The following is a 58,220-nucleotide window of genomic DNA, read 5'->3' as shown; positions in this document are numbered from 1 at the left end:
GGTTAAAAAACATCACAGCTGCACAGATTGGGCTTTATTGCATTTGTTATGTCCATTATAAATGGGAAAAATGTGACATTTAGACAACTCTGTGAAAGATGTACCTAAAAATGTGTATGTATTTGTATAAAAAGATATACACGTTCAGTATGCGTACTTTGCAGTGGCTCATTAGGGGTGTAGGGACATCGTCACCCTAATCAATGTTCCCCGGCCCATAATCTCCAAACAGGGCACCGGACGCATGGATTTCAATTTTTTTTTTTTTTAGAAGCACGTGATTAGAAGCACACCCCCTTGTGTGACATTGATATTCGCTAATGTCTTCCTGCTTCTCCTCCCGGCCAATCAGGAAGTAGGTCCTGAGTCCTGATTGGCCAGGGAGTCTTAGGAGGAGAAGCAACAGCCCGACTCGGCTTTCCCTTCCGCAGCCTCCTCCCTGCACCTCCCAGCACCTCCCCGCATGAAGTAAGGCCATGGATCATCGCCTTCCCAATTGCTCGACCGAGTGCGGGGGGGGGTTAGTGTCCAGCACCAGGAGGTAGTGTGAGTTTGGGGGGAGGGCCAGGTTTGATTGCCTCCCACCCCAAAATTTCGAACACCAGCACCTTGTATTCAACTATTAAAAAAATAAAATAAAATTGTGGGTCAGCCTAGTATAACCCATCATACTCCCAGTATGCCTTGGTTTTGTGAAACTCTGTACTGATAGCATGCTCATAAACACAGTGAGAGATGGGACCTGTGTCCCTCAATAGGCTCCAAAAAATGGATTTTACCATTAGTATAAAAATCCCATTTTCTTTTGCGTCCATTGAAGAACACAGGAATCCAGAGATTGTCAGGGTGTCCAAACGCAATGCAACAGCAACAGAAAACTAACAGACCCATGCAGAAAACAACATAACTGGGGCTTGCCTGTAGCTCAGAGAGTCGCCTAAAGGACTTTATGTCAAAAGCAAGAATCAAATGTGGTCTGAACAGCGACCTAATAAAACTTCCAGAGAATGTGAACAGAAGACAAGGTGGAAGCCTTGCAATGCTGAAAACCATTGTCTAATGCCAAAAAGCCCAAGAAGCACTCACGAACCTAGTAGAGTGTGCCGTGACAGGAAAGGTAGAACCATAAGCTTTAATTAATGGTTTATCTAAGCCACTGAGAAATGGTGGAACATGAAGCTGTTTCCCCTCCAAATAGAAAATCAGCAATGACAAAGAAGCTATTTTTCTAATAGTGGGTAAACCCACACAATACCAAGTACACTCGGGCAATATATGAATATCTCCTTCTGATCAATTGGAGCCAGAGAGTAGAATGGAAGAGCAGTGTGATGGCAACTCAGTGGCAACAGGGAACACAACTTCCTAAGTGAAATAAGAATTTTCCTGACTGGTCCATACAATGATTTCTGGAGCACCAGGATAACCACATTTATATCACCTATAGTCACACCTGAATGCACAAGGTGAGCCACATGGGAGACACCCTGTGCAAAGTTCTTGATCAAAGAATGGAAGCCAGAAACATGGCCCTTGATTGGGGGCAAATTCTGGTCTAGGCCCACTTGAAAAAGGCCAGGAGTCATCCCACAGAGAAGGAAAGGGTCACAAATGTAAGGGACATAAGCAGATACATGTTTTTGATGTCCACAGAGGCCAGAAAGGCTCACTGATAAAGGTACAAAAAGGTAAGCCACTGCCCCCCACCTATAACTAACCTTTGCCGCAAGGAGCATTCGAGGGAAACATATGTTAGAAAAAGGTCAAGGAAAAATCCAAGGAAAATTCCAAGCCCACTTACCGACCATCCCTGATGAAGGTAGGCTATGACAGACCTAGTGTATTCCATGTGAAAGTTCTGGGCCTTAATGAATACATTTAGGGACTTGTGGTCAAGGATGAAGTAGGTGTTCCTTTTGCTTTGGGAACTGTGAAGAGTTTGGAGTAGAACACCTGGAACAGTTCCAGCATAGGGACTGGGGCAATAATCCCTGATCCAGATAATCCACTAGGGCCACATGGAGAACTATTAATCTGTACAGTCATACAGGTTAAAAATAATAAACTAAGGAATGGTCTGGAAGTAAAATTCTAACTTGTTGTCAAAGTATTGGCAAAGGCTAGCAGATGTTTCCCCATATTGGAAAGTGGGGTGCACCCTCATGCTGAAGAAGCTTTATCTCAGGGTTTTGGGAGACCTGGAAGGGAAGTTCATGGTTTGTGGGTGGACTTGGAGCTGGAGTTGGGTTTGGCTTTGGAAGTTGAGGCCCGGGAGTAAGGTAAAAGACTCCAATGAAGAGTGTCTCTTCCCAGATTGAGCCCTAGGTTTTTTCTGCTAGGAAGGTGGGCACTCTTACCCTGCTGCTCGAAACAAATTAATTATGGTACAAAGATTAGTGAAATACCAAAGCTATTTATCGTTAAAAAAAATACAAAACATATACAAGTGAGAAAATATCCACTTGTAACTCAAAATCCAACTGATGATCCAATTTTTCACTGAGAAATCAAATGAATCAGTACATCCTCCACCAGTATAACGAACAGTCACCAAAAATGAATGTATGGAGGCTTACCAGAGTTCCATGACCTCCTCAATTAATAAAAAGGCCATAACTCACATGAATAGGAGCTTCCTGGCACACTGTAGGAAACAAAACGTGATAGTAGATCAGATGCAAAACTGACAAAAATGTTCGATTGTTCTCGCGTTAAGACCTCGTTCACATTGACTGCGGCTTAAAAATCGTGTGAGTTCATCTGAAATCGCACGATTTCAGGTGTGAATTGGAAGACATCTGTGTGGCTTCATGCACAGATGTCTATGCAAGTCAAAACCAAAATTGCCAAAAGTAGTGCAGGAACAAATTTTTCAGTTTGATGCAGTGTCGCAAAGATTTGAACAGTGGGATTGCTGGCAATAGGGTGTGACTTGTCATGTCATTTGACCTGTCGAATGGCATGACAAGTCTCTCCAATGTGAACAAGGGCTTAGGTTAAAAAAGACTCCAGGGCATATTGACAGGAATTCAAACTCCCTTGTCACTCAAAACAAGCATAAAAGGAAACCCATGCTACACATAATGTGAACTAGACACCAACATTTTATTAGAAACTAGAAACTGCACTTAACAAGAAAAACAGGCAGTTACACTGCTGCATAATCACATCAACATGAAGGACACATTCAGATCATGATAATGTTACATGTGCGGCCCTACCTTACGTGTTTCGTCAGATATGACATTCTTAAATGAAAGGAGCTGCCGCAAAGTAATTGCTTTATATAACACGTTTACCATCTGTCTTGGATGAAGTGTAAATCGCCAAAAATTGTACCTGTGTCCCAGAAAGATGACCATCGCTATCCCAAACCTCAAGCGAGGATCATCATCATGTTAGGGCCAAGACTTTTTTTTAGTCAAAGATGGTAGCCGTTTCCAAACCAAGGCTCCTTATAGACCTAAGATGGCCACTGTCTCAAAACCAAGCCTCGCTTTAATTTTAAAATGGCTGCCACATCAATCATACCACCAAAATCAAACAGGCAGCATGATGATTGTAGTATGATTGTTATGGGGGCAATTTTGAAATCAAAGTAAGGCTTGGTTTTGAAAGGGCCTACTGTTGTTTATTTTTGAGATAGGTACAGCATCCACTGGGATGGTCAATGCTTTGTTAAGAAGGAATGCTACCAGATGCACAGAGGGGGCAGACCACTTTTTAACAAAGTTCTCCTCAAACAGCTGCAAGGCTCTTGGAAGCTCAAAGAGTTTGTTAGGTTTTTCATAAAGGAAGACTGCAAATAGTGAAGAAAATATATTAGTGGTCTTGAAAGCCCTACAGACTTATCCTTGTGTTTTAAAACAGTGTGTACTATGCTAATAATTCATGAAACTATCTGCTTTAATTTTGGAATGGTGGGAAAAGATAGCAACTCCTCTGATTTAGTCCTCATAAGGACTTCAGCAAAGATTCAGCATCACAGAGGGCTCAGAGGCAGTTAAAACTGTTTTCCAAGTTTCCTTTCAATTTAAATAATTACTAAAATGTTTTATTTCACTAACTGCTGCTGTGTCTCTCAGCCTTGCATGTATTGTATGTAGCTTCAGCTACATAAAGTACACAGTGGTGGGTTTCTGGCTGTAATTTCTGTAAATTCATACATTCAGGAGGATCCGAAATACGAAATGCTATGCTTCTGAATTTTGTACAAAATACAAAATTTTATTTACGAATTTCGAATCTAAATTCCGTTACAACAGAAACGTGACTGGTGTTTTGTTGACCAGAGGTTTTCTTCTGCTGAAGGTTGGGAAAATTACCCTTTTTTTTAAATATGGGATGTACTGGTAGTCGATGGGAGATTCAGAATTGGACCAAAAAGGAATGTTCGTTAATTCCGATTATTCGTTATTATGAAGTTAAAAACCCAGGAATCAGCACAGCACAGGGATGGTGCGAGCCCCTCATAGCGAGCACAGCACAGGGATAGTGGGAGCCCCTTATAATGATAAATTCCTCATAACGAAGTTTGTAATTGTTACGAAAAGTTGACAAACCTAACGAAAAATTCGTATGTCATATGAATCCAAATTGAATTTTGGACACGAATTATGAAATATGAATTAATGAATATCACGAAACGGAACGAAACGAAACAAATTTATTGACGGGGCACATGTCTAATAGGAAGTCTCTGTCTCACACCCGGAACTCCGTACTGTGTACTATATGTAGCTGAAGCTATATGCAGCAAAATACAGTGCTTAGAGACACTGCAGCAGTTAGTAAATGAAATAGTTCATCTGGACCACCACTATTTAAAGTGACAGGAAACATGGAAATAAGCTTTAAGGCCATAAGCAGAAAGATAATGATTCTGCAGGGTAAGACATGGAAGACATGACTATGAACTTTGCAGTCAGAGTCAGCAATTAAATGTGGTAACGTGAAATCCTGCTTGACTATAGTGAATTCCCAGTGGAGCTAAGGAAGGCTCCAAGGATAACAAAGGGAAAATTTCCAGAATGCTGGTGTCAGGCACTGAGGGTACACTGCAGGCAGCTCTGAACTATTATGTGGAATGTGTGCTGGAGAAACCTGGTACACCAGGACTGTTCTTTATTTGTATAGAACCAGACATGTTGCACTGTAAGGCAGAGTGCAACATAGCTTAGGGTACAAGGCTAGGCCTCCGATACTTATGTAGCTGGCTTCTGGGTAGCAGAAGTAGGGTCAGATAGCTGAAGGTAACCAAGGCACTGTAGGCAGGCAGCAGAGACACACTGAGGAGAGTTCCACATGTCACTTGTGATCAGGAACAGCAAGGTGCTTTCTTGTAGTTGAATTGTGATAAAGAGAACATTGGATGCATATGCGACACTGCATCCAGTAGATGAAGTTGTCACTTAATCCCTTAACATCTGTGAAGCCCACAGAAAGCAAGAATTTTAAACAGCACCCAGCAATTCTAATAGACAATAGTGAGTCTTTAGCAAAAGAGTCATGCCTGGGGCTGTGTCAAAGATCTGGACATGGAGATTGCTCTGGAAATTGCCACAATACAATATCCACTGCCCAAAGCCATATTCCATGTTAGCCTTGCAACGTTCAGTCCTGTAGGGTCTGGGTATGGCAAACCAAGGTCACGCTAAAGAAATGCCAATCCAGATAGCTGCATATAAAGATCAGATCAATAGAGATGCAGCGAGAGTCTTGAATATAGGAAAATGGTAGCTGGCAAAAAAGTTGACTTTTCAAAGCAGATCCAAGAGAAGACATCCATCCTCCAAGGACCCTTGCAAAAAAACCAAGACACCCTGAGAGTAGAAGGGGATATACAGGGCTGGTCCACAATTTGTTGTTTGCAAGTGTCCAATCCTCCTGTAGGCAGCAGTATAACCCAACAGTCTCTAAATTTATTGGCCCCTCAATGGGCAAAAAAGAAAGTATGTTTGCCTAAATTAAGAATGTTACTTGATTTTTTAAATGTGTGTTTTTTAACACTTTCATATCTATATGCAGGCTGATCTGTATAAAACATATTAGCGAAAGGTTTTAGCCACCTACAGTCAGGTCCATAAATATTGGGACAATGACACAATTGTAATCTTTTTGGCTTTATACACCACCACAATGGATTTGCAATGAAACTAACAAGATGTGCTTTAACTGCATACTTTCAGCTTTAATTTGAGGGAACTTACATCCAAATCAGGTGAACGGTGTAGGAATTACAACATTTTGCATATGTGCCTCCTACTTTTTAAGGGACCAAAAGTAATGGGACAATTGCCTACTCAGCTGTTCCATAGCCAAGTGTGTGCTATTCCCTCATTATCCCATTTACAAGGAGCAGATAAAAGGTCCAGAGTTAATTTCAAGTGTGCTATTTGCATTTGGAATCTGTTTCTGTCAATTCTCAATATGAGATCCAAAGAGCTGTCACTATCAGTGAAGCAAGCCATCATTAGGCTTAAAAAACAAAACAACCCCATCAGAGATATAGCAAAAACATTAGGTGTGGCCAAATCAACTGTTTGGAACATCCTTAACCTCCCTGGCGGTATGATTCAGTCTGGAATAAGGTGCTGAAAGCGGTACAATTATTTTGCATGGAAATCTGGCTTTTATTTTGTAGTCCTGTAATTCTTAGGAATAACGCTCTGAAATCTCTTCAAACCAGAGTCTAGCGGACATCCCGGGTATGATAAAGTTTATAATATAATAAAGAATAATAAAAATTATTCAATAATGTAATCAAATCCCCAAAAAAATGAAAAAGGGACATGTTTTGGTTGCTATGGACAATCTCCAAATTCCAAGCAGTAAAAAACAGTATTTATAATATAAAAGTGCATGCAGGGCATTGCACAAACCACTAGGGACAAAGGGGGTGTGTATTTTTTACTACAGCACTGTAATCTGTGTGTGTGTTTTGTGTGTTTTTACTTTTTTGAATTTGCCGCCGTTCTCCGCTCCCGTGCGTCGTAACGTCGCAGGGAACGGAGCTCGGCGGCATTCGGCACTGTGAATCGAGCGGAGGACAGCTCGATCACACAGCGCGGCGGACATCGCTGGATCCAGGGGACAAGGTAAGTAACGATCCCTGTGTCCTCCCCTGCATCGAGCGGTGCAAACCCGAGTCTGACTCGGGGTTACCGCTATTGTAATGAAAATCCCAACCCGAGCCAGACTCGGGATTACCGCTAGGGAGGTTAAAAAGAAAGAATGCATCGGTGAGCTCAGCAACATCAAAAGACCCGGAAGACCACGGAAAACAACTGTGGTGGATGACCGAAGAATTCTTTCCCTGGTGAAGAAAACACCCTTCACAACAGTTGGCCAGATCAAGAACACTCTCCAGGAGGTAGGTGTATGTGTGTCAAAGTCAACAATAAAGAGAAGACTTCACCAGAGTGAATACAGAGGGGTCACCACAAGATGTAAACATTGGTGAGCCTCAAAAATAGGAAAACCAGATTAGAGTTTGCCAAACAACATCTAAAAAAGCCTTCACAGTTCTGGAACAACATCCTATGGACAGATGAGACCAAGATCAACTTGTACCAGAGTAATGGGAAGAGAAGAGTATGGAGAAGGAAAGGAACTGCTCATGATCCAAAGCATACCATCTCATCAGTGAAGCATGGTGGTGGTAGTGTCATGGCGTGGGCATGTACATATGGCTGCCAATGGAACAGGTTCTCTTGTATTTATTGATGATGTGACTGCTGACAAAAGCAGCAGGATGAATTCTGAGTGTTTTGGGCAATATTATCTGCTCATATTCAGCAAAATGCTTCAGAACTCATTGGATGGCGCTTCACAGTGCATATGGACAATGACACGAAGCATACTGCGAAAGCAACCAAAGAGTTTTTTTAAGGGAAGGAAGTGGAATTTTATGTAATGGCAAAGTCAATCACCTGACCTGAATCTGATTGAGCATGCATTTCACTTGTTGAAGACAAAACTGAAGGGAAAATGCCCCAAGAACAAGCAGGAACTGAAGACAGTTGCAGTAGAGGCCTGGTAGAGCATCACCAGAGAGGAAACCCAGTGTCTGGTGATGTCTATGCATTCCAGACTTCAGGCTGTAATTGACTGCAAAGGATTTGTAACCAAGTATTAAAAAGTGAAAGTTTGATGGATGATTGTTAATCTGTCCCATTACATTTGGTCCCTTAAAAAGTGGGAGGCACATATACAAACTGTTGTAATTCCCACACCGTTCACCTGATTTGGATGTAAATACCCTCAAATTAAAGCTGAAAGTCTGCAGTTAAATCACATCGTGTTCCTTTCATTTCAAATCCATTGTGGTGGTGTATAGAGCCAAAAAGATTAGAATTCTGTCGATGTCCCAATATTTATGGACCTCACTGTAATTACCGGTATTGGGGTCAGGTAAGTACCCAGACATTCCTAATCCTTTTTGCCAGCACCATCTCCTGGTATTAGTTATCATAAACAGCTGTGGTGAAGAGGGTGTTTCACTTTTGGGGACCTCTGCAAAGTAGTCCTAATGCATGTCAGGCATGTGAGCTAGACTCAGTTTGAAAGAGGATTGCTGCCCTCTGGGAAAATAAATACCCACTAATGAATTCTCAGGGATGGGAAGCCACGCATTTAGTATTATTTTCTATTAAAGAAAAATTAATTTTAACTTTCCAGGTGCTAAAACTGTATAAAAATATGTTTCAGCACTACGGAGAGCTCCATCTGATTTTCAAGCTGCTTAAAGAGGAAGTAAACCCTGATGAGTTTACTTCCTCTTTGATTCCCTGCAAAGGTAAAACATAATGGACTACTATGCATCGCATAGTAGTCCATTATGTGTCACTTACCTGACACAGGAGCCAGCGAAGTCACCGTTGTTCCCTTGTGTATGGAGCCTCCATCTTCTCGATGGGTCTCGCTGCTCCGACGCTGTCATTCGACGAACCCGCGATGACGTCACTCCCGCGCATGCGCATGGGAGCTGCCACTCGCGGCATATCGGTGTTGACAGCGGCACGCTCAGTGCGCCTGTGCGCGGCTGTCTACGGCGCATGCGCCGTAGACAGCAGTGCCTGTGTTTTGGCAAAAATCTCCTAAACAGTGTAGGTTTAGGAGATATTTCTTGGACCTACAAGTAAGCCTTAATCTAGGCTTACCTGTAGGTCATAGTGGTTTGTAAGGGTTTACAACCACTTTAAGCAGCTAACTTCATAAATTGTATTGATTGGCTGTGACTTTGACTAAATGCTAATTTGCTGTACTATAAGCATGACAAAAGTGAGTTGTAAAGATTATAAATTGTGCAGGTTCTTCAGCACAGCTGTTATATTTTGGATGATTTAGGGCACAACCAAGCAGCATCACAGTGACTTTTCAGTGAAAAAACACAGCACAGCATTCCTGACTAAGAAGCTGCATAACGCGTCACTTTGGTTTGCAGTGAAACCAGCCAGTGCACTCATCTGTCAGTCTTGTGATAGAATACATGCCAAAAAGGTGCATCTCATATCATTTTTAGCACCTTGGGCCTGTTTTAAAGTTGCGTCTGATAACTGATGAGTATGAGGGTATGTTTGAAAGTTAAACACTAGAAACAGTACTTAGTTGGCTGGTATAAAGCTGCAATATTAAAGTCTTTTAATTAGCGTGCTATGAGCATAGAGCTGTGTTCATGCTCCCTGAGGCAGTGGAACAGTTAATGAATGTCACAGCTGCAGTTTGAGGTATGATAGACTGTCCCAGCTGGTATATGGGTGTTAGACACTTGGGATCTAGATGCAGACATTAAGGTGTCATAAATCCAAGTCCCTTCTGGCTGTAATGCCATGCATTGATATAAATCTACATAACATGACACTCCCATTATTACTTGTATATGAGGTTTCCACCAGCCTTCTAGTTGCCTGCTGAGTATGGCATCAACAGTGGATTAAGTGTTTGTTGTCATAAAGGAGTAGTCTGATCGGAATCTTCATTACCCCTTTAGTATGAGAAAATTACTTTCTACCTGCTTTTACCGGCAGTGGCAACTATGTTCTATTCACCAGCTGTAATATAATAAATCATAGGTCTCAGATAGCCAAGAGCTTTAGCAATGCTAAAAACAAAAAAATGGTGAAAAATTATTTTCCCATAAAAGAAGATAATTATGTTCTTTTTTTATATATAATATATTTTTACTTGATAAAGTGTTCTGACCTTTTATTTTTATGTCTACTTAAAGTTAAAATAATTTTCATTTCTGCTGTTCTTTATTTCATAAGCAGACTTGTGAATTCTCCCTCTAGTGACAGTCTGCATGTCAAGCAGTAGAATAAGCATCTATGCTTAAAGCCCAATCCGAGCCTCCTCATTTTTTAAATGGGCCTCCTCCTGTTTTTATATTTCCAAGCTGTACTCACTCTCTGCATACTCCAGCACTGCCCTATGTATCCTACTCTATGATTTCACACCAGTCTTCGCCCTTGTACACACGTTCGGAGAATCCGTCGGAATGTGTCATATCGGACCGTGTCATCGGATAATCCGACTGTGTGTGGTATGCATCGGACTGATTCCGTCGGAATATCCGTCGGACCCAATTTTCCAACATGTTGGAAATATTTCCCGACCAACTGGGCCGGTCGGACATATTCCGATCATGTGTAGAGAATTTTGATCGGACCAAGTGCCACGCATGCTCAGATCAAATTCCTACATCAAAGCTATTGGCTACTAGCCTGAATGTAGTCCCATCGTAACGAAATTACGTCATCACGTTCTGAAAGATCGGATTTTTCGCCAACTTTGTCCGACCGTGTGTATGCAACAGTTTCGGACAAGATCTGACGGACAAAATCCGACGGGCAAAATCCGACGGATTTGGTTGTGGAAATCTCTGACCGTGTGTACAGGGGCTTCCTCTTAATTGATTGATGCCTAGCATCATTCATTTGCTTCCTTTGAGCCTTGAGCAATAAATCAGTAGTAAAGTCCCCTTTGTGATTTTTACCTACAGGTAAGCCTATAATATGGCTTACCTGTAGGTAAAATGAATATCTCCAAAAGTACACCATTTAGAAGACATTTACCCTGGATGCAGTCAGTGACATCATAGGCGCATGCACTCTAAAGGTCCGGCATACTACATACATACAGAGCCGTAACTGAGGGCTCCCACGCGCATGTGCGGGAGAGACGTCATCGTGGCTCTGGCCACTCACACAGCCGGAGTCTGCGAACTCGGAAGAAAGGCCGGGGAAAGGTGGAAGCCCTCTCAGTGGTGACAGCGCACCGCTGGAGGGCTTCTCTTTAAGGTAAGTATTTCATATTGTGCTAATATGAGATGCATACTAGCACATTTTGCTATTATTTTGCAGGGGAAAAATTTTTTGTGTTTGTTTCTATTGCAGCGGTTTACTATTACGCATCTCCAAGCCAGACTCACAGGAGAATGCTCTAGAGAGTGGTGCCACATAGTTATGTGGCTTTGTTTTTCACAGCATTTAGGACCAACTAGAGCAATAAGAGGAGGTAGAGGACCCACAATAGGGGAAGAGTTAAAACTAGAAGTGGGTATTAACCTTTTGCAAACCGCATAATGCATATTTGCAGTGGTCGGTAAAGTGGGCTTTAATGCCCAGCCCCTGCATGTTATGATCTATAGCAGCCAAAGGTTGTGTGCTGCCAGCATGCTCACTGCGATACCCAATATTAGTGGCACAAGGTAGAGAAGCATGAATGGGTTAATAAAAACTAGTGAGAGTGAGTGTGTGGTTTTTAATCAAAAGTTAGAGTGTCAATAGATATGCATCTCCTTAAGAACAACAGGCACTGAGATATTTATCCATCCTCCAAGACACACTTCGACACTGGCCTATAACAGCAATGCATGCAGGTTACTAAGATCCAGTTTCATCTTCAGTAGCCTACTGAAAGAAAAAAAACATCCTAGACAATAAACTTTCCACACTGAGGATCTATTCACACATTTCAATATAACAATACATGCTTTTATGAGTATTTCAACACATTAGAGTGTGACATTTATTACGTAATTGCTCATTGATGCACTTTTTGCTATGTTTTTCCTGCATGACTTCACTGTATAAATGGTAACCATTTGGAGTCCCACAGGCATCCTAATCCTTGCCCTGTCGAAAGAACAGGACCATCACTGGTAATGCCTTGTGGATCTATTTCTTTGTCATGTTCTGCCAGCTAAAAGTGAATTTTGGACTTCTGAAGTCTATGATTTTTGTTTTGTCTTTATAACTCATGTACACACAGATTTTCACAATGATCCAGTCTCCACCAGGTTTATGCATATATCCAAATGTTCATATTTCTCTATTACCTAGTTTAACATTTATAGTCTGTGTCTGACACCCCAACTAAAGTCTAAAGCCTCGTACACATGATCAGGTTGTTGGCCAACAAAGCGTCACATTTTTTTTTGAAGGGCATGTGCTAGGAACTTGTCTTGCATACAAACGGTACACAATCGGGCAAAAAACATGAACACAGTGAGGTACTAGGAAGAATTTCAGTTTTGAACTTTGGGCACCCTTTGGGCACCTTCTGCTAATGTTGTGTTTGGTGAGCATTGATTCTGAGCATGCGTGTTTGTACTTTCAACTTTTGTGTGAAGGACGTGTGTACACATGATAGGAAAATCTGACAACAGACCATTGTCTGATGAAAATGTACTAGCCTGCCACCCAACATCTGTTGGTGGAAAGTTGGACAACAGTTGTCTGATGGAGCGTACTAACAGTCAGATTTTAGGCCAACAGTCTGTCATCACACAATTCCCTGCCGAAAATCCGATTGTGTGTACAAGGCTTAAGAGTGACTGGCCAGCCAACTGCCTGTTCATTTAGTAAAGTTAATTTTCACTTTGAAAAGTGTTAGTTTACTTTGCAAAGTAAATGATAATACATTATGTAAACCACTTTGAATATCTAACCATGTGCAAGGAATATTAATATAAAGCTATATACAGTATAGTTATATATACTGTATATATAAAATGTATATCTATCAACGTTAGCGCTTTCAGAAAGGGGGAAAGACTGTTGGAGATAGGAAATGTGGCACATGCAAAATGTGGGCATGGCTTCATTGCACAAAATATTGGGCATGGCTTATAGGGGTGTGGTTAGAGTCTTAACCTATTCACAGTATGTAATACATATGTTTTATAAAGTTTTTGCACCCGCAAAAACTTCCTAAAGTTTTGCTAAAAAAAACTGTTACACTTTACCTGACGCTTTACCTGAGGGAAGGCTCCTGTCCAATGCTGCTTCATCTCATTGTCTGATATTGTCAGTGCTAGCACTATGTAGACTGTCAGGAAAGGTTCCATCTGCTAGTAAGATCTATCATTTAGCATGCAGTACTGACATCCACCAGCAGGTGTCTCTTGGTAGTTTGGAACTGTCAGGAAAGCTTTCCCCTGCTGGTGTTATGCCATCTTGGTCACAGTATTGGTGTCCACCAGCGGATGGATCTTGGCAGTGTGGAGCAAATATTACCTTCTGCAGTCAGGTATCACCTGAGCTTGATAGCAGGTAACCCTTAGTAGACCCAGTTAACCCTTTCACTCCCTGTCGCCAGTGTCACTGAGCAATCTTTTTTCTGATTACCGATTACTGATTAGTTATTTATGTTCACCATCAGCTTTTTATAGCTGGTACCCCCATATACTACCTAATAAAGGTTTTAACCCCCTGATTGCCCCATAGTTAACCCTTTCACCCCTGTCACCAGTGATCACCGTATAAGTGTCATGGGTTACGTTAGGTAGCCAGTTAGTTATTTAGGTTCACCGTCAGCTTTTTATAGCGTTAGGTAACCCCATATACTACCTAATAAAGGTTTTAACCCCTTGATTGCCCCTACTTAACCCTTTCACCCCCTGTCGCCAGTGATCACCGTATAAGTGTTACGGGTGATGCTGGTTAGTTAGTTTGTTTTTTATAACATCAGGGCACCCGCCATTTATTACCCAATAAAGGTTTAACCCCCTGATCGCCCGGCGGGTGATATCAGTTAGGTTTTAGGGTCAGTCAGGGTCTGCGTTGCCCCACGCAGTGTCAGATTAGTGCCAGTAGCGCTAACATCCACGCACGCAGCATACACCTCCCTTAGTGGTATCGTATCTGAACGGATCAACAGTTTAACAGATCAACAGTTTAGGGTTCCCAAAAATGAAGTGTTAGCGGCATCAGCCCAGATACCTGCTAGCACCTGCATTTTGCCCCTCCGCCCAGCCCAGCCCAGCCCAGCCCACCCAAGTGCAGTATCGATCGATTACTGTCAGCGTTCGCAGAGTCAGGCCTGATCCCTGCGATCGCTAACAGTTTTTTTGGTAGCATTTGATACAGTTGCTTACAGCCTAGGAGCTTTTTTCCTGTGAGTCTTATTAGTGTACCAGTAAATTTAGGGCCCAAAATGGCAAATCAAAGGTACACTAGTGAAGAGGCCTACACATTTATGAACATGACAAATAGTGAAGAGGAAGTCACTCATCTGTCAGATTCAGGCTCAGAATACAATCCTAGATGACAGCGGCTCCTTGACAGATAGCTCTGACAACGGAGTTGTGGTCCCTGCAAAGGTCAGGTGTACCAGACCCTGATCTTCTTCTGCTGTTGTTGAGGTGCAAGAACCGCAGGGCTCTCATATGGAGCAGGGAAGTACTAGTGCCACTCATCCTTCTGGTGAACTGGCAAGCACCAGTGGCCTAGTACACCCTGGTCATACATTCAGCACTGCAGTATCACGTGGTGACGTGGCAAGTCCCATAAGTGCAGTTCAAGCACAAGTAGTGTCCCGCTGCCAATAAGAAGACAAAGACAGGCCTGTCGTGCCCATAGTGTCCTTCCTGCAAAATTTGCCAATCCTAATTGGGAACCCACCATTTCTGCAGCACCCGTACTTCCCCCATTATGGCCAACCTGGAATTCAGGTGGAAACAGTTGATTTTACGTCACTTGATTTTTATTCGCTGTTTTTCACCGAAGATCTCTATAGATCTATTGTCGACCAAATCAATTTATATGCTGGTCAATTCATCGTTGCTAATCCCCAGTTGTCCCTTGCCAGAGATTTGAAACCAATTATGGTTTCCGAATTTAAGACCTTTCTGGGCCTATCCCTTGACATGGGCATAGTTAAAATGAGTATGTTGCGGTCATATTGGTCTACTGACCCAATTTACCATATGCCCCTGTTCTCTGCCTCCATGGCCAGGGTACGATATGAGCAGATCTTGCAGTTCATGCACTTCAACGACAATGAATTCTGTCATCCTCGTGGAGACCTTGGATACAATCGGCTGTACAAAATTCGACCCCTCGTAAACCACTTCACCAAATGTTTTTCAGCCTTGTTTACTCCCGATCAAGTTGTCTGCGTTGATGAGTCCCTGATTAAATTTTCTGGCCGCTTGTCTTTAAAACAGTATCTTCCCAGCAAGCGTGCCAGATATGGGGTCAAGATGTATAAGCTCTGTGACAGGGCCACGGGTTATACATATAGTTTTAAGGTTTACAAGGGAAGAGATAGTCACGTAGAGCCGGAGAACTGCCCAGATTACATAGGGAACGCAGGCAAGATTGTGTGGGACTTGGTGTCACCCTTATTCGGAAAGGGGTACCATTTGTATGTGGACAATTATTACACCAGCGTGCCACTTTTTAGTCACTTGTTTGATTATCAGATTGGCGTATGTGGCATTGTGAGACCTAATTGCCAGGGCGATGTAGATTCCCATCTTAGGCTGGGGGAGAAAGCCTGCTTCAAGTGTAATAATTTGGTTGCTGTGAAGTAGAGGGATAATAAGAATGTTTTCATTCTGTCCTCCCTTTATGCAGACATGAGGGTCCAATATGGGAGGGGGGGACCTCAACGACCAGTTGGCGCCGTACCTAATTGCCCGTAAGGCCAAACGCTGGTACAAAAAAGTGTCTTTATACTTATTTCAAATGGTTTTCCTGAACGCTCAGGTGCTATATAGAGCTTCAGGACGGACTGGATCCTTTCTTAAATTCCAGGAAGAGATCGTCTGAGCCCTTCTGCTTTCAGCCGGTGCCCCACCTCACCTTCCCAATCTAAATGCAGTAAGCCGGCTGCATGAGAGGCATTTTCCCTATGTCCTCCCTAGTACCCCTACCCAACGAGCCCCACAAAGAAAATGTTGTGTCTGTAGAAAGTGCTGATATAGGCGTGACCTATATCATGCATTGGTGAATGTTTTGAAAGCTACCAGAGACCCGAACCATTACAATTACAGTTACAAATAAAAGTGTAAAGAATAAAAAATAAAAAAACAAAAAAAAATAAAAATAGTTGTCATTTTATTGTTCTCTTGCTCTCTATTCTCTCTCTATTGTTCTGCTCTATTTTACTGTATGCTATTCTGCAATATTTTATTGTGTTTTATTGTTAATCTTTTTTTGTTTTCAGGTACGCCATTCAGCTGCAGAGCAGATTTATTTATCTTGACAGCAACAGCGTTTGCTCCCACGATACATAAAGCCGTGACTCCATCGCTGTAGGAGGTGATTTCACCACCACAGTTAAAAACAAAATGGTGCAAGTATGCCCATCATTAGAAGTGGGCGGATGAAGGGAGGTATTCTAAAGGGGGGCATACCCACCGATCAATCTATTTTTTCCTTCAGCCACAGGCTGCATGAAAAAAAAGATTACAATATATGCCCAACAATGACCAGCAACATACTGGTATGTTGCTGGATTTGAGTGGTTATACCAGAACGATGCCTGTGGGTTTAGGTATCATCTTGGTATCATTATTTTCAGCCAGCAGTCAGCTTTCATGTAAAGGGAAGTGGGTAATTAGTCTCTAGAGTGCTTTTACAAGCAGTGGGAGGGAATGTCCCCCCCCCCCACCATCTTCCATGTTTTTTTCTGGCTCTCCTGTTCCAACAGGGAACCTGAGAATGCAGCCTGTGGTTCCGCCAGCTGACCATAGAGCTAATCAGAGACCAGAATGGCCCCAATCATCTCTATGGCCTAAGAATCTGGAAGCTATGAGCATTTCATGACTTGAATTTTGCCGGATATAAACAGCGCCATTGGGAAAGCATTTTATTACACTGATCTTGGTGTGGTCAGATGCTTTGAGGGCAGAGGAGAGTTCTAGGGTCTAATGGACCCCAATTTTTTCAAAAAAGAGTACCTGTCACTACCTATTGCTATCATAGGGGATATTTACATTCCCTGAGATAAAAATGATAAAAAATAAATAAATGAAAGAAACAGTTTAAAAATAAAATAAAAAATAGAAATGGAATTGTCCATAGCGTACCTGGTGACGCTACCCTACGTCATATCCGGTCTCTCTGGTTGTTGCTATCGATGGGGGGAATGCACGCCAACCACGGAGGTGGTACATGGCATCCATGCACAGCCCTAACACAGACGAGTTAGCAGGTAGGCACTAGCAATTGTAAGCGGCCATTTGGCTATGGAAATATGTTGGTCCACACTATCCCAGAGACACATTACTGTTAAAGGTACCTCATCCCCTAATAATTCTATAAATTGTATCCAAGAATAGGAAAAAAGGGGGGGCAGGGGATTTTTTTACGGTACACTATATAAAGAGACAGAGATTTCTTAAAAAAGAATTCATAGCTTTAATGTTGGAAATATGTTAAAATTATTTTGGAAAAACCAAATTAGCAAAAAATATAATAGCAAATACACTTTTTATACAAAAAATTACATGACACAAAGTATAGGGGATCCTGAAAATGTTAGTTGCTGAGAATGATCATGTATCCTCCCGACATGTTTCGCGTTTTTGCTTCTTCAGGGGAGTATGCAACTAACATGAACATAAACACAAAAAAAAGGTTTAAGAATACAGAAAATACATTTATGCCATACAATTAGATACACATAAATTTCAGAACATTAAGTATGAAATTGGTCTCAATTTGCTCAGTCCAAGGAGGTACAATGCTTACCCAGGTATAATCATTCCCGGCATCGCAGCCCACAAGCCAATAGATGGTGAAATAGAGGGCAAGAATTAGGTGACAGGATCAAATGCTAAAAACAACCCAGCCCCATGCAGGGCATAGATGGAGGTAGACAAGCGCTACAAAGATCAAAAACAAAATCCAGAGATAAGTACCAAGTTTACAAATCCAGCACAGGTATTAAAAAATGTTAGTTTGTAACAGAAAGGGTAAATGATATCAATCCCTAAATTATAAGAGGGAATTGGGGCTGAAAAACATGCCTCCATAGTAGAACATGAGATGCTAATTATCAAAGAAATGAAACAAATGATTTTAATTACGCCTAATTAGTATAAGGGTTGTAAGAAGTAGCTACTGGGGGTATACTACCAATATACTGTTAAAGAGAGTAAAAGGAATAAAAATTATTTTTACCTGCAGTTAGAGTCAAAGATGAAAGAATTAATTCCATATGATAATATTGGTGCAATACAAATGCAACAGATTACAAAGAAAGAATAAATTGATTCATTGTGGTGTTTTATAAATTACAGAGTGCAGCGGTATGCTGCCACTGCCAGGCTTGCTGAATAGTGATGGCCGAACGGTTCGCCCGGCGGTCGTTTCGCGGCGAATTTCCGACTTTCGCCGTCCGCGGGTTCGAACGCCTTTTTCCGTCGTTCGCCCCGGCGGACTTACGTGTTTAATGTATACAAGAACTTTAACCTTTCGTGACACGTTTATCATGTGTTACAGGACAACCAATTGAGACATGACAGCTCATGGACACTTGGACATTCCCCCTAACCTATAAATACACCCGATCCGGTGGCCATTTTACATTCTTTCTTCTGTCACTGTAGGGAAAGGATCCTGTGTGGAGTAGGGACAGAGAAAACGCTAGCTATTTGGTACACAAAAGTTCTTTTCAGGACTGGTATAGGTGTTAGGTCAGCAGCCTGAGTTTCTTTTGTCAGTTTAGATAAAGGGACAGAGCGCTGTATGCTGCTATTTTAGGGACAGCTCAGCCAGATTAGTCTTTCTTCATCATCATCATCATCATCATCATTAGCTGTTACTATCAGGTCCACAAAAGAGCTGTTCCAGCTAATCGTTCCAGCCTACTCTTTTTTGCCAATTTGTATAGGGACAGGCAGGAAGCAGTGTGTCAGGCAGTGAGGATAATTTTAAAGACTTGCTGTTACTATTAGTTCCACAAAGGTTCTTTTCAGGACTGGTATCAGTGGTACGGTAATAGGCTTGTACACGTATAATATTCTTTCTTCCAAATATAGAAAGAATATTATACTTGACTGCTGCCCTTCTGCTGCAGTCTGCTAATCATTCACAACTCACTTGTTCCACAAAGCTCTTTATCAGGACTGGTAACTTGGTCTGTCTAGGGTGCTACGGTACATAGGCTTGGGTGCGGTACAGTCTGCTGTTCTGTAAGGACCGCTATCGGTCCACAATACATAGGGTTGCCGTGCACTACTGCTGACCGCTGCCCTATACTGCAGCAGTCCTTCATTGGTATAGGGACTGACGTACAGTCTGCTAATCACTAACACACAACCTGCTTGGTCCACAAAAGTTCTTATAAGGACTGGTAACTTGGTATAGGGTGCTACGGTACATAGGCTTGAGTGCGGTACAGTCTGCTGTTCTGTAAGGACCGCTATCGGTCCACAATACATAGGGTTGCCGTGCACTACTGCTGACCGCTGCCCTATACTGCAGCAGTCCTTCATTGGTATAGGGACTGACGTACAGTCTGCTAATCACTAACACACAACCTGCTTGTTCCACAAAAGTTCTTATAAGGACTGGTAACTTGGTATAGGGTGCTACGGTACATAGGCTTGAGTGCGGTACAGTCTGCTGTTCTGTAAGGACCGCTATCGGTCCACAATAGATAGGGTTGACGTGCACCACTGCTGACCGCTGCCCTATACTGCAGCAGTCCTTCAGCGGTATAGGGACTGACGTACAGTCTGCTAAACACTAATACACAACCTGCTTGGTCCACAAAAGTTCTTATAAGGACTGGTAACTTGGTATAGGGTGCTACGGTACATAGGCTTGAGTGCGGTACAGTCTGCTGTTCTGTAAGGACCGCTATCGGTCCACAATAGATAGGGTTGACGTGCACCACTGCTGACCGCTGCCCTATACTGCAGCAGTCCTTCAGCGGTATAGGGACTGACGTACAGTCTGCTAAACACTAATACACAACCTGCTTGGTCCACAAAAGTTCTTATAAGGACTGGTAACTTGGTATAGGGTGCTACGGTACATAGGCTTGAGTGCGGTACAGTCTGCTGTTCTGTAAGGACCGCTATCGGTCCACAATAGATAGGGTTGACGTGCACCACTGCTGACCGCTGCCCTATACTGCAGCAGTCCTTCAGCGGTATAGGGACTGACGCACAGTCTGCTAAACACTAACACACAACCTGCTTGGTCCACAAAAGTTTTTATAAGGACTGGTAACTTGGTATAGGGTGCTACGGTACATAGGCCTGAGTGCGTTACAGTCTGCTGTTCTGTAAGGACCGCTATCGGTCCACAATACATAGGGTTGCCGTGCACTACTGCTGACCGCTGCCCTATACTGCAGCAGTCCTTCATTGGTATAGGGACTGACGTACAGTCTGCTAATCACTAACACACAACCTGCTTGGTCCACAAAAGTTCTTATAAGGACTGGTAACTTGGTATAGGGTGCTACGGTACATAGGCCTGAGTGCGTTACAGTCTGCTGTTCTGTAAGGACCGCTATCGGTCCACAATACATAGGGTTGACGTGCACCACTGCTGACCGCTGCCCTATACTGCAGCAGTCCTTCAGCGGTATAGGGACTGACGTACAGTCTGCTAAACACTAATACACAACCTGCTTGGTCCACAAAAGTTCTTATAAGGACTGGTAACTTGGTATAGGGTGCTACGGTACATAGGCTTGAGTGCGGTACAGTCTGCTGTTCTGTAAGGACCGCTATCGGTCCACAATACATAGGGTTGCCGTGCACTACTGCTGACCGCTGCCCTATACTGCAGCAGTCCTTCATTGGTATAGGGACTGACGTACAGTCTGCTAATCACTAACACACAACCTGCTTGTTCCACAAAAGTTCTTATAAGGACTGGTAACTTGGTATAGGGTGCTACGGTACATAGGCTTGAGTGCGGTACAGTCTGCTGTTCTGTAAGGACCGCTATCGGTCCACAATAGATAGGGTTGACGTGCACCACTGCTGACCGCTGCCCTATACTGCAGCAGTCCTTCAGCGGTATAGGGACTGACGTACAGTCTGCTAAACACTAATACACAACCTGCTTGGTCCACAAAAGTTCTTATAAGGACTGGTAACTTGGTATAGGGTGCTACGGTACATAGGCTTGAGTGCGGTACAGTCTGCTGTTCTGTAAGGACCGCTATCGGTCCACAATAGATAGGGTTGACGTGCACCACTGCTGACCGCTGCCCTATACTGCAGCAGTCCTTCAGCGGTATAGGGACTGACGTACAGTCTGCTAAACACTAATACACAACCTGCTTGGTCCACAAAAGTTCTTATAAGGACTGGTAACTTGGTATAGGGTGCTACGGTACATAGGCTTGAGTGCGGTACAGTCTGCTGTTCTGTAAGGACCGCTATAGGTCCACAATAGATAGGGTTGACGTGCACCACTGCTGACCGCTCACCTATACTGCAGCAGTCCTTCAGCGGTATAGGGACTAAGAGTTTTGTCACAGGGTCATTTAAAAAATGACATGCAGAGGAAGAGGCAGGCCCTTCCGCAGGGGTGGTAGGGGTAGGGCAGGAGCAACAGGCTTGAGCCAAAGTGGGAAGTTGCAGAAGGTGCGTTCAATTACTTTAAAGGATGCACCAGACTTGGTTGAGTGGCTCGCTCAGCCTTACTCTTCTGCACCCTCCTCATCCTCTCGATCTGCACCCTCTTCTTCACTCTCTGCTATGTGCACCCCCAAAGACACTACCACCAACAACACGACCACCACCACCACCACCACATACCTTCCGCTTGAGTCACTGGAATTATTTTCCGATCCATATCAAGAGGACATTTCTGATGCGCAGCCACTCTTGGTATTGGATCAGGAAGAGGAGGTAGCAACAAGCGCTACTCAGCAGTCTGACGCCAGTACCCAGATCAGCCCAAGGAGGAGGTTGGTCCCCGGTGTTGCTGCCTACTCTACTTATAGCGGTGGGGAAGGTGACGTTGATGATGACGTGTCTAGTGATGTCACGTGGGTGCCCACAAGAGAGGAAGAGGAGGGGAGTTCAGAGGGAGATATGGACCAGCAGATAGGGAGGAGAAGCAGCAATGACTTACATTGCACAGCAGGGACAAAGCAGACTGCAAATGTATCAGGAGCGAGTCATCGACCATGTACGGTCACATCTGGCGCTCCCAGGACACCGGCACATGGCTCCGCAGTGTGGGCTTTTTTTAACGTGTCCGCTGCTGACAATAGCGTTGCCATCTGCAATCTTTGCAGTCAACGCGTTAGTCGCGGTAAGCCCAATACTCACCTAGGGACGACCGCCTTAAGAAGGCACATGAGCAGCCATCACCGAGCCCAGTGGGAGCAACGGAACACACAAAGCCACACTGCAGGCTCTCACCGTCCAGCCTCGTCTTCTACTTCTCCTTCTCCTCTCTCCTCACAATTGTCCTCCACTCCACCTTCCATCACGCCAAGCTCACATTTTTCTGCAAAAAGGCAGGCTTCCGTGGGCCTAATGTTTGAGCGTAAAAAAATGATGACGCCGGATAACCCTCTTGCCCAACGGTTGGCGGCTGGCTTGTCAGAACTCATAGCCCGCCAACTACTGCCATATAAACTGGTGGACTCGGAGGCCTTTCGCAAATTTGTGGCCATTGGAACACCACAATGGAAGGTCCCAGGAAGGAAGTATTTCTCAGAGAAGGGCATCCCAGAGCTATATGGCCATGTTCAGCGGCAAGTGAATGTATCTCTGGCACACAGTGTCGGTGCCAAGATACATCTGACCACAGACACGTGGTCTAGCAAACACGGGCAGGGAAGGTATATCAGTTTTACTGCCCACTGGGTGAACCTTCTGACGGCCGTCAAGCATGTAACCCGTGGCACCCGTGTAGATTTGGTTTTACCGCCACGGATTGCATGCAGGCCTGACTCTTCTTCTCCTCCTCCTACTCCATCCTCCTCCCTCTCCTCCTCAGCTGCCTCCTCCTTTTCCGCTGCTAGCGTCTCTTCCACTGCACCGCCCAAGCTCCCCAGAACCTATTCCACATGCCAGGTGAGACGTTGCCATGCCGTGCTGCGTCTGTTGTGCCTGGAAGCAAAGAGCCACACTGGCCCGGCACTCCTTTCAGCTTTGCGTTCACAGGCAGATGAGTGGCTAACACCGCTCAATTTGACAGTTGGTAAAGTGGTGTGTGACAACGGTGCCAATCTGCTTAGCGCATTGAAACAGGGCAAAATCACGCACGTGCCGTGCATGGCACACGTCTTAAACTTGGTCGTGCAGCGATTCCTTGTCAAATACCCTGGGGTCCAGGACATCTTGCGGCAGGCAAGGAAAATCTCGGCCCATTTCAGAAGATCTTACACGGCCATGGCTCGCCTTGCTGACATTCAGCGGCGACACCATCTGCCGGTCAGACGTCTTATTTGCGATTGCCCGACGCGATGGAACTCAACCTTCTATATGCTTGATAGGCTGCTCCAGCAGAAACGTGCAGTTAACGTCTACCTGTATGAACTCTGCGAAAGAAACGGTTCTGGGGAGCTGGGTTTTTTTTCACCGCGCCAGTGGCTGCTCATGCGCGACACATGCAGACTTCTGCGGCCATTTGAGGAGATCACCAAACTGGTCAGTCGCAGCCATGGCGCCATCAGTGACATGGTACCTTATGCCTTCTTTCTGGAGCGTGCATTGCGTCGTGTCATTGATCAGGCTGTGGAGGAGCAGGAGCGGGAAGATGAGGAAGTCGCAATGCTGGATGAATTCCCAGGGGGGGCTACTCTATCTGAGACAAGTCAACAACAGGAGTCTGATGAGGAGTCAGAGGAGGATGGTGCCGGGGCGGATGAGCAGGAGCAAGAAGAGCATGCTTTAAACCTTTCTGGGATCCCTGTTGTGCGAGGATGGGGAGAGGAGAATGAAGAGGACGACATTATCCTGGATGATGAGCAGGAGCCAGGCCACCACACCGCTTCCACTTTAGTGCAAATGGGGGCCTTCATGCTCCAGTGTTTTAATAGGGACCCCCGTATAAAAAGCATGAGGGTCAAGGACCAGTACTGGGTGGCAACGTACTTAGACCCCCGGTACAAACACAAAATGGCGGAAATGTTACCGCCGTCGCAGAGGGCTGTCAGAATGCAGCACTTCCAGGCCTTGCTTCGAGAAATGCTGCATTCTGCTTTTGCGTGCGCTGGCAGAGGAGCAATTCCCACTCCCAGAGAAGGATTTGCGGGTACCAATCCAACAGCGCCTGCAAGAAGAGGCCGGTTTGAAGATGTGTTGGTGACTTCGGATATGAGGTCATTCTTTCAGCCGACCCATCGACAGGTGTCATCCGGATCCAGCATCAGGGAACGCCTAGACCGTCAGGTGTCCGACTACATTGGGTTAACGGCCGATGTGGACGCTCTGAGGAGTGATGAACCCCTAGACTACTGGGTGGGCAGGCTTGACCTCTGGCCAGAGCTTGCCCAATTTGCAATCGAACTGTTGGCTTGCCCCTCATCCAGTGTCCTGTCCGAAAGGACGTTCAGCGCAGCAGGGGGGATTGTGACCGATAAGCGTACTCGCCTAGCTCACCACAGTGTTAACTACCTCACATTTCTAAAAATGAATGAGGCATGGATCTCGGAGGAATTCAACACATGTGATCAGTAGACCATGTATATGTCTATAAACAATTTTTGGAATCAAGCACACAGACCTTCTTAATTCATTTGGCTCACTTCCCTGACCCAAAAAAGCACACCGTACTATATGCCCCTACCCTCCTCTTTGAAGAGGTTGAGCGGTGTCATATTTCTACTGGGGCTGCTTATTATGAGGGGTTCCCACCATCCCTGTGCTGTGCTGACTTCCTCCTGGGTGTTCTTATTATGAGGGGCTCCCACCATCCCTGTGCTGTGCTGACTTCCTCCTGGGGGTTCTTATTATGAGGGGATCACACCATCCCTGTGCTGTGCTGACTTCCTCCTGGGGCTGCTTACGGTGCTGCTGTCAGCGCTGTATGTCACGGAGCTGCTGTCAGCGCTGTATGTCACGGAGCTGCTGTCAGCGCTGTATGTCACGGAGCTGCTGTCAGCGCTGTATGTCACGGAGCTGCTGTCAGCGCTGTATGTCACGGAGCTGCTGTCAGCGCTGTATGTCACGGAGCTGCTGTCAGCGCTGTATGTCACGGAGCTGCTGTCAGCGCTGTATGTCACGGAGCTGCTGTCAGCGCTGTATGTCACGGAGCTGCTGTCAGCGCTGTATGTCACGGAGCTGCTGTCAGCGCTGTATGTCACGGAGCTGCTGTCAGCGCTGTATGTCACGGAGCTGCTGTCAGCGCTGTATGTCACGGAGCTGCTGTCAGCGCTGTATGTCACGGAGCTGCTGTCAGCGCTGTATGTCACGGTGCTGCTGTCAGCGCTGTATGTCACGGAGCTGCTGTCAGCGCTGTATGTCACGGTGCTGCTGTCAGCGCTGTATGTCACGGAGCTGCTGTCAGCGCTGTATGTCACGGAGCTGCTGTCAGCGCTGTATGTCACGGAGCTGCTGTCAGCGCTGTATGTCACGGAGCTGCTGTCAGCGCTGTATGTCACGGAGCTGCTGTCAGCGCTGTATGTCACGGAGCTGCTGTCAGCGCTGTATGTCACGGAGCTGCTGTCAGCGCTGTATGTCACGGTGCTGCTGTCAGCGCTGTATGTCACGGAGCTGCTGTCAGCGCTGTATGTCACGGAGCTGCTGTCAGTGCTGTATGTCACGGAGCTGCTGTCAGCGCTGTATGTCACGGAGCTGCTGTCAGCGCTGTATGTCACGGTGCTGCTGTCAGCGCTGTATGTCACGGAGCTGCTGTCAGCGCTGTATGTCACGGAGCTGCTGTCAGTGCTGTATGTCACGGAGCTGCTGTCAGCGCTGTATGTCACGGAGCTGCTGTCAGCGCTGTATGTCACGGAGCTGCTGTCAGCGCTGTATGTCACGGTGCTGCTGTCAGCGCTGTATGTCACGGAGCTGCTGTCAGCGCTGTATGTCACGGAGCTGCTGTCAGCGCTGTATGTCACGGAGATGCTGTCAGCGCTGTATGTCACGGAGCTGCTGTCAGCGCTGTATGTCACGGAGCTGCTGTCAGCGCTGTATGTCACGGTGCTGATGTCAGTGCTCTGTATTACGGTGCTGCTGTCAGTGCTCTGTATCTCCTGCACCCTCTTGTTTGCCTACCCTGGTCCCTGACCTTCCCTCTCCTCCATTGCCTTCATTAGCTCCATAGTCCTGAATTGTCAGAACAATTTCCCAAATAAAAAAAAAATGCTTGTAGTTATCGATCCCAAATTCACCTCATACATGTATTATGCTATTGTCCAGGTGGTGGGACTACGTGCTACCCCCTAATAATTACCCCGTGGCCGCAAATTCGACCTAAAGGTTTGCGAAATTCGCCTCCCATTGAAGTCAATGGAGCCCGCGGCGAACGGTCGTTTTCGCGAACGTTTGTGTCCGTTCGCGTTTCGCGTTCGCGAAACGTCCCGTCGGAAGTTCGTCCATCACTATTGCTGAACCTACAAGCAGATAAAAAGAAGGATGAATAGATATAGGTATGGAAAGATGAGAAACGGTGTTGTAACAGTATGAAGTTCAACTAAAAAAGTATATTTACCAAAAGGAAGAGTCATCGTGACGGTAGTATCTGTGCTGAACCTGCACTACAGATGAAGTGACAGCGCTGCCTATTTGTATCCCCCATCCATCGAGCCGGCGTCTGACGTCACCGGCTCGATGCGGACAGCCATAGGTGGAAGCAGTGAGCATGTGCAAAGCCTTCCAAGTCGGCATTTGAACTACCAACCCCATAATGCCTCAGTGCTGACACGAGGTTCATTTGGATAAATGCTGATGGAGATAGGGCTATGCTAGCTCTCCGCCCTTAAAGGGGCGGGAAGACACAAGCCTGCATAGAGGGCAGATGAAACGACGATTGTCATGGCTTTTAACCCTAGAGGGGATTACATGCTCCCTTTCACCTCAAATCGGGAGCCGCCTGGGGATATGACCCAGCGGCGCCCTTGGGTGTCCATATGCCCTTGCATACTTGGAGCAAGGGAAGATAGAAAACAGAGGATCCAGTCCCAAATCACAAAATAGTATGGCTTAGGAATGCGGTGTAGGGAAGGAGGGAAAAAGCAAAGCTCCTCAATGTGGGTGGGACTCATAGAGAGCAACAGAGATCCCCTAATGTGCAAACCATGAAACCCACCATGGGCCAAGCAAAGCGAGACATTAAACGGTATATATTACCTGTACAGCGTTAATAGTAATTAGAAATAACATTTTTTGATGTACAGAGATATTTTTAAATATAACATAAAGATATAAATAAAGAAAATAAAAATAAAAATAAAATAAAAAAATAGAAAACAAAAAGAAAACCAAATAAGTTGGGGAGGGGGTAGAAGGAAAAGAGGGAAGGGGAAAAGATAAACAAAAAGGGGAAAAAGGGATATCACTTCTCTCTCTTCATGCCAGGCTCCACGGGGGCTCACAGCTGAGGTAGGAGGGTTCATGAAACAAACAAACAGAGATTAGCTATAGAAAGGATCTGTAGCTTATATTTTCATTGAAACCAGGGTATTTTGTGGCTTTTAGAATAAAGATCCACTTGGCTTCAGTTTGTAAGAGAAGCTTGTCCACTGAGCCACCTCTTGAGTTTAGAGGTATATGGGCCAGGGCTGAAAATCGTATCCAGTTGGGGTCAAAGGCATGATGGGTGCCTATGTGCCTACTTATGGCTGTAATAATTTTTTTATTGAGAATGGGTTTGATGTGGTCTTTTATGCGGATAGAAAATAGTCTTTTAGTTTTACCTACGTAAAATCCTCCACAACGGCATTGGGCCAAATATACAACGCCTGGAGTGGAGCATGTAACGTGAAATTTCGAAACAAACAGGTTGCCATTTGGCAGTCTGATCTTTCGAGAATTATATATATAGGGACACATGTCACATTGCCCGCATGAATAAGTGCCTGGATATTTAGATTTAGTTTCACCTGAGGAGTCCTGAAAGTGACTTCTAACTAAGCTGTCCTTGAGTGATTGAGGTCTCATATAGGTGATTGATGGTACATCGTTTATGTACTGATTAACAATGGGGTCAGCTTTTAGAAGAGGCCAGAACTTATTGATTATAGCACGGAAAGAATGATGTTGGTTAGAGTATTTAGTAATGATACGTACTTTATTATCAAAATTGTTTTGTTTATTGGAGAAGAGAAGGGAAGTCCTATCTTTATTTTTTACTCTATTATATGATTTTTTCAAAGATACATGACTGTATCCACGTGCTCTGAGTCTATTATATAAGTCATTGGCTGCAATCTTAAAGTCAGAGTCAGTACTGCAGTTACGTTTGGCCCTTAGATACTGGCTATAAGGGATGCTCTTAAGGAGAGGTTTTGGATGAAAGCTTGTCGCATGCAAGACCGTATTGCCAGCAGTGGGCTTTCTGTATAAGGCAGAATAAACATGTCCAGTGGCATCAATTTTAATAGTTAAGTCCAAAAATTCAATAGAATTTTGACTGTAATTCAACGTAAACTTTAAATTATATGGATTCACAGAAAGTAAATTAAAAAAGAGCAACAAATCTGATTCTGATCCTGACCAAAAAAATAAAATATCATCAATGTACCTGTACCAGGCTGTGATGTTACTTAGAAAAGGGATGAGGTCTTCACGCGCGAAGGTATCTTTTTCCCACCCCCCCAGGTACAGGTTGGCATACGATGGGGCACATTTAGTCCCCATCGCAACCCCCTGCACCTGGAGGTAGTGGGATTGGTTAAATTGAAATACGTTGTGCTTTAAAATAAAATCCAATAGCTTCATAACAAATTCATTGTAAGCAAAGAAATTTGAGCCTCTTTCTTGCAAATAGGAGCGTATTATTTGTAAACCTTTGGTATGTGGTATAGCATTATACAAACATTCCACGTCGATGGAAACCAACCAGGATTGTGCTGGTAGGCTGATACCCTCGAGTATCTTTAGAAGATCGATGGTATCCTTTACATAAGAAAAAAGGGAAATGACGTGCGGTGTAAGGTGTTTATCTACAAGGCTACTTGCATTTTCTGTCAAACTATCACAGCTGGAAATGATGGGACGTCCCGGAGGATCAGTTAGAGATTTGTGCACCTTCGGAAGGGCATAGAAAGTAGCAACTTTCGGATCTTTAGAATTTAGAAAGTTCCATGTGCCTTTGTCTATAGTACCTGATTTGTATGCATTAAAGATAATCGAACGATATTGTGTGTCAAAATGAGAGATTAAAGACACAGAGATTGGTCGATACCAATCAGAGTTTTGAAGAATCTTATTGCACATGGTGAGATATTGTGAGGTATTCATAATTACGATGTTTCCACCTTTATCCGCAGGTTTTATGACTATATTGGGATTAGTTTTGAGTTGTTTTAATGCCATCAATTGATTATGCGTTAGATTATGTTTCTTGGTCAATGGAAAATGCGTCTGTTCGATTGCCTGGCAAACTTGTTGGGTAAAAGCCCAAATATTTGGATTTGTATTTAGGAGTGGAAAATTTGTTGACTTAGGTTTGAACATTTCTAAAGGAGGAAAAGAAACTGATTGTACCGATAAACCAGTGGAAGAGATGGTCATCTCATCATCAGGGGGTACTTGGCCCTCTTCCCATAGATCCATCAAATTGGAGAGGGCTTGTTGATCAGCACTATTTACCTCATTGGTAAGTTTCGATGTATTTATTTGTACAGTAGGTTGATTGGGCTTATGGAAAAAGGTTCTAAATATCAGTTTTCGTGCAAATAAATGTATATCCTTTATCAGAGAGAATTTGTCCGAGCTTGAATCAGGGCAGAAGGTCAGTCCTAGTTTCAGAACATCGAGTTCATGACTCGTGAGCACATAAGACGATAAGTTGACTATAGATAATTCATTCCCTGAATTGGATTCTGGGTTAGTAGAAGGAGATTGGGGTAGGTATTGGGTGGTTGAGGGGATTCTTTCCCTAAAAAAATAGGGGCGATTCGGAGGTCCGCCGGTAGGGGAGCACCACTAGGTGAAATGATGATGTCATTAGTGTTGGTGATGGGTAGGGATGATGTCAAAGGGGCTGATTTTGTGAAGGAAGACGTGAGAGTGGTAGACATAGAAGTGTTACTGGAGGTGGAAATGGACAAGGATGTGTTAATGGGGGTGGGAGTGATGAGAGGTGGGGGTGGTGGTGGGTGATGGAACATCATTAAGGGACGAACAGGGACTTGGTTGGAAATAGGATGAGTTCGAGGTGGTAACGGGGTACTGAGGTGTTGGTTGGGTGCTGCCATAGCGGCGCCCTCCAAATCGCTTTTTCTCCTCTTTGGGAGTCTGTCTCCAGATAAATCACGATAAATTGTGGAATGATTGGATGGAAAAGAGGTTGATGAAACACTCGATCTAGTTTCATCATCATTATAATCCCTCCTGTTGGAGGGGCGTGATGCTCTAAAGAACTTATTTTTATTTTTACCATCTGTTGGCCATTTGTATGCCGAACCATTCGAGTAGGAATTGCTATCACGTGTGAGTTTATTTTGTTTTAAGCGTATTATCTCTAAGGTATAAATCTCAATGTGTTTGGATAATTCAGATTCCTTGCGTTTAAATTTGGGAGTGGAGGTTATTTTAGCATATTCATCGTACCATTTTTTAATGGAATTATCTATCAGGTCAATATCATGCGAGTATTGGATGGCTAATAAAGTCATCATTGCTATCGAACACGTTTGTAGGTTTTCTTCCCATTTTTGCTTGATGAGATTGTCAATTTTGTTTAGATTGGGGAATATTTGTATTCTAAGGCCAAAAGGCACAATTTGTTGATCAATGTATTTGTGAAAGAACTTTCTGTGCCAAAAAATTCTAACCTTACGTTCCAAGAGGCGTTGCAAATATTGCAAAGCAAGATCAAGATCCTTATCCGATAGTTCACTGTTCTTTTGGAGATCAGAAGCTTTGTTCATTAGGCCCTCCCAGGCCTCGCCGCTGAAAGCCGCCATGGACCCGGGAAAGAGAGAGAAGGAAACAAAGGGAAAAAGGAAAGTTTGGGAGGAAAAGGGGGAAAGGAGAAATACAATTTTATTGATTAGTAAAAATAAATGCAAAAAATACAGAGGGACAAAGAAAATTTTTTTATCATCATTACAGAAAGTTGCCGTGTCACAGGGAGGTGGGCCTAAGGACAAAAAGCGTATTAAAACGCATGAGTACAATAGAAATATGTTGGTCCACACTATCCCAGAGACACATTACTGTTAAAGGTACCTCATCCCCTAATAATTCTATAAATTGTATCCAAGAATAGGAAAAAAGGGGGGGCAGGGGATTTTTTTACGGTACACTATATAAAGAGACAGAGATTTCTTAAAAAAGAATTCATAGCTTTAATGTTGGAAATATGTTAAAATTATTTTGGAAAAACCAAAATAGCAAAAAATATAATAGCAAATACACTTTTTATACAAAAAATTACATGACACAAAGTATAGGGGATCCTGAAAATGTTAGTTGCTGAGAATGATCATGTATCCTCCCGACATGTTTCGCGTTTTTGCTTCTTCAGGGGAGTATGCAACTAACATGAACATAAACACAAAAAAAAGGTTTAAGAATACAGAAAATACATTTATGCCATACAATTAGATACACATAAATTTCAGAACATTAAGTATGAAATTGGTCTCAATTTGCTCAGTCCAAGGAGGTACAATGCTTACCCAGGTATAATCATTCCCGGCATCGCAGCCCACAAGCCAATAGATGGTGAAATAGAGGGCAAGAATTAGGTGACAGGATCAAATGCTAAAAACAACCCAGCCCCATGCAGGGCATAGATGGAGGTAGACAAGCGCTACAAAGATCAAAAACAAAATCCAGAGATAAGTACCAAGTTTACAAATCCAGCACAGGTATTAAAAAATGTTAGTTTGTAACAGAAAGGGTAAATGATATCAATCCCTAAATTATAAGAGGGAATTGGGGCTGAAAAACATGCCTCCATAGTAGAACATGAGATGCTAATTATCAAAGAAATGAAACAAATGATTTTAATTACGCCTAATTAGTATAAGGGTTGTAAGAAGTAGCTACTGGGGGTATACTACCAATATACTGTTAAAGAGAGTAAAAGGAATAAAAATTATTTTTACCTGCAGTTAGAGTCAAAGATGAAAGAATTAATTCCATATGATAATATTGGTGCAATACAAATGCAACAGATTACAAAGAAAGAATAAATTGATTCATTGTGGTGTTTTATAAATTACAGAGTGCAGCGGTATGCTGCCACTGCCAGGCTTGCTGAACCTACAAGCAGATAAAAAGAAGGATGAATAGATATAGGTATGGAAAGATGAGAAACGGTGTTGTAACAGTATGAAGTTCAACTAAAAAAGTATATTTACCAAAAGGAAGAGTCATCGTGACGGTAGTATCTGTGCTGAACCTGCACTACAGATGAAGTGACAGCGCTGCCTATTTGTATCCCCCATCCATCGAGCCGGCGTCTGACGTCACCGGCTCGATGCGGACAGCCATAGGTGGAAGCAGTGAGCATGTGCAAAGCCTTCCAAGTCGGCATTTGAACTACCAACCCCATAATGCCTCAGTGCTGACACGAGGTTCATTTGGATAAATGCTGATGGAGATAGGGCTATGCTAGCTCTCCGCCCTTAAAGGGGCGGGAAGACACAAGCCTGCATAGAGGGCAGATGAAACGACGATTGTCATGGCTTTTAACCCTAGAGGGGATTACATGCTCCCTTTCACCTCAAATCGGGAGCCGCCTGGGGATATGACCCAGCGGCGCCCTTGGGTGTCCATATGCCCTTGCATACTTGGAGCAAGGGAAGATAGAAAACAGAGGATCCAGTCCCAAATCACAAAATAGTATGGCTTAGGAATGCGGTGTAGGGAAGGAGGGAAAAAGCAAAGCTCCTCAATGTGGGTGGGACTCATAGAGAGCAACAGAGATCCCCTAATGTGCAAACCATGAAACCCACCATGGGCCAAGCAAAGCGAGACATTAAACGGTATATATTACCTGTACAGCGTTAATAGTAATTAGAAATAACATTTTTTGATGTACAGAGATATTTTTAAATATAACATAAAGATATAAATAAAGAAAATAAAAATAAAAATAAAATAAAAAAATAGAAAACAAAAAGAAAACCAAATAAGTTGGGGAGGGGGTAGAAGGAAAAGAGGGAAGGGGAAAAGATAAACAAAAAGGGGAAAAAGGGATATCACTTCTCTCTCTTCATGCCAGGCTCCACGGGGGCTCACAGCTGAGGTAGGAGGGTTCATGAAACAAACAAACAGAGATTAGCTATAGAAAGGATCTGTAGCTTATATTTTCATTGAAACCAGGGTATTTTGTGGCTTTTAGAATAAAGATCCACTTGGCTTCAGTTTGTAAGAGAAGCTTGTCCACTGAGCCACCTCTTGAGTTTAGAGGTATATGGGCCAGGGCTGAAAATCGTATCCAGTTGGGGTCAAAGGCATGATGGGTGCCTATGTGCCTACTTATGGCTGTAATAATTTTTTTATTGAGAATGGGTTTGATGTGGTCTTTTATGCGGATAGAAAATAGTCTTTTAGTTTTACCTACGTAAAATCCTCCACAACGGCATTGGGCCAAATATACAACGCCTGGAGTGGAGCATGTAACGTGAAATTTCGAAACAAACAGGTTGCCATTTGGCAGTCTGATCTTTCGAGAATTATATATATAGGGACACATGTCACATTGCCCGCATGAATAAGTGCCTGGATATTTAGATTTAGTTTCACCTGAGGAGTCCTGAAAGTGACTTCTAACTAAGCTGTCCTTGAGTGATTGAGGTCTCATATAGGTGATTGATGGTACATCGTTTATGTACTGATTAACAATGGGGTCAGCTTTTAGAAGAGGCCAGAACTTATTGATTATAGCACGGAAAGAATGATGTTGGTTAGAGTATTTAGTAATGATACGTACTTTATTATCAAAATTGTTTTGTTTATTGGAGAAGAGAAGGGAAGTCCTATCTTTATTTTTTACTCTATTATATGATTTTTTCAAAGATACATGACTGTATCCACGTGCTCTGAGTCTATTATATAAGTCATTGGCTGCAATCTTAAAGTCAGAGTCAGTACTGCAGTTACGTTTGGCCCTTAGATACTGGCTATAAGGGATGCTCTTAAGGAGAGGTTTTGGATGAAAGCTTGTCGCATGCAAGACCGTATTGCCAGCAGTGGGCTTTCTGTATAAGGCAGAATAAACATGTCCAGTGGCATCAATTTTAATAGTTAAGTCCAAAAATTCAATAGAATTTTGACTGTAATTCAACGTAAACTTTAAATTATATGGATTCACAGAAAGTAAATTAAAAAAGAGCAACAAATCTGATTCTGATCCTGACCAAAAAAATAAAATATCATCAATGTACCTGTACCAGGCTGTGATGTTACTTAGAAAAGGGATGAGGTCTTCACGCGCGAAGGTATCTTTTTCCCACCCCCCCAGGTACAGGTTGGCATACGATGGGGCACATTTAGTCCCCATCGCAACCCCCTGCACCTGGAGGTAGTGGGATTGGTTAAATTGAAATACGTTGTGCTTTAAAATAAAATCCAATAGCTTCATAACAAATTCATTGTAAGCAAAGAAATTTGAGCCTCTTTCTTGCAAATAGGAGCGTATTATTTGTAAACCTTTGGTATGTGGTATAGCATTATACAAACATTCCACGTCGATGGAAACCAACCAGGATTGTGCTGGTAGGCTGATACCCTCGAGTATCTTTAGAAGATCGATGGTATCCTTTACATAAGAAAAAAGGGAAATGACGTGCGGTGTAAGGTGTTTATCTACAAGGCTACTTGCATTTTCTGTCAAACTATCACAGCTGGAAATGATGGGACGTCCCGGAGGATCAGTTAGAGATTTGTGCACCTTCGGAAGGGCATAGAAAGTAGCAACTTTCGGATCTTTAGAATTTAGAAAGTTCCATGTGCCTTTGTCTATAGTACCTGATTTGTATGCATTAAAGATAATCGAACGATATTGTGTGTCAAAATGAGAGATTAAAGACACAGAGATTGGTCGATACCAATCAGAGTTTTGAAGAATCTTATTGCACATGGTGAGATATTGTGAGGTATTCATAATTACGATGTTTCCACCTTTATCCGCAGGTTTTATGACTATATTGGGATTAGTTTTGAGTTGTTTTAATGCCATCAATTGATTATGCGTTAGATTATGTTTCTTGGTCAATGGAAAATGCGTCTGTTCGATTGCCTGGCAAACTTGTTGGGTAAAAGCCCAAATATTTGGATTTGTATTTAGGAGTGGAAAATTTGTTGACTTAGGTTTGAACATTTCTAAAGGAGGAAAAGAAACTGATTGTACCGATAAACCAGTGGAAGAGATGGTCATCTCATCATCAGGGGGTACTTGGCCCTCTTCCCATAGATCCATCAAATTGGAGAGGGCTTGTTGATCAGCACTATTTACCTCATTGGTAAGTTTCGATGTATTTATTTGTACAGTAGGTTGATTGGGCTTATGGAAAAAGGTTCTAAATATCAGTTTTCGTGCAAATAAATGTATATCCTTTATCAGAGAGAATTTGTCCGAGCTTGAATCAGGGCAGAAGGTCAGTCCTAGTTTCAGAACATCGAGTTCATGACTCGTGAGCACATAAGACGATAAGTTGACTATAGATAATTCATTCCCTGAATTGGATTCTGGGTTAGTAGAAGGAGATTGGGGTAGGTATTGGGTGGTTGAGGGGATTCTTTCCCTAAAAAAATAGGGGCGATTCGGAGGTCCGCCGGTAGGGGAGCACCACTAGGTGAAATGATGATGTCATTAGTGTTGGTGATGGGTAGGGATGATGTCAAAGGGGCTGATTTTGTGAAGGAAGACGTGAGAGTGGTAGACATAGAAGTGTTACTGGAGGTGGAAATGGACAAGGATGTGTTAATGGGGGTGGGAGTGATGAGAGGTGGGGGTGGTGGTGGGTGATGGAACATCATTAAGGGACGAACAGGGACTTGGTTGGAAATAGGATGAGTTCGAGGTGGTAACGGGGTACTGAGATGTTGGTTGGGTGCTGCCATAGCGGCGCCCTCCAAATCGCTTTTTCTCCTCTTTGGGAGTCTGTCTCCAGATAAATCACGATAAATTGTGGAATGATTGGATGGAAAAGAGGTTGATGAAACACTCGATCTAGTTTCATCATCATTATAATCCCTCCTGTTGGAGGGGCGTGATGCTCTAAAGAACTTATTTTTATTTTTACCATCTGTTGGCCATTTGTATGCCGAACCATTCGAGTAGGAATTGCTATCACGTGTGAGTTTATTTTGTTTTAAGCGTATTATCTCTAAGGTATAAATCTCAATGTGTTTGGATAATTCAGATTCCTTGCGTTTAAATTTGGGAGTGGAGGTTATTTTAGCATATTCATCGTACCATTTTTTAATGGAATTATCTATCAGGTCAATATCATGCGAGTATTGGATGGCTAATAAAGTCATCATTGCTATCGAACACGTTTGTAGGTTTTCTTCCCATTTTTGCTTGATGAGATTGTCAATTTTGTTTAGATTGGGGAATATTTGTATTCTAAGGCCAAAAGGCACAATTTGTTGATCAATGTATTTGTGAAAGAACTTTCTGTGCCAAAAAATTCTAACCTTACGTTCCAAGAGGCGTTGCAAATATTGCAAAGCAAGATCAAGATCCTTATCCGATAGTTCACTGTTCTTTTGGAGATCAGAAGCTTTGTTCATTAGGCCCTCCCAGGCCTCGCCGCTGAAAGCCGCCATGGACCCGGGAAAGAGAGAGAAGGAAACAAAGGGAAAAAGGAAAGTTTGGGAGGAAAAGGGGGAAAGGAGAAATACAATTTTATTGATTAGTAAAAATAAATGCAAAAAATACAGAGGGACAAAGAAAATTTTTTTATCATCATTACAGAAAGTTGCCGTGTCACAGGGAGGTGGGCCTAAGGACAAAAAGCGTATTAAAACGCATGAGTACAATAGAAATATGTTGGTCCACACTATCCCAGAGACACATTACTGTTAAAGGTACCTCATCCCCTAATAATTCTATAAATTGTATCCAAGAATAGGAAAAAAGGGGGGGCAGGGGATTTTTTTACGGTACACTATATAAAGAGACAGAGATTTCTTAAAAAAGAATTCATAGCTTTAATGTTGGAAATATGTTAAAATTATTTTGGAAAAACCAAAATAGCAAAAAATATAATAGCAAATACACTTTTTATACAAAAAATTACATGACACAAAGTATAGGGGATCCTGAAAATGTTAGTTGCTGAGAATGATCATGTATCCTCCCGACATGTTTCGCGTTTTTGCTTCTTCAGGGGAGTATGCAACTAACATGAACATAAACACAAAAAAAAGGTTTAAGAATACAGAAAATACATTTATGCCATACAATTAGATACACATAAATTTCAGAACATTAAGTATGAAATTGGTCTCAATTTGCTCAGTCCAAGGAGGTACAATGCTTACCCAGGTATAATCATTCCCGGCATCGCAGCCCACAAGCCAATAGATGGTGAAATAGAGGGCAAGAATTAGGTGACAGGATCAAATGCTAAAAACAACCCAGCCCCATGCAGGGCATAGATGGAGGTAGACAAGCGCTACAAAGATCAAAAACAAAATCCAGAGATAAGTACCAAGTTTACAAATCCAGCACAGGTATTAAAAAATGTTAGTTTGTAACAGAAAGGGTAAATGATATCAATCCCTAAATTATAAGAGGGAATTGGGGCTGAAAAACATGCCTCCATAGTAGAACATGAGATGCTAATTATCAAAGAAATGAAACAAATGATTTTAATTACGCCTAATTAGTATAAGGGTTGTAAGAAGTAGCTACTGGGGGTATACTACCAATATACTGTTAAAGAGAGTAAAAGGAATAAAAATTATTTTTACCTGCAGTTAGAGTCAAAGATGAAAGAATTAATTCCATATGATAATATTGGTGCAATACAAATGCAACAGATTACAAAGAAAGAATAAATTGATTCATTGTGGTGTTTTATAAATTACAGAGTGCAGCGGTATGCTGCCACTGCCAGGCTTGCTGAACCTACAAGCAGATAAAAAGAAGGATGAATAGATATAGGTATGGAAAGATGAGAAACGGTGTTGTAACAGTATGAAGTTCAACTAAAAAAGTATATTTACCAAAAGGAAGAGTCATCGTGACGGTAGTATCTGTGCTGAACCTGCACTACAGATGAAGTGACAGCGCTGCCTATTTGTATCCCCCATCCATCGAGCCGGCGTCTGACGTCACCGGCTCGATGCGGACAGCCATAGGTGGAAGCAGTGAGCATGTGCAAAGCCTTCCAAGTCGGCATTTGAACTACCAACCCCATAATGCCTCAGTGCTGACACGAGGTTCATTTGGATAAATGCTGATGGAGATAGGGCTATGCTAGCTCTCCGCCCTTAAAGGGGCGGGAAGACACAAGCCTGCATAGAGGGCAGATGAAACGACGATTGTCATGGCTTTTAACCCTAGAGGGGATTACATGCTCCCTTTCACCTCAAATCGGGAGCCGCCTGGGGATATGACCCAGCGGCGCCCTTGGGTGTCCATATGCCCTTGCATACTTGGAGCAAGGGAAGATAGAAAACAGAGGATCCAGTCCCAAATCACAAAATAGTATGGCTTAGGAATGCGGTGTAGGGAAGGAGGGAAAAAGCAAAGCTCCTCAATGTGGGTGGGACTCATAGAGAGCAACAGAGATCCCCTAATGTGCAAACCATGAAACCCACCATGGGCCAAGCAAAGCGAGACATTAAACGGTATATATTACCTGTACAGCGTTAATAGTAATTAGAAATAACATTTTTTGATGTACAGAGATATTTTTAAATATAACATAAAGATATAAATAAAGAAAATAAAAATAAAAATAAAATAAAAAAATAGAAAACAAAAAGAAAACCAAATAAGTTGGGGAGGGGGTAGAAGGAAAAGAGGGAAGGGGAAAAGATAAACAAAAAGGGGAAAAAGGGATATCACTTCTCTCTCTTCATGCCAGGCTCCACGGGGGCTCACAGCTGAGGTAGGAGGGTTCATGAAACAAACAAACAGAGATTAGCTATAGAAAGGATCTGTAGCTTATATTTTCATTGAAACCAGGGTATTTTGTGGCTTTTAGAATAAAGATCCACTTGGCTTCAGTTTGTAAGAGAAGCTTGTCCACTGAGCCACCTCTTGAGTTTAGAGGTATATGGGCCAGGGCTGAAAATCGTATCCAGTTGGGGTCAAAGGCATGATGGGTGCCTATGTGCCTACTTATGGCTGTAATAATTTTTTTATTGAGAATGGGTTTGATGTGGTCTTTTATGCGGATAGAAAATAGTCTTTTAGTTTTACCTACGTAAAATCCTCCACAACGGCATTGGGCCAAATATACAACGCCTGGAGTGGAGCATGTAACGTGAAATTTCGAAACAAACAGGTTGCCATTTGGCAGTCTGATCTTTCGAGAATTATATATATAGGGACACATGTCACATTGCCCGCATGAATAAGTGCCTGGATATTTAGATTTAGTTTCACCTGAGGAGTCCTGAAAGTGACTTCTAACTAAGCTGTCCTTGAGTGATTGAGGTCTCATATAGGTGATTGATGGTACATCGTTTATGTACTGATTAACAATGGGGTCAGCTTTTAGAAGAGGCCAGAACTTATTGATTATAGCACGGAAAGAATGATGTTGGTTAGAGTATTTAGTAATGATACGTACTTTATTATCAAAATTGTTTTGTTTATTGGAGAAGAGAAGGGAAGTCCTATCTTTATTTTTTACTCTATTATATGATTTTTTCAAAGATACATGACTGTATCCACGTGCTCTGAGTCTATTATATAAGTCATTGGCTGCAATCTTAAAGTCAGAGTCAGTACTGCAGTTACGTTTGGCCCTTAGATACTGGCTATAAGGGATGCTCTTAAGGAGAGGTTTTGGATGAAAGCTTGTCGCATGCAAGACCGTATTGCCAGCAGTGGGCTTTCTGTATAAGGCAGAATAAACATGTCCAGTGGCATCAATTTTAATAGTTAAGTCCAAAAATTCAATAGAATTTTGACTGTAATTCAACGTAAACTTTAAATTAAATGGATTCACAGAAAGTAAATTAAAAAAGAGCAACAAATCTGATTCTGATCCTGACCAAAAAAATAAAATATCATCAATGTACCTGTACCAGGCTGTGATGTTACTTAGAAAAGGGATGAGGTCTTCACGCGCGAAGGCTATGTTTTATGCTTTTAATCTTTTTTTATAAACTGTTTTACGCTATGGACAATTCCATTGTCTTTTATATATCCCATGTCTACTAATCTGGGGTGGAAGCTTTCCAATTGATCTCCAGTCTCCATATGTGAGCAGGCAAAATCCTGCACAAGTGCTTTAAGACTTTCTTTTTAATTAAAGAAGTTAATTGCATCTGGTAAGCAGATTTTATGCTCAGCCAGCTGTTTTTTGCTTGGTGAAGGAATTCCCACTATCTTCACAGAAGATTCTATACCTAGAAGACCACTCTGTCTACAATAGAATTGTTGTTTTTCTCCTCAATTTGGGACTTTATTTTATTTTTCAATTTTTTTTTATTTTTGTGATTGATTGTTTTTCTATATACATATATATATATATATTTTTGTAATTTAAAAATGGTTTGACCACTCTTGGTGATTTACACTTATAGTTTTCTATATATGGCAATTGTCACAATATTGATATCATCACCAGTTATTTCACTAGCGCCCTCTATCCACTACCCCAAGCTATTTGCTGAGAGGTATGGTGAGTATTTTGCAGATCTCGCTTTTTGTCACAAAGTTTTGACAATTAAAAAAGAAAAAAATATACATTTTTCCTTTCTCTCTTCATTTTCAAAAACAAATGAGAGATGCAAAATACTTGCCATGCCTCTCAGCAAATAGTTTGGGGTGTCTACTTTACAAAATGGGGTAATGGGGGGGGGGGGGGTTGTGCTATCTTGCCATTGAAAATCAAAAATGTATGCCCTTAGAAATCCTGAAGGCGGTGCTTGGTTTTCGGGGACCCCGTACATGGCTAGGCTCACAAAAAGTCACATACATGTGGTATCCCCATACTCAGGAGAAGCACCAGAATGTATTTTGGGGTGTAGTGCCACACATACCCATGGCATGTGTGAGCAATATATAATTTAGTGACAACTTTGTGCAAAAAAAAAAAAAAGTTTGTATTTTCTGCAACTTGTGGCAAAATATAAAATATTCCATGGACTCAACATGCCTCTCAGCAAATAGCTTGGGGTGCCTACTTTCCAAAATGGGGTGGGTTTGTGCCATGTTGGCATTATGTGGCCTTCAAAACTGTGATAGGTACTGAGAAGTGAAATTAAAATGTTACGCCCTTAGAAATCCTGAAGTTAGTGCTTGGATTTCAGGGGCACTATATGCGGCTAGGCTCCCAAAAAGTCCCACACATGTGGTATCCCTGTACTCAGGAGAAGCAGCAAAATTTATTTTGGGGTGCAATTCTACATATCCACAATTCCAATATATCATTTAGTGACAACTTTTTGTAAAAAAAATATTTATTTTGTCATTATTCAATCTCTTGGGACAAAAAATTATTCAATGGGCTCAACATGCCTCTCAGCAATTTTCTCGGGGTGTCTACTTTCCAAAATGGGGTCATTTGGGGGGGGGGGATTCTACTTCCCTGCCATTTTAGCACCTCAAGAAATGAGATAGGCAGTCATACACTCAAAGCTGTGTAAATTCCAGAAAATGTATCCTAGTTTGTAGACACTATAACTTTTTGCGCAAACCAATAAATATTAAATAAATACATTTTTTCTTACCAAAGACATGTGGCTGAATACATTTTGGCCTAAATGTATGACTAAAATTGAGTTTATTGGATTTTTCTTATAACAAAAAGTAGAAAATATTTTTTTTTTTTTCAAAATTGTTGGTATTTTTCCATTTGTATCGCAAAAATTTAAAATAGCAGAGGCAATCAAACACCATCAAAAGAAAGCTCTATTTGTGGGAAAAAAAGGACGCAAATTTCATTTGGGTAAACATTGCATGACCGCGCAATTACCAGTTAAAACAGCGCAGTGCCAAATTATAAAAAGTCCCCTGTCTTTAGGCAGCCAAATGGTCTGGGGCTTAAGTGCTTAATAGATCAATCTGATATAACAGACAGTGAGTGCAGGAACAAACAGTGTTTTGAGGTGTAAGGTGCTGTATCAATATTATTGAACTTAAAGGAAATTAATACACTTTCATTTTTTAACATCAGTAATGTAATAACAATACAAACAATCGTTCCGTTTGATAATTTAAAATTTCAAAATTGCCAATATCTTTTTTTTATATTAGTCTCCTCTGTACAGCAGCACTCTCAGATTGGGAGAGGAAAGGTCACCACTCTAAGCCAGTTTAGGCTGTATTGCTTTTTACAGTGCTGTTAGTTTAACCTTTTTAAACATAATTACAGAGAGAATACAGGGATGACCACATCAGTGTGTTGCTGCTCCTTCACTCAGACTGGCATGGGTCCTGGTTCAAGCTGTATTGCTTAGCTGCAGAAAAGTCTAGAGCCTGGATGTGCTGTCTGGTAGGAATGCCTAGATCACAAGAATGACTATACAGAAGTATAAATATTATGGCAGGTAACAAGTTCAACTGTGTATTTATCTATTTGCTTTGAGTTCAACTTTAAACATGTTATTGTCAGCAACTTACTGTTTGTGGTACTCTTCTGAATATCTTTTAAAACTGACAAAGTACAAAGCTTTACTAATCACTCATTTAATATGGAACATTATCTTAAATCTTTAATGGTGCATAGACAAATTATATTGACATATTATCACCACTTTGTCTCTCTGTATTTATCTGTTATAGCTAATGACCAAAATTACCTCAGTTACTCACTTGTGTTGGTAAGGACATGCCCTGCGGTCAGTCTCCTACTGCCACGTCCACTGGATGCTACTGAAATGTATCCAGACAGAGCAGCTGAGCCCACCCTAATTTTTGACCTACTTGCATTTTCATTAGAAAAAAACAAAAAGTAGGTCATTTTTTGGCTGCTTGGATAGAAATGTTGGAACTCCAGTTATGATAAAATAAACTTAGCGATCGCAACATGACAGTATGCTACTGGGAATACTTGTCTAACAATGTCAATGTTTTTCAGTGATGGGCATTAAATTAAATTAAATGCTAAATTAAGTTGCATGATGCTACATTAGTTTCATTTGAATTTAGATTTGCGGATATTTGTCATTAGTATATTTTTTATGTTCATTATCATTAACATAAATATAACCATGCATTATTTTCCTTGTTCCTTAACCACTTGACCACTGGGCACTTAATAACCAGACCAATTTTCAGCTTTTGGTGCTCTCACATTTTGAATGACAATTACTCAGTCATACAACACTGTACCTATTGAAATTTTTGTCCTTTTTTTCACACAAATAGAGCTTTCTTTTGGTGGTATTTAATCACTGCTGGGTTTTTTATTTTTTACGCTATAAAAGAAAAAAGACCGAAAAATTCTGTAAAAAATAAATTTTTCTTCATTTCTGTTATAAAATTTTGCAATTTCTCTTCATAAAATTTTGCAATTTCTCTTCATATATTTTGGCCAAAATTTATACCACTACATATATTTGGTAAAAATAACCCAAATCGGTGTATATTATTTGGTCTTTGTGAAATTTATAGAGTCCAGAAGCTATGGTGCCAATCTTTGAAAATTGATCACACCTGAAGTTCTGACGGCCTATCTCATTTCTTGAGATTCTAACAAGCCAGGAAAGTAGAAATACCCCCCAAATTACCCCTTTTTGGAAAGTAGACATTCCAAGGTATTTAGCAAGAGGCATGGTGAGTTTTTTGAAGTTGTCATTTTTTCCCACAATTCTTTGCAATATCAAGATTTTCTTTTCTTTTTTTCACAAAATTTTTATATTAGCAGGTTATTTCTTACACACAGCATATGCATACCACAAATTACACCCCAAAACACATTCTACTACTGCTCCTGAGTATGGCGATACCACATGTGTGAGACTTTTACATAGCGTGGCCACATACAGAGGCCCAACATGCAGGGAGCGCCATCAGGTGTTCTTGGAGCATAAATTACACATATCATTTCTTGACTACCTCTTACATTTTTGAAGGCCCTGGAGAACCAGAACAATGGAAACACCCCAAAAATGACCCAATTTTGGAAAGAAAACAACCCAATGTATAATCTATGAGGCATATCGAGTCTTTTGAACATGTCATTTTTTTTGCAAGTTTTTGGAAAATGTGTAAAGCAAATGAGAACGTATTTTTTTTACACAATGTTGTCCATTTACACAATATTTCTAACACATAACAGGTACATACCAAAAATTACACCCCAAAATAGATTCTCCTACTCCTCCTGAGTATGGCGATATCACATGTGGGAGACTTTTTCACAGCATGGCCACATACAGAGGACCAATATGTAGGGAGCGCCATCAGGTGTTCTAGGGACGTAAGTTTCAAATCTAATTTGACTACCTATTACACTTTTGTGAGGCACTGTAGTGACATGGATGTGGCATGGATGAGCATGAATGGGGATGGATGAGCCGTGGATGGGGATGGCTGAGCATGAATGAGTATGCTGGGTACGGCTGAGTATGGCTGAGTATAGAAGGGATGGCTGGGTATGGCTGAGTATGGCTGGGTATGACTTAGCACGATTGAGTATGGCTGGGTATGGCTGAGGAAGCCTGGGTATGGCTGGGTATGGCTGTGTACGGCTGCGTACGGCTGAGTATGGCTGGCTACGGCTGAGTACGCTGGGGATGACTGAGTACGATTGAGTATGGCTGGGTATGACTGAGTACGATTGAGTATGGCTGGGTATGGCTGAGTACGATTGAGTATGGCTGGGTATGGCTGAGTACGGCTGGGTATGACTGAGTACGATTGAGCATGGTTGGGTATGGCTGAGTATGGATGGGTCCAGCTGGGTATGGCTGTGTACGGCTGCATACAGCTGAGTATGGCTGGCTATGGCTGAGTATGACTGGGTACAGATAATTATGGAAGGGGGTGGATGGGGTGGCTGAGCATGGATGGATGAATGGATTAGTATTGCTAAGGATGGATGGCTGGATGAGTATGCTGAGTATGGATGAGGATGGTTGGATGAGTATGCTGAGTATGGATGGGTGAGCATGGATGGGTATGCAGAGTATGGATGGATGGGTATGCCGAATATGGATGGGTATGCAGAGTATGGATGGGTATGGATGGGTATGCAGAGTATGGATGGGTATGCAGAGTATGGATGGGTATGCAGGGCATGCAGAGTATGGCTAGGTATGCAGAGTATGGATAGGTATGGCTGGGTATGCAGAGTATGGCTGGGCATGCAGAGTATGGCTCGGCATGCAGAGTATGGCTGGGTATGCAGAGTATGGCTGGGTGAGCATGGATGGATCTGTCACTGAGCAGCGCTGTTGGCACTACACATGCAGCCCACAGCACTGCTGCCACCGATCTCTCCCCTCTCCGCTCACACTGGACGGAGAGGGGAGGGAGGAACCGGAATCACGGAAGTTCTCGGGTGCACACCCCAGGGGGTGTGCGAGAGCGGAATTCTGGGAGGACATCATAGTACGTCCTCCCAGGGTTAAGCAACCACTCTGTAGCCGTCATTCTGCTATGGGCAGATTGCTAAATAGTTAAGTACTGTTTTTATTGGCGTATAACACTCACTTTTTCACCATGAAAATCGGCTGCAAATTGTGTGCGCGTGTTATATACCAATGCTCCAATTTTAGCTGCCTCGAAAGGGACAGGGAGGGGGGCAGGACAAGCTGATGTCAATGGTGAGGCTGCAGATGGGCACTGACCCTTATTTTACTTCAAAGCTCCTTATTAAAAAAAAAAATTCCTGAAACTTCCCTCTTAAAATGAATGTACGTGTTATACGCCGATAAATACAGTACAGTGCCTTGCAAAAGTATTCACCCCCCTTGGCTTTTTACCTATTTTGTTACATTATAGCCTTTGGTTCAGTGTTTTTTTTTAATCTGAATTTTATTTGATGGATCAGAACACAATAGTCTAAGTTGGTGAAGTGAAATTACAAAAATATATACATAAAATATTTTTCAGAAATAAAAAACTGATAATTGGCATGTGCGCATATATTCACCCCTTATGAAGCCCATAAAAAGCTCTGGTGTAACCAATTACCTTCAGAAGTCACATCATTTGTGAAATGATGTCCACCTGTGTGCAATCTAAGTGTCACATGATCCGTCATTACATACATTTTTGAAAGGTCCCAATGGCTACAACACCTAAGCAAGAGGCACCACTAACCAAACACTGCCATGAAGACCAAGGAACTCTCCAAACAAGTAAGGGACAATATTGTTGAGAAATACAAGTCAGGGTTAGGTTATAAAAAAATATCCAAATCTTTGATGATCCCTAGGAGTAGGGATGGCCAAACTGTTCGCCCGGTGGTCGGTTTGCGGCAAATTTTGCGTGTTCGTGATTCGCCCGATCGGCGGACTATTGCCGCTGTTCGCCCGGCGGACATATGTGTTTACAGTGTGAAAGAACTTTGACCCATGATGACACATCCATCATGGGGTACAGGACAGCCAATTGAGACATTTCAGCACATGGACAATTGGAAATTCCCCCTACCTAAATAGACCTGATCTGGCGGCCATTTTACATTCTGTCTTATGTCAGTGTAGGGACAGGATGCTGTGTGGAGCAGGGACAGACTGTAGTGACACAAATCTCTAGCTATTAGGTCCACAAAAGTCCTTTTAAGGACTGGTATAGGTTTAGTACAGTATATAGGGTTTAGTGCACTGCTGTGCTGGTGATTGCAGCTGTCTTTTGTCAGTGTAGGGACAGTCAGTTTAATCACTAGCTATCTATTACTATTAGGTCTAGAATGGTCCTTGTAAGGACTGGTATAGATGTACAATATATAGGGTGCTGGTGCATTGTTGTGCTGCTGTCAGGGCTGGCTTAGCCCTTCCTCCTCTGGGCTGGCCGCTCAGCTGTCAGCTAATTGCCAGCTCTCTTCTCTCTTCACAGTTACCAGCTGTTCCCGATGGCCTGCCTTTTTAAAGTCTTCCAGCTCATTACTCCATTGCCTTCACGTTTGGTCACATCACTAGGAACCATCTCCTGCTGTTTGTTTTAAGACTGGCTTGCTGACATCCCTCTTGGCTTCCATCCTGCTTGCAGTTGCTCTCCTTGGATCCCTGACGTCTGGACTGGCTGATTACCCGATCTGGTTTATGAATTTTGGACTGGCTGACTACCCGATCTGGCTACTGGACTCTGGCTTGCTTGACTACGCTTTTTCCTGTTTACCTTTTATTTTTATTAATAAACAAGTGTGATTTTATTGTACTTCTGTCTCTGTCTGTTTCATGGTTCCTGACAGCTGCAGATTACTGCTCGTTTCTGCAGCTGTCTTTTATCAGTGTAGGGACTGAGGGACAGTCTGCAAATCACTAGCTACTAGGTCCACAAAGGTCCTTGTAAGGACTGGTATAGGTGTACACTATATAGGGTGCTGGTGCAGGGCTGTGCTGCAGATTACTGCTGGTTTCTGCAGCAGTCTTTTATCAGTGTAGGGACTGAGGGACAGTCTGCAAATCACTAGCTACTAGGTCCACAAATGTCCTTGTAAGGACTGGTATAGGTGTACAATATATAGGGTTGTGGTGCACTGCTGCTGACTGCTGCCCTATTCTGCAGCAGTCTTTTATCAGTGTAGGGACTGAGGGACAGTCTGCAAATCAATAGCTACTAGGTCCACAAAGGTCCTTTTAAGGACTGGTATAGGTGTACTATTTGGTGTGCAGTATATAGGTGTGTAATACACGTATAAAATACTTGCACATATAGAAAGCATAGTATAGTGCATTTCCACTGTGCAGCATTGTGACTGCTGAGCGGTTCTGCAGCGATACTACAAAGAGTGACAAGCGCAATAAAAAATTAAGTATTATAACTGGTGTGATAGACCAGTGGCCCCCAAAAACTACAGATTGAAGCGGGTTGTTATATACCTTCTTCCACATACATACTGCACTTCTCTAGAGACTTTTGTCACAAGGTCATTTAAAAAATGACAGGCAGAGGAAGAGGCAGGCCCTTCCGCAGGGGTGGTAGGGGTAGGGCAGGAGCAACAGGCTTGAGCCAAAGTGGCAAATTGCAGAAGGTGCGTGCGATTATGTCAAAGGACGCACCAGACTTGGTTGAGTGGCTCACTCAGCCTTACTTTTCTGCACCCTCCTCATCCTCTCGATCTGCACCCTCTTATTCACTCTCTGCTGTGTGCACCCCCAAAGACACTACCACCAACACCACCACCACCACTATATACCTTCCGCTTGAGTGACAGGAATTATTTTCCGATCCATATCAAGACATTTCCGATGCACAGCCACTCTTGGCATTGGATCAGGAAGAGGAGGTAGCAACAACCGCCACTCAGCAGTCTGACGACAGTACCCAGATCAGCCAAAGGAGGAGCTTGGTCTCCGCTGTTGCTGCCTACTTCTCCGAGATCTCTAATTATAGTGGTGGGGAAGGTGACGTCGATGATGACGTGTCTAGTGATGTCACGTGGGTGCCCACAAGAGAGGAAGAGGAGGGGAGTTCAGAGGGAGATATGGACTAGCAGATAGGGAGGAGAAGCAGGAAGAACTTACATTGCACAGGAGGGATAAAGCAGACTGCTAATGTATCAGGAGCGAGGCATCAACCATGTACAGTCACATCTGGCGCTCCCAGGATGCCGGGACATGGCTCCGCAGTGTGGGTTTTTTTTAACGTGTCCGCTGCTGACAATAGTGTTGCCATCTGCAATCTTTGCAGTCAGCGCTTACGTCGCGGTAAGCCCAACACTCCCCTAGGGACGACCGTCTTAAGAAGGCACATGAGCTGCCATCACCAAGCCCAGTGGGAGCAACGGAACACACAAAGCCACACTCCAGGCTCTCACCGTCCAGCCTCGTCTTCTACTTCTCCTTCTCCTCTCTCCTCACAATTGTCCTCCACTCCACCTTCCATCACGCCGTCCTCACGTTTTTCTGCAAAAAGGCAGGCTTCCATGGGCCAAATGTTCGAGCGTAACAAAATGATGACGCCGGATAACCCTCTTGCCCAATGATGTGGACTGGGCAAGGAGGGCATTAATCAGAGAGGCAGCACAGAGACCTAAGGTAACCCTGGATGATCTGCAGAGTTCCACAGCAGAGACTGGAGTATCTTTACATGGGACAACAATAAGCCGTATGCTTCATAGAGTTTGGCTTTATGGCACAGTGGCCATAAGAAAGCCATTACTTTCAGCAAAAAACAAAATGGCACGTTTTGAGTTTTCAAAAAGGCATGTGGGAGACTCCCAAAATGTATGGAGGAAGGTGCACTGGTCTGAGGAGTCTAAAATTAAACTTTTTGGCCATCAAATAAAACGCTATTTCTGGCACAAACCCAACACATCACATCACCCAAAGAACACCATCCCCACAGTGAAACATGGGGGTGGCAGCATCATGCTGTGGGATGTTTTTCAGCAGTCGGGAAACTGGGAAACTGGTCAGAGTTGAGGGAAAGATGGATGGTGTTAAATACAGGGATATTCTTGAGCAAAACCTGTACCATTCTGTGTGTGATTTGAGGCTAGGGTGGAGGTTTGCCTTCCAGCAGGACAATGACCCCAAACACACTGCTAAAGCAACACTTGAGTGGTTTAAGGAGAAACATGTAAATGTGTTGGAATGGCCTAGTCAAAGCCCAGACCTCAATCCAATAGAAAATCTGTGGTCAGACTTAAAGATTGCTGTTCACAAGCGCAAACCATCCAACTTGAAGGAGCTGGAGCAGTTTTGCAAGGGGGTATGGGCAAAAATCCCAGTGGTAAGATGTGGCAAACACATAGAGACTTATCCAAAGCGACTTGGAGCTGTGATAGCCACAAAAGGTGGCTCTACAAAGTATTGACTTTAGGGGGGTGAATAGTTATGCACATTGACTTTTTCTGTTATTTTGTCCTATTTGTTGTTTACTTCACAATAAAAAAAAAAAACATATTTAAAGTTGTGGGCATGTTCTGTAAATTTATTTATGCAAATCCTCAAACAATCCCAGGTTTTGAGGCAACAAAACACGAAAAATGTCAAGGGGATGAATACTTTTGCAAGGCACCGTATATAGAAAAGGTATATTAGCAGGGGCAGATTGACAACTCATGGGGCCCCCGGCAATAGGAGAGGATTATGGGGCCCCCGGGCAATAGGAGATTATGGGGCCCCCAGGCAATAGATTATGGGGCCACACAGTATACAAACACACATACAGTATACACACACAGACACACAATTTACACACACATTATACACACACAGAATACACATACACACACTGAAAAGGTACTGGAGAGGCGGGGCAGCTATAATCTTGGGATTTTTAAAAAAACACAGATTTTAATGTACTTTCCCTGGTTTTATTGAGACTGGCAACCCTGATGGGGCCCCTTAGTGGCATGGGGCCCTCGGGCAGTGCCCGAGTGCCAGAATGGTCAGTCCACCCCTGTATATTAGTAGTGTCACAACTGAAAATGTTGATTGCCTTTGAGCAAATTTCATTGTTGAAAGTGGTATTAAACCCAAAACCAAAAATATAATATACTGCAGTTTTACAATCATTAGATGTGGTGGCTTGTATTCGTTTTTATATTTTTAGGCTTTTTTTTCCCTCTGTTTTCACCTTGTGTGGTCAGTAACACACCACTTTTATTAGAGTGCCCCCACTCTGGATGACTGAGCACAGAGAGCACACTTTTGGACAGCAGCATTGTTAGTCTGGGGTGAGAAGAGTGTTATATATACTAGCAGATTTAGACACACTCCTTTTAGTACAGTGCCTTGAAAAAGTATTCATACCCCTTGAAATTTTCCACATTTTTCATGTTACAACCAAAAACGTAAATGATTTTATGTGATAGATCAACACAAAGTGGCACATAATTGTGAAGTGGAAGGAAATAAATGGTTTTCAATTTTTTACAAATAAATATCTGAAAAGTGTGGCGTGCATTTGTATTCAGCTCCCTTTACTCTGATACCCGTAACTAAAAGCTAGTGGAACCAATTGCCTTCAGAAGTCACCTAATTAGTAAATAGAGTCCACCTGTGTGTAATTTAATCTTAGTATAAGTACAGGTGTTCTGTGAAACCCTCAGAGGTTTGTTAGAAAATCTTATTAACAAACAGCATCATGAAGGGCAAGGAATACACCAGATAGGTCAGGGATAAAGTTGTGGAGAAGTTTAAAACAGGGTTAGGTTCAAAAAAAATATCCCAAGCTTTGAACATCTCATGGAGCACTGTTCAATCCGTCATTCGAAAATGGAAAGAGTATGGCACAACTGCAAACCTACCAAGACATGGCCGCCCACCTAAACTGACAGGCCGGGCAAGGAGAGCATGAATTAGAGAAGCAGCCAAGAGACCCATGGTAACTCTGGAGGAGCTGCAGAGATCCACAGCACAGGTGGGAGAATCTGTCCACAGGGCAACTATTAGCTGTGCACTCTACAAATCTGGCCTTTATGGAATAGTGGTAAGAAGAAAGCCATTGTTGAAAGAAAGCCATAAGAAGTCCAGTATGCCGTTTTTGTGAAGAGCCATGTGGGGACACAGCAAACATATGGAAGAAGGTGCTCTGGTCAAATGAGACCAAAATTGAACTTTTTGGCCTAAAAGCAAAATGCTACTGTATGTGTGGTAGAAAACAAACATTGCACATCACCCTGATCCCACCATCCCCACCATGAAACATGGTGGTGGCAGCATCATGTCGTGGGGATGCTTTTCATCAGCAGGGACAGGAAAGCTAGCCAGAGTTGATGGGAAGATGGATGGAGCCAAATACATCATAGAAGAAAACCTGTTAGAGTCTGCAAAAGACTTGAGACTGGGGCAGAGGTTCACCTTCCAGCAGGACAATGACCCTAAACATACAGCCAGAACTACAATGGAATGGTTTAGATCAAAGCATATTCATGTGTTAGAATGGTCCAGTCAAAGTCCAGACTTAAATCCAATTGAAAATCTGTGGCAAAACGTGAAAATTGCTGTTCCCACATGCTCTCCATCCAATCTGACTGAGCTTGAGCTATTTTGCAAAGAAGAATGGGCAAAAACTTCACTCTCTAGATGTGCACAGCTGGTAGAGACATCCCCAAACAGACTTGCAGCTGTAATTGTAGTGAAAGGAGGTTCTACAAAGTATTGACTCAGGGGGGCTGAATAGAAATGCGCGCCACACTTTTCCGATATTTATTTTATAAAATTTTGAAAACCATTTATCATTTCCCTTCCGTTTCACAATTATGTGCCACTTTGTGTTGGTCGATCACATAAAATCCCAATAAAGTACATTAAAAATTTTGGTTGTAACATGACAAAATGTGGAAAATTTCAAGGGTTATAAATACTTTTTCACGGCACTGTGTAAAGGTTTTACATAAATAAATAAAAGATAATCATTGTAAACACCCTTGCCAGTGGTAAATAGTTTGTCTCAACACTCCAACTGCTACATGTGTAGGACAGCTTGTTTTGTTGAAAAACAATACACTTACTGGCCAAATCACCAAGTGAAAATAGAAGAAAGAACATCTAAAAACAGAAAACAAGTGCAGCCACCTCATCTCAGAATTGGTAAGCTGCAACATAATAAATGTTTACTTTTGCACCACTTTAAGGAGGAACTTACAATATCCATTGTGAGAGAGTGCCCAGTAAGATCCTCATTATAGCTAAAATTGGTAATTATACATCTACGAGGGAGATCCAGATGTGGTTAAAGTGGTTGTATACTTTTTTTTTTACTTTTACCAACAGGAAAGCCTATAATAAGGCTTACCTGTAGGTAAAAAAATATCTCCTAAACCTGTACGGTTTAGGAGATATTCCCTGCAGCGGCGCATGCGCACAAGGGGATTCTCGGCTGAAAATCCGGCAGTGGCCGACCGGTGTCTTGTAAAATAGTGTCCTCCATCAGATGGTGTCCCCTGCGTACTGCGCATGCGCAGTACACAGGGACACAGATTCCGAAAATTGCCGAGGATGAACGGCGCCTGCACCGTGAGTCCAGGTTCTATCCCCACTATCCAAGTGGATATAGAGTTAGAATAAAAAAGAGCCGAGCGCAGCGAGGCCGAGCCCGAAGCGTGGCGAGCGAAGAGGGGCCCTCTAAAATTCTCAACCCTATGTCCGCTTGGATAGGGGGGCTACCTCCTCCACTCACGGCGCAGGCGCCGTTCAGCTTCGGAGTTTTTCCGAAGCTTCGTCTGCTCCGCATGCGCAGTACGGAGCGGACAGCATTTGATAGGCGGACTCTATTAGGCAGAACACCGGCCGGGATGAAATCTCCCGCGCGCATGCGCGGGAGTGACGATATCGCGGCTCCGACCACTCACAGTGCCGGAGCCGCGATACCCGGAAGAAACGCTGAGGGAGCATGTCAGCTCCCTCGGCGTGGATCGGGCCAGATGTCGGGGCCTCGTTCTAAGGTAAGTATTTCATAATGAGCTAGTATGCGGTGCATACTAGCTCATTATGCCTTTTGCTTTGCAGGTGGTAAAAAAAAAAAAAACATTAGCGGGTTTACTACTGCTTTAAGTAGATTTAAAATAAATGTGTATTTGTCATTTCAATATTAATTTTCAATCTTCTTTTAAATCTGCAGTTTTTTTTTAAATTATACCTGCTATAGGGTAAAAACACTCCGACTGTCCGTCTGTTCTAATTGCTCTTCTGTGTTGTCACCCTATCACCCTATGTTGTCACACGCCCTTCTAGGGGAGACTGCAAGTTATCACGCTGACGCACATTATGCAGACATAGTCTGCTGTTGTCACCATCGTGAATCCTTCCTTGAGCAAGCCATCACTTTAGTGCAAGTATGTGATAGGGGTTACTGTTTCTTTAGTGATCCTGCCTTCCTGGACACAGTGTGCTGTCCTTGTTTAAGGACGTCTGGCCCCTGGTCTATTTATTGTAGGGAGGGGTTACTGATGGGTTGGTCCTGTGCCAGAGAAAGGAAGAATGGAGTAGTCTGTACTCCAGTGAAAGCATTTCCTTCTTGGGGTTGGGGGCCACTAACACAGTGGGACCCTGGGCCCCACTAGAATTGTAGTCAGAGTAAGGTGAACTATGTAACACTATGAGCCCAGCAAGGGACTTATTGAAATGATTGTTGCCATATCTTTGGAATGGTTTTTACCATGCGATTGGGACTGAACCTATTCAAGTTTGGTTCAAGTTTATTCCCTTGATGGTTGTACCTAAAGTTTATCTTCAGAAGGGGAACATAAAAACAAGATATGCCTCCAACTTATATGTGGTGAAGATAATAGTACGTGAGTGTAGCTGCCACATGGCTTCAGGCAGTTATACAATGGCAAGGTAGCCTTAAAGTGGTTGTAAACCCTTACATATACCCAGTGAAGTGACTGGCCTCAGGTGATTCACAGAGATTAAATAAATCTTCCTACATACACTACCGTTCAAAAGTTTGGGGTCACATTGAAATGTCCTTATTTTTGAAGGAAAAGCACTGTACTTTTCAATGAAGCTAACTTTAAACTAGTCCTAACTTTAAACAAATATACTCTATACATTGCTAATGTGGTAAATGACTATTCTAACTGCAAATGTCTAGTTTTTGGTGCAATATCTACATAGGTGGCCCATTTCCAGCAACTATCACTCCAGTGTTCTAATGGTACAATGTGTTTGCTCATTGGCTCAGAAGTCTAATTGATGATTAGCAAACCCTTGTGCAATCATGTTCACACATCTAAAAACAGTCTAGCTCCTTCCAGAAGCTACAAAACTGACCTTCCTGTGAGCAGATTGAGTTTCTGGAGCATCACATTTGTGGGGTCAATTAAACGCTCAAAATGGCCAGAAAAAGAGAACTTTCATCTGAAACTCGACAGTCTATTCTTGTTCTTAGAAATGAAGGCTATTCCATGGGAGAAATTGCAAAGAAATTGAAGATTTCCTACAACGGTGTGTACTACTCCCTTCAGAGGACAGCACAAACAGGCTCTAACCAGAGTAGAAAAAGAAGTGGGAGGCCGCGTTGCACAACTAAGCAAGAAGATAAGCACATTAGAGTCTCTAGTTTGAGAAACAGACGCCTCACAGGTCCCCAACTGGCATCTTCATTAAATAAATGAATAAGGAAGGCTATCACTCCATTTTGCAATGCCATGCCATACCCAGTGGACAGCGCTTGATTGGAGCCAATTTCATCCTACAACAGGACAATGACCCTAAACACACCTCCAAATTGTGCAAGAACTATTTACAGCAGAAGCAGGCAGCTGTTATTCTATCGGTAATGGAGTGGCCAGCACAGTCACCAGATCTGAACCCCATTGAGCTGTTGTGGGAGCAGCTTGACCGTATGGTACGCCAGAAGTGCCCATCCAACCAATCCAACTTGTGGGAGCTGCTTCTAGAAGCGTGGGGTGCAATTTCTCCAGCTTACCTCAATAAATTAACAGCTAGAATGCCAAAGGTGTGCAATGCTGTAATTGCTGCAAAAGGAGGATTCTTTGACGAAAGCAAAGTTTGATGTAAAAACAATGTTATTTCAAATACAAATCATTATTTCTAACCTTGTCAATGTCTTGACTCTATTTTATATTCATTTCACAACGTATGGTGGTGAATAAGTGTGACTTTTCATGGAAAACACAAAATTGTTTGGGTGACCCCAAACTTTTGAACGGTAGTGTACGTTGTGCCTGTCTATCTACAGCCCTCTCTTCTTTACAACCGTTCAAAGTGCTGAATTCTAAAGCTTGTCTGAGAGTTCAGAAGATAGGGGGCAGAGAGCTGAAGTTACACTCTGCAGAGCTCAGTGAGGAGACCTTTGAGAGCTGATTGGAGGGAAGGGACCCCCCCCCCCCCCACACACACGCGCGCAGGAACATAGCTGGGGCTGTCATTCAGCTGGAAACCTCTTTTGTCACCATTTTTTCTTGGTGTCAGAAAAACTTGTCAGAACTGATTAATGGGGAAGTAAAGGGGAAAAAAATAAAATAAAAAACACACCCTGCAAGGCAAAGGCATAATGAGCTAGTATGCATAGCATACTAGCTCATTATGAATAACTTACCTGAGAACGAAGCCCTCGAAGCGGTCCTCTGTCTTCCTCTTCTCCGCTGCCATGGATCCCGCAGCGACTTCCGGGTCTCACGGCTCCGGCGCTGTGATTCGCCGTCATGCTGTCTGCGGCGCATGTGCCGTTGACAGCGGTGGCTGTCTTCAGGTAAATATTTCTTGGACCTACAGGTAAGCCTTAATCTAGGCTTATCTGTAGGTCAAAGTGGTTTCTAAGGGTTTACAACCACTTTAATGCTGATAGCAGAGAAATTAAGCAGCAGACTAAAGTGACACCTAGTGCTCTTAACTGAGACAAGTACACACTATAAAGGGATATGCTTTGTTGATATTTCATGTCTGAAGTTTACAACCACTTTACAGTATGCCAGACTGACCATGGTCTTATGGAAACACAGGACAGAGCCAATACATTGGGGGACTCCAGTTAGTAGCCGATACTGCAAAGAAGTGGTGGTTTGGTGACTGTGGGTCAGTCTGTGGCGTTAACGAGGAAGGTTCCGATGCACCAGTCGTGCCACATCAGCTCCTGTGTAGCATAGACCCTAGGTGTGGGATGTGATACACTAGGGACTGAACCTGAAGCCGCTTGTACAGTAGAGGTCTCCCATGTAAAGTATAAGTGACCCCTGTGCAGGCCTTTAACCAAAGCAAACTGGGACCTGCATCAGTGAACTGAAACCAGTTTCAGCTTCAGCTTACCACACCTGAAAATCTGTACCTAGAGCCTGAATCTGAACCCTCCCAACATACATGTAGACAGTAGTGGATGCCAAAAAGGATAAAAAAAAAGTTTAGAGTTTAATAAAAAAACACATAGATGAGTACTTGCTGAAAAAAATATTTTAAGCAACAGACAGCATGGATTCATGAAAGACAGAAGTTGTCAAACAAACCTGATTTCTTTTTATAAGGAGGTAAATAAAACCTTGGACAGAGGGGTGGCGGTGGACGTGGTATACTTGGATCTTGCAAAAGTTTGACACAGTTCCCCACACACGGCTCATATGTAAGGTAAAGTCTACAGGCTTGAAAAGATCAATTTGTAAATGGATAGAAAACTGGATAAAAGACAGAATTCAGAGAGTAGTGGTTAGTGATTCTTGCTCTGAATGGTCTAAGGTAATCAGTGGTGTACCCCAAGGTTCAGTGTTGGGACCCTTACTTTTTAATATCTTTATAAATGATATAAGGTCTGGGCTTAAAAGTAACATTTCTGTCTTTGCAGATGACACCAAGCTATGCAGTGGAATAACGTCCTTACAGGATGTCCCCAATTTACAAGCCAACCTCAATGCACTGTCTAATTGGGCAACTAAGTGGCAAGTGAGGTTAAATTTGATAAATGTAAAGTTATGCACTTGGGTGCTAAGAATATGCATGCATCATACATACTAGGGGGAGTACAACTGGGGGAATCAATGGTGGAGAAGGATCTGGGGTTTTGGTAGAACATCATCTTAATAATAACATGCAATGCCAAGCTGCAAACTGTTTCCAAAGCGAGCAAAGTCCTTTCTTGTATTAAGAGAAGTATGGACTCCAGAGAGAGATATCATTTTTCCACTGTACAAATCATCAGTAAGACCGCATTTTGAATTTT

At 42.8% G+C, this 58,220-nt stretch overlaps 3 long non-coding RNA genes across 3 annotated transcripts; all 3 read right to left on the bottom strand.

Annotated features, from left to right (window-relative positions):
- Positions 1-17,724: 17,724 nt before the first annotated feature.
- Positions 17,725-18,561, bottom strand: LOC143963207 (uncharacterized). Its single transcript, XR_013270911.1, has 3 exons — positions 18,417-18,561; positions 17,985-18,118; positions 17,725-17,842 (listed from the first exon to the last, which is right to left on the bottom strand). It is a non-coding gene; the product is annotated as an uncharacterized LOC143963207 (long non-coding RNA).
- Positions 18,562-31,711: 13,150 nt separating this feature from the next.
- On the bottom strand, positions 31,712-32,596 carry LOC143963113 (uncharacterized). Its single transcript, XR_013270882.1, has 3 exons — positions 32,446-32,596; positions 32,014-32,147; positions 31,712-31,871 (listed from the first exon to the last, which is right to left on the bottom strand). It is a non-coding gene; the product is annotated as an uncharacterized LOC143963113 (long non-coding RNA).
- A 4,939-nt stretch (positions 32,597-37,535) lies between these two features.
- Positions 37,536-38,420, bottom strand: LOC143963114 (uncharacterized). The gene is made up of 3 exons (XR_013270883.1): positions 38,270-38,420; positions 37,838-37,971; positions 37,536-37,695 (listed from the first exon to the last, which is right to left on the bottom strand). It is a non-coding gene; the product is annotated as an uncharacterized LOC143963114 (long non-coding RNA).
- Positions 38,421-58,220: the final 19,800 nt, after the last annotated feature.

The sequence above is a fragment of the Lithobates pipiens genome, unplaced genomic scaffold (genome assembly GCF_037356315.1).
Source record: "Lithobates pipiens isolate NorthernLeopardFrog02 unplaced genomic scaffold, aLitPip1_a1.2 Scaffold_8, whole genome shotgun sequence".
Classification (NCBI taxonomy): Eukaryota; Metazoa; Chordata; class Amphibia; order Anura; family Ranidae; genus Lithobates; species Lithobates pipiens.
Note: the sequence above shows the minus strand (reverse complement) of the source record. Positions and strands in the feature narration are given on the sequence as shown.